At 43.9% G+C, this 65,912-nt stretch overlaps 1 protein-coding gene across 10 annotated transcripts; it reads left to right on the forward strand.

Moving 5' to 3' along the window:
* Nucleotides 1-29,739: 29,739 nt before the first annotated feature.
* On the forward strand, nt 29,740-60,171 carry ENTPD6 (ectonucleoside triphosphate diphosphohydrolase 6). 10 transcript variants are annotated; one of them, XM_058563355.1, is made up of 16 exons: nt 29,757-29,885; nt 31,137-31,295; nt 32,159-32,249; nt 41,918-42,241; nt 43,872-43,948; nt 45,807-45,950; nt 47,109-47,184; nt 47,869-47,904; nt 48,805-48,893; nt 49,599-49,678; nt 50,550-50,614; nt 52,692-52,793; nt 55,264-55,404; nt 57,855-57,935; nt 59,127-59,239; nt 59,376-60,171. In XM_058563355.1, the coding sequence occupies exons 4-16, from the start codon at nt 41,950-41,952 to the stop codon at nt 59,472-59,474; spliced, it is 1,395 nt and encodes a 464-aa protein (XP_058419338.1). In that variant the 5' UTR covers nt 29,757-29,885; nt 31,137-31,295; nt 32,159-32,249; nt 41,918-41,949; the 3' UTR covers nt 59,475-60,171. The 10 variants fall into 10 exon arrangements, 9 of the variants coding, with proteins under 9 accessions (XP_058419340.1, XP_058419338.1, XP_058419336.1 ...); XM_058563353.1 differs by having other exon boundaries at nt 31,137-31,271; XM_058563358.1 differs by having other exon boundaries at nt 29,758-29,885; nt 31,137-31,271; nt 55,267-55,404.
* Nucleotides 60,172-65,912: the final 5,741 nt, after the last annotated feature.

Here is a 65,912-nt window from a genome sequence, read left to right on the forward strand (position 1 = left end):
TGTAGTAAGTTTTGAAAGTGGAACGTGTGAGTCTTCCAACTTCATTCTTTTTTTCAAGATTGTTTTGGCTATTTGGAATCTGTTGCAATTCTAGATGAATTTTAGAATCAGCTTTTTGATTTCTGCAAAAAAGGCCATTGGGTTTTGATAGGGATTGCATTGAATCTGTCGGTCACTTTGGGGAATATTGCCATCTTAACAATATTAAGTCTTCCAATCCACAAAAACAGGATGTCTTTCCATTTATTTAGGTCTTCTTTAATTTCTTTCAACAATGTTTTATAGTTTTTAGTGTACAAATCTCCCACCTCCTTGGTTAAATGTATTCCTAAATATTTTATTCTTTTTGATGTCGTAATTAAAATTTTCTTAATTTACTTCTCAGATTGTTCATTGCTAGTGTATAGAAATACAACCAATTGTGCTGTGTTGATCTTGCAAATTTGCTGAACTGAACTTGCTTATTAGCTTTAGTGGGTGTTCTATGAGTTCTTTAGAATTTTCTATGTATAAGACCATTCCATACACAAAGTGATAACTTTTCAATTATCCATCTTCCTTTCAATTTAGATACCTTTTATTTATTTTTCTTGTGTAATTTCTCTGGCTGGAATGTCCAGTACAGTGTTTAATAGAAGTGGTGAAAGTGGGCATCATTATTTTGTTCCTGTTGTTATAAAAAAAGCTTTCAGCCTTTTACCTTTGAGTATGAAGTTAGCTGTGGGTTTTTCATAAATACTCTTTATTATGTTGAAGAAGTTACTTTCTATTCCTAGTTTGTTGATTATTTTTATAATGAAAGGAAGTTGAATTTTTTCAAATGCTTTTTTCTGTATCAATGCAGGTGATCATATAGTGTTTTTTTCTTTCATTCTATTAATATGGTGTATTACATTGATTGGTTTTCGTATATTCAACCTTGCATCCCTGGGATAAATCCCACCTGGTCATGGTATATAATCCTTTTGAATTATGCTGTTGAATTAGATTTGCTAGTATTTTGTTAAGGATTTTTGCATTTACTGCTATAGATAGAATTATGTCCCCCCTTCCCAAATTTGTGTGTTGAAGCCCTAACCCCCATTGTGACTATATTTGGAGATAGGACATTTAAGAGGTTATTAAGGTTAAATGAGGTCATGAGAGTTGAGCCTTAATCTGATAGAATTGGTGGCCTTATAAAAAGAGGAAGATTCTCTCCCTCTCTCTCTCTCTCTCTCCCCTGCTCAGAGGAAAGGCCATGTGAGGACTGCAGTGAGAAGGCAGCCATCTGCAAGCCAGGAAGAGAACATTCTCCAGAAACCAAACTCTGCCAGACCTTCATCTGGGTCTTCTGGCCTCCAGAACTGTGAGAAACAAATTTCTGTTGTTTAAGCTACCCAGTCTGTGGTATTTTGCTATGGCAGCCTAAGCAAATTAAAACATCTGTTCATAAAGAGTATTATCTATTGTTTTGTTAAGAAAAACAATTTGTCTTTGTCTGGCTTCAGTAACAGGATAATGATGGCATCATAGAATAAGTTAGAAAAAGTTCTCTCCTCTTCTATTTTTTGGAGGAGTGTGAGAAGGATTGGTGTTAATTCTTCTTTAAATATCTGGTAGAATTCACCAAGGAAGTCACGTTCCTGGGCTTTTCCTTGTTAGGAGGCTTTTGATTACTGATTCAATCTCTTTCTCATTATAGTTCTGTGCAGATTTTCTATTTCTTGAATCAGTTTTGGAAAGTTTGTGTTTCTAGGAAGTTGTCCATTTCAACTAGGTAATCTAATTTATTGGCATATAATTGTTCATAGTGTTCCAATATAATCCTTTTTATTTCTGTAGGTCAGTAGTAATGTCCCCATTTTCATTTCTGATTTTAATAATTTAAGTCTTCTTTCTTCTTAGCAGTCTAGCTAAAGGTTTGTCAGTTTTGTTGGTGTTCCTAAAGAACCCTGTTTCGGTAGCACAGTGGTTAAGTACATGCGCTCCACTTCGGCAGCCCGAAGTTCACAGGTTTGGATCCCGGGCGCGCACCGATGCACCGCTTGTCAGGCCATGCTGTGGCGGCATCCCATATAAAGTAGAGGAAGATGGGCATGGATGTTAGCCCAGGGCCAATCTTCCTCAGCAAAAAAGAGGAGGATTGACATCGGATGTTAGCTCAGAGCTGGTCTTCCTCACCAGAAAAAAAACACAAAAAACCCTTTTGGTTTTGTTGGTTTTCTCTATTGTTTTTCTATTCTCTATTTTATTTATCTCCACTCTACTCTCTATTTCCTTCCTTTCTCTAGCTTCCATCTTCTAGCCTTCCTTCCTTCTCCCTTCTTCTAGCTTCTAGTGTTTAGTTTGCTCTTCTTTTTCTATTTCCTATGGTAAAGTTAGGTTATTGGTTTTATATCTTTCTTCTTATTTAAAACATAGGCATTTACAGCTATACATTTTCCTCTGAGCACTGCTTTGCTGCATCTCATAAGCTTTGGTGTGTTGTTTTCATTCATGTCAAAATATTTTCCAATTTCCCTTGTGATTTCTTCTTTGACCCACTTATTGTTTAAGAGTGGTTGCTGTGGTTTCCTCATATTTGTGAATTTTTTTTTTCTTCCACTATTGAAATCTAATTTCATTCCATCATGGTCAGAGATAATACTTTGTGTGATTTCAATCTTTTTAAATTTATTGAAACTTGTTTTGTGGCCTGACGTATGGTCTACACTGGAAAATGTTACCTGTGCACTTGAGAAGAATGTGTGTTCTGCTGTAGTTGGATGGAGTACTCTGTATATATCTGTTCAATCTAATTGATTTATAGTGTTGTTCAAGTCCTCTATTTACTTATTGCTCTTCTGTCTGGTTGTCCTATTAGTTTTTGACAGTGGTATTGAAGTCTCCCACTATTACTGTAGAATTGTCTATTTCTTCCTTTAATTTTGTCAATTTTTGCTTCATATACTGTGGCACTCTGTTGCCACATGCGTATATGTTTAAAATTCTGACATCTCCTTGATAGATTGAGCCTCTTATTAATCTATTACCTTCTTTTTGTCTTTTCTAACAATTTTTGACTTAAAGTCTATTTTGTCTGTGATTAGTACAGCCACTTCAACTCTCTTTTGGTTATTACTTGTATAGAATGTCTTTTTCCATCCTTTCACTTTCAACTTGTCTTTAGCTCTAAAGTGAGTCACTTGTAGACATCTTATAGTCGGATCCACTTTTTGTACATTCTTCTAGTCTCTGCATTTTAATTGAAGACTTCATGTCATTTACATTTAAAGTAATTACTGATAAGGAAGGATTTCCTTCTGCGATTTTGTGATTTTTCTGTATGTCTTTTATCTATTTTATTCATCAATTCCTACATTACAACTTCTTTTGTGTTTAATTGATTTTTATAGTGTACTCTTTTATTCCTTTCTCATTTCCTTTCTATATAATATTCATTTATTTTCTTCATGATTGCCCTGGGGATTACAATTCACATCTTAAACTGATAACAATCTAGATTGAATTAATACCAATTTAGTTTCAATAGTATCCAAAAACTCTACTCCTATATATAAAGCTTCATCTTTTCTCCTTTGTGTTGTTATTGTCATAAACAACATCTTTATACATTGTGTGCCTATTAACATAGATGTTTAATTATTGTTTTATGCCTTTGTCTTCAAAATCATATAGAAAAAAAGAAGTTACCAACCAAAAATAGAGTAATACTGGCTTTTATATTTACCTATGTTACCTTGGCCAATGTTCTTTATTTCTTCATGGGGCTTTGAGTTACTGTTTAGTGTCCTTTCATTTCAGCTGAAGATCTCCCTACAAACATTTCTTGTAGGGCATGTCTACTAGTGAAAAACTCCATCAGGTTTTGTTTATCTGGAAATGAATTAATTTTGCCTTCAATTTTGAAGGATTGCTTTGCTGGCTATAGAATTCTTCTTTGACAGGTTTTTTCTTTCAGTACTTTGAATATATCATCCCACTGCCTTCTTGCCTCCAGGGTTTCTGATGGGAAATCCACTGTTAGTCTTACTGAGGATTTATGGTAAGTTATAGGATTCAGAGATGATCAAGGAAAAAACAGGACCACAAGATGGCAGTACTGCACAACAAGCTTTATTGGACAACATTTGGACAGAATTGCATGAGAGGGGAAGTCTCTCACAGCAGGAGACGTTCCAGAGACAGTGGCACAGAACTACCACCCAAAAGGGGAAAAGGGCAAGGGAACTCCCAAAGGGGAGGGGAGTTAGAGAAAGAGGGGTATTGGAGACCTACACGATGTCTAGGTGATGTTGCTCAGCAGTAAGGTGTGGAGTCTCTGGGTCAGAAAGCTCTAAAAAGCAGCAGAAGTTTGGGGTCTTTCATAGCCAAAGAGTTTGTCTTATTGATGGTTAGCAGATATTGGGTGAATTTCATGGGATATGCAAAGCAGGCAGGCTCTATCTAAATGGCTCAATATCTGCATTGGGAACTATGTTTAAAACAATGAATGTGTAAGATTTGAGTTTGGTGCCAGTGGACTTTTAGCTAGTGGTCCTGGCCTGCTGTGAAGAGGTAAACAACATTGGGACAATATACGGGGGCCATCTTTAATCTTTAACCTATTTATATAGCAGGATCCTTTGTACCTCATTACTCACTTCTCTTTTGCTACTTTCAAGATTCTCTCAGCAGACTCCTTCATCATGATGGCATGAGAGGCTCCTTTTGTCTCTCCCCTTCAGTCTACAACATGTAAAACATCCATAATTCAATAAAGGCTACATTGCCCAACACACCAGGACACCGGAGAGACCCACACATTGGTACACATGAAAGTGAGTGGATTGGAGCACAAAGAGGAGGCTAAATGAGGCAATAGCAGAGGTGATGCCCAGGATGCTGGACCCCAGCTGTGGCTGGGTCAACAGCCCCCAGCCCCAGAGAACCCAGTGGGCAGCAGCAAAGGCAAGTGTATGACTCTGGTCAGCCAGCCACAGCAGCACCTGCAGCCATGGGGAGTGAAGTTTCAGCAGAGATGGAGCCTCTTGATCCTGGGTCCCCAGCCACAGCTCAGAGCCTGGTAGCAGCTGCAGAGGTGGGCACAGGACTCTGTTATCCCAACCCCAATAGCATGTGGCCACAAGGTAAAGGGCAACAGCAGAGGCAGTGCCCCACGAACCCAGCTCCTCCCCAACCTCTCCCTATCCCTGCCTTGGCAGCAGAGCTTCTGACCCAGGTGATCCAGATGCAACAGAGGCATCAGCCATCCCTGTACCCCTGGCAGTGAAGCCAGCAACCAGTGACACTGGCAACAGCAAGGCATCGGAGGGTGGACCACGTAGATCCTCAAATATAGCCAGAGGCAGCTCAGGTAAGAGAAACCAAAAGCTAGTGCTATAGTACCACCTAATGAAAACATAAGAAAGGCCTCTAATCTCCAACCAGTTGAAAAATTAGAATCAAATAAAACAGAGCTATACCTAAATAAGACAAGTGTTTCCTATGACAAATGCACCAGTAGAGGAAAAAATCAGCAAGGACCACAAAACGCTATGGTCACATGGCATCACAAAAAGAAAATATCAATTCTCCAGGAACCAAACATTAAGTCATGGAGGATTGTGATCTAACCGATAAAGAATTCAAAATAGCTGTTACGAAGAAACTCAATGTGGTACAAGAAAACTTAGAAAGGCATTTCAACAAGATCAGGAATAAAATCAATGAACAGAAGGAATACTTTACCAAAGAGACTGAAACTCTAAAAAAAAGAACCAAACAGAAATTCAGGAGCTGAAGAACTCAATAAATGAGATTTAAAGTGCTTTAGAGAGCATTGGAAATACAGCAGATCATCTGGAAGAGAGAATTCGTGAGCTTGAAGACAGAAACCTAGAATGATTCAGGTGGAAGAGGAGAGAGAATTAAGATTTTTTTTTAATGTAGAAATTCTACAAGAATTATCTGACTCCATTAGAAGGGGAAACATATGGATAATGGGTATTCCAGAAGGGGAAGAGAGAGAGAGAAGGGACAAGAGAGCTTCTTTAAAGAAATAATAACTGAGAATTTCCCAAATCTGGGGAAGAAACTGGATATACAATCCATGAAGCTAATAGACCACCCAGTTATCACAACACAAAAAGACCTTCCCCAAGACACATGATAGTAAAACTGTAAAAAGTTAATGACAAAGAAAAATATTAAAAGCAGCCAGGCAAAAAAAACAAACAATAACCTGCAAGGGAACTCTCTAGGCTATCAGAAGATTTCTCAGCAAAAGCTCTACAAGCTAAGAGAGAGTAGAATGATATATTCAAAATACTGAAAGATAAAAACTCTCAGCCAAGAATACTCAATCCAGCAAAGTTTTCTTTCAGATATGAAGGAGAAATAAAGGCTTTCCCAGACAAAAAAAAAAAAAAAAAGCTGAGGGATTCATCACCACTAGGCCTGCCTTACAAGAAATGTTGAAAGGAGCTCTCATACCTGAAATGAAATGACAAAGGCTTACAAACCCTTGAGCAAGGAGATAAATAGACAGACAGGATCAGAAAATTGAAACTCTATATCAAAACAGATTAGTAAACACTTCATTGTAACATAAAGGTTAAAGGGAAAGGAAGCATTAAAAACAACTATAACCACTTCAATTTGGTAACAAACTCATGATACAAAAAGATAATTTGTGACAACAAAAACACAGACAGGGAAGAGGAAAAGGATGGAACTTGCATAGGCAAATGAAGATAAGATGCTATAAGCAGAAAAAGGACTATCTCATCTACGATAACTTTTATACAAACCTCGTGTAACCACAAAACAAAAAACCAGAGCAAAGTCATGAAACATAAAAAAAGAGGAAACTGAGAAACACATGACATAAAACCACCACACTGAAGTGGGAGTCCAAAACACAAGGGAAAAGCAACAATAGAAATATAGAACAATCAGAAAACAAAAGATAAAATAGCAACAGTAAGTCCTCAAATATCAATAATCATCCCACATATAAATGGATTGAATGCACCAATTAAAAGACATAGAGTGGCTGGTTGGATTAAAAAACAAAACCCAACAATATGTTACCTCTAGGCAATCTATCTCAGCTCTAAAGACAAACATGGGCTCGACATGAAGGGATGGAAGATGGTGCTCCAAGCAAATGGCAACCAAAAGAAAGTGGGAGTAGACAAACTTAGACAAAATAGACTTCAAGCCAAAAAAGATAACAAGAGACAAAGATGGGAGTTGTATAATGAGAAAAGGGACAATCCATCAAGTATACATAACATTTATTAATATACATGCACCTAACATAGGACCACCAAAATATAAAACAACTATTAACAGACCTAAAAGGATAAATTGACAGCAACACAATAATAGTAGGGGACTTCAACACTCCACTTCCATCAATGGAGAGATCATCCAGACAGAAAGTCAACAATGAAACATCAGCCTTAAATGAAACACTAGACCAGATGGACTTAATAGATATATACATATGATTCCATCAAAAAGCAGCAGAATACACATTCTTCTCAAGTGCACGTGGAACATTCTCAAAGATAGACCATATGTTGGGAAACAAAACACAGTCTTAATAAATTAAGAATATGGAAATCATATTAAACATCTTTTCTGACCACAATGGTATGAAACAAGAAATCACCTACAAGAAAAAAACCTGGGAAAGTCACAAATATGTGGAGACTAAACCACATTCTACTGAACAACTGTTGGATCAATGAAGAAATAAAAAAATACCTGGAAACAAGTGAAAATGAAAACATAACATATCAAAAACAATGGAATGCAGCAAAAGTGGTACTAAGAGGGAAATTTATAGCAATACAGGTCTACCTCAAGAAACAAGAAAAATCTCAAATAATCTAACACTACACCTAAAGGAATGAGAAAAATAAGACAAATGAAGCCCAAGGTCAGTAGAAGGAAGGAAATAATAAAATTCAGAACAGAAATAAATGAAATAGAAACTAAAAAGACAATAGAAAGAAACAATGAAAGTTAGAACTGGTTCTTTGAAAAGATAAACAAAATCTATGAGCCTTTAGTTAGACTCACTAAGAAAAGGAGAGAGAAGGCCAAAATAAATTGTCAGAAACAAAAGAGGAGAAATTACACTGGATACCACAGAAATACAAAGGACTATAAGAGAATATTATGAAAAGCTATACACCAAGAAATTTGATAATGTACAAGAAAAGGATAAATTCTTAGAATCATACAACCTTCCAAAACTAAATCAAGAAGAAATAGAGAATATGAATAGACCAATCACTAGTAAAGAGATTGAAACAGTAATCAAAATCCTCCCCCACAAAAAAGTCCAGGACCAGATGGCTTCCCCAGTGAATTCTACCAAACATTCAAAAAAGATTTAATACCTATCCTTTCAAACTCTTCCAAAAAATTGAAGAGGAAAGAATGCTTCCTAACTCATTTTACAAGGCAAGCACTACCCTGATACAAAAACCAAAGACTACAAAAAATAAAATTAAATTAAAGGCCAATATCTCTGATGAAGATAGACGCAAAAATCTTCAACAAAATATTCGCAAATCAAATACAACCATACATTAAAAGGATCATACACTGTGATCAAGTGAGATTTATTCCAGGGATGAAAAGATGATTCACATCCACAAATCAATCAATGTGATACACCACATTGATAAAATGAAGAATAAAAATCACATGATCACCTCAATAGATGTAGAGAAAGCATTTCACAAGATTCAGCATCCATTTATGATAAAAACCCTCAATAAAATGAGTACAGAAGGAGAGTACCTCAGAATCATAAAGGCCACATATGAAAAGCCCACAGCTAACATCATACTTGATGATGAAAAACTAAAAGTTACCCCATCTAAGAACAGGAATGAGACAAGGATATTCACTCTTGCCACTCCTATTCAACATAGTATTGGAAGTCCAAGCCAGACAAATTAGGCAAAAAAAGAAATAAAGGTTATCCAAATTAGAAAGGAAGAAGTAAAACTATTATTATTTGCAGATGATAGTTTTATACATAGAAAACTCTAAAGAATCCAGGAAAAAACTATTAGAAATATTCAATAAATGTAGTAAAGTTGCAGGGTACAAAATCAATACACAAAAATCAGTTGCATTTCTATACATTAACAACAAACTAGCAGAAAGACAAATCAAGAATACAATCCAATTTACAATCACAACAAAAAGAATAAAACACCTAGGAATAAATTTAACCAAGGCAGTGAAAGACCTATACACTGAAAACTATAAGACATTGTTGAAAGAAATTGAAGAGGACACAAAGAAATGGAGAACTATTTCATGCTCATGAATTGGAAGAATTAACATGGTTAAAATGTCCATATTACCTAAAGAAATCTACAGATTCAATCTGATCGCTATCAAAATCTCAACGACATTTTTCACAGAAATAGAACAAAGAATCCTAAAATTTACATGGAACAACAAAAGATCCTGAATAGCCAAAGCAACCCTGAGAAAAAAGAACAAATCCTGATTTCAAAGTATACTACAAAGCTATAGTAATCAAAACAGCATGGTACTGGCACAAAAACAGACACACAGATCAATAGAACAGAATCAAGAGCCAAGAAATAAACCTACACATCTATACACAGCTAATTTTCAACAAAGGAGCCAAGAACATACAGTGGAGAGACGAAAGTCTCTTCAATAAATGATGTTGGGAAAACTGGACAGCCACATGCAAAAGAATGAAAGTAAACCATTGTCTTATACCATCCACAAAAATTAACTCAAAATAGATTAAAGACTTGAATGTGAGACCTGAAACCATAAAACTCTTAGAAGAAAACATAGGCAGTATGCTCTTTGACACGGGTCTTGGCAGTATCTTTTTGAGTATCATGTCTCCTCAGACAAGGGAAACAAAAGAAAAAATAAACAAATGGGACTACATCAGACTAAAAATTTCTGCGCAGCAAAGGAAACGATCAAGTAAAACAAAAAGACAAGCTAACAACTGGAAGAAGATATTTGCACATCATGTATCTGATAAAGGGTTAATAAAAAATATATAAAGAACTCATACAACTCAACAACAAAAAAACAAATAATCCAATTAAAAAATGAGCAGAAGATCTGAACAGACATTTTTTCAAAGAAGAAACACAGATGGCCAACAAGCACATGAAAAGATGTTCAACGTCACTAATTATTAGGGAAATGCAAATCAAAACCACAATGAGATATCACCTCACACCCGTCAGAATGGCTATTACCAAAAAGACAAGAAATAGCAAGCATTAGAGAGGATGTGAAGAAAAGGGAACCCTCATACACTGCGAGTGGGAATGTAAACTGGTGCAGCCACTATGGAAAACAGTATGGAGATTCCTCAAAAAATTAAGAATAGAACAACCATATGATCCAGCTATTCCACTTCTGGGTATTTATCCAAAGAACATGAAAACACTAACTCGAAAGGATATTTGCACCCCTATGTTCATTGAAGTACTATTTACAATAGCCACGACTTGAAAACAACCTAAGTGCCCATTTATTGATGAATGGAACAGAAGATGTGAAAACACACACACACACACACACACACAATGAGATGTTACTCAGCCATACAAAGGATGAAATCTTGCCATTTGTGACAACATGAATGGACCTTGAGGATATTATGCTAAGCACAATAAGTCACACATATGTGGAAGATAAAAAAAACACATAGATACAGAGAACAGCTTGGTGGTTACCAGAGGGAAAGGGGGTGGAGGGAGGGTGAAAAGGATAAAGGGGGACATTTGTATAGTGACAGATGGAGACTAGACTTTTGGTGATAAACACAATATATTCTATACAGAGCTTGAACTTGATGTACGTCTGAAATTTATATAATGTTATAAACCAATGTTACCTCAATAAAAAAATTCTCTCTCAACAATTTGATTATAACATGTCTTGTTGTGGTTCTCTTTGTGTTTATTTTGGAGTTCATTGAGTCTCTTGAATGTGTAGATTAATGTCTTCTATCAAGTTTGTAAAGTTTTAAGCCATTATTTCTTCAACTATTCTTTATGCCTCTTTCTCTCTCTCCTCTCTTTTTGGGACTCTCATTATGCATATGTCGGTATGCTTGATTGTGCCCCATAGGTCTTGTAGGCTCTGCTTATTTTCCTTCACTCTTTTTCCTTTGTACTCTTCAGAATGGATAATGTCAACTGATTCTCCTTCCAGTTCAGTAATTCTTTTGTCTTCCTTTTCTAATGTGCTATTGAAGCTCTCCAGTGAATTTTTCATTTGTTATTACACTTTTCAGCTCCAAAATTTCTATTTGGCTCTTTTTTATAATTTCTATCTCTCCATTGCCATTCTTTATTTGTTTAGACATCATCCTCCTGATTTCCTTTAGTTCCTTGTCAAAGATTTCTTTGAGCTCTTTGAGCATATTTAAGACAGTCAATTTAAAATCTTTCTCTAATAATTTCAATGTCTGTTCTTCCTCAGGGACAGTTTCTGTTAATTTCCTTTTGTCCTGTGAATAGGCCATACTTTCTTGTTTCTTTCATGTCTCATAATTTTTTGTTGAAAAATGAACATTTTCACTTTACAGACTCTGATAACTCTGTAAATCAGTATCTTCCTTCTTCTCAGCATTTATTGTTGCTTGCTGTGGGTTGTAGTTGCTTGTTCATTTAATGACTTTTCTAAACTATTTTCTCTGCAGATTGTGTTCTTTGGCATGTAATGTCTGAAGTCTCCATTTCTTTTGCTTAGTGGCCAGTAGTTTGACAAACATTTCCTTAAATGCTTGCTTCAGTTTCCTTTTTCTTGATTTGGGATTCGTTTGGTTGCTGTAACCCTTTGACTATTTTCCAGAGTTCCAACAAATTTGATTCTGATATTTTTGCTTGTTTTTCAGTGGAGAGATGGGCTTTTCAAATTCCCTACTTTCCTTTTTCACTGACATCCTTATGGTCCATTTTGAGTTAATTTTTTTATATAATGTGTAGCAGTGATCCAAATTCACTCTTTTGTATGTGTATATCTAGCTGTATAACACTATATGTTGAAAAGACTATGCTTTCCCCCTTTTGAATTGTCCTGGCACCCTTGTCAAAAATCAACTGATCAGAAATGTAAGTATTTATTTCTGGACTGTTACTTTTATTCCTATTAAATTTATCTATACACCTATACTTATGCCAGTACCATACAGTCATGGTGACTGTAGCTTAGCGGTAAGTTTGAAAATTGAGACGTGTGCGTCCTCAACTTTCTTTTTCAAGAATGTTTTGACTATTCCATGTCCCTTGCATTTCCATATGAATTTTCATATTAGCTTGTCAATTTCTGCAAAAAAAAATGTAGCTAGGCTTTGATAGGGGTTGTGTTGAATCTGTAGATCAATTTGAAAAGTACTGTCATCTTAACAATATTAAATATTTTAATCCATGAACATAGGATGTCTTTCCATTTACTTTGGTCTTTTAAATTTTTTAATTATTGTTTTCTAGTTTTCAGTGTACAAGTCATGCACATTTTGTTAAATTTATTTCTAAATATTTTATTTTTTTGATGGTATTACAAGTGGAATTGTTTTCTAAATTTCATTTTTGGAATGTTCATAGCTTCTGTATAGAAAAACAATTGGTTTTCCTATATTGATCTTATATTCTACCACTTTGCTGAATTAGTTTATTAGTTCTAATAGCTTTTTGCGTGTGTGTATTCCTTAGGATTTTCTATGTATAATTTCATGTCATCTGCAAATAGAGATAGTTTTAAATCTTCCTTTCCAAGTTGGTTTCTTTTTATTTCTTTTTCCTGCCTAACTACTCCAGCCAGAATCTCCAGTACAATGTTGAATAAAAGTGGTGAGAGTTGGCACTGTTGTCTTATTTTTTATCTTAAGATAAAAGCATTCAGGTTTCCACCATTACATATGATGTTTACTGTGTATTTTTGTGTTGTGATAAAATACACATAACATATAATTTACCATTTTAACCAATTTTTTAAATAACCAATGTCCATACTTTATGAAGATTTCCTTAGTTTTTTTTCAATTACTTTATCGAGATCATTGTTTATAACATTGTGTATTATCAGGTGTACATTATTATATATCAGTTTCTGTATAGGCTGCATCATGCTCACCACTGATAGTCTAATTTTTATCCTTCACCATACGTAAGTGCCCAGTTACCCCTTTTGCCCACCTCTCCACCCCCCTTCTCCTATAGCAACCACTAATCTGTTCTCTTTGTCCATGTATTTGTTTATCTTCCCTAAGTGAAGATATCTTCCCTGAGTGAAGTCATATGGTGTTTGTCTTTTTCTATCTGGCTTATTTCACTTAACATAATACCCTCAAAGTCCATCCATGTTGTTGCAAATGGGATAGTTTTGTCTTTTTTTGATAGCTGAATAATATTCCATTGTATATATACACCACATCTTCTTTATCCATTCATCAGTTGATGGGCACTTCAGTTGCTTGCATGTCTTGGCTACTGTGAATAATGCTGCAATGAACATAGGGGTCCGTATATCTTTTTGAATTAACGTTTTCATGTACTTTGGATAAATACCCAGAAGTGGAGTAGCTGGATCCTATAGTAGTCCTATTCTTAATTTTTTGAGGAACCTCCATACTGTTTTCCATAGTGGCTGCACCAGTTTACATTCCCACCCGCAGTATATGTGGTTTCTCTTTTCTCCATGTCCTCTCCAAATGCTTGCTATTTCTTGTCTTTTTGGTAATAGCCATTCTGATGGGTGTGAGGTGATCTCTCCTTGTGGTTTTGATTTGCATTTCCCTAATAATTAGTGATGTTGAACATCTTTTCATGTGCTTGTTGGCCATCTGTGTTTCTTCTTTGAAAAAATGTTCAGATCTTCTGCTCATTTTTAAATTGGATTGTTTGTTTTTTTGTTGTTGAGTTGTATGAGTTCTTTATATATTTTTATTAACCCTTTATCAGATACATGATTTGCAAATATCTTCTTTTTTTAATATAATTTTATTTATTTATTTATTTTTCCCCCCAAAGCCCCAGTAGATAGTTGTATGTCATAGCTGCACATCCTTCTAGTTGCTGTATGTGGGACGCGGCCTCAGCATGGCTGGAGAAGTGGTGCGTCGGTGCGCGCCCAGGATCCAAACCTGGGCCGCCAGCAGCGGACCACGCACACTTAACCGCTAAGCCACGGGGCCGGCCCTGCAAATATCTTCTTCCAGTTGTTAGGTTGTCTTTTTGTTTTACTTGATCGTTTCCTTTGCTGTGCAGAAATTTTTAGTCTGATGTAGGCCCATTTGTTTATTTTTTCTTTTGTTTCCCTTGTCTGAGGAGACATGATACTCAAAAAGATACTGCCAAGACCCGTGTCAAAGAGCATACTGCCTATGTTTTCTTCTAAGAGTTTTAGCTCTTACATTTAGGTCTTTGATCCATTTTGAGTTACATTTTGTATATGGTGTAAAGTAAAGTAAAAGAACTTCATTCATTTGCATATGGATATCCAGTTTTCCCAACATTTGTCGAAAAGATTGTCCTTTCCTTCATGGAATGATCTTGGCACCTTTGTTGAAAAGTATTTGACATATATATATGGATTTATTTCTAGGGTCTCTGCTCTATTCCACTGCTCTATGTCTGTCTTTATGCCAGTACAGTCATGGACTTTTTATAGATGCCCTTTAAGAGGTCAAGAAGGTTTCCTTTATTCCTAGTTGTTATCTCAAAAAGGGTGTTGGATTTGATCAAATGCTTCCGTGTCAATTGAGATGATCATGTGTTTTTTTGTCCTTTATTTTATTAATATGGTTTTTTACATTGATTGAATTTCATACAACCAACCTTGCATTCCTAGAATAAATTCCACTTGGTCATGCTACATTATCTTTTTTATACATTGATGGATTTGGTTTGCTAGCATTTTGTTGAGGGTTTTGCAGCTATATTCATATGAGATATTGGTCTGTAGTGTTCTTTTCCTGTGATGTCTTTGTCTGGTTTTGGCATCAGGATAACAATACCCTCGTAGAATGAGTTGGAAAGTGTTCCCTCCTCTTCAATTTTTTTGGATGATATTGCAAAGGATTGTTATTAATTCTTCTGTAAAAGTTGGATTAAAGCCATCTGGATCTGAGCTTTTCTTTAGGGAAGTTTTCTGTGGTTTTTTGGTTTGTTTTTTACTTTTGACTGCTAATTCAATCTCCAACTTGTTATAAAGTCTATTCCAATTTTCTACTTCTTAAGTCAGTTTTGGAGTTTATGTCTTTCTTGGAATTTTCCATTTTATTGAGTATCTAATATTTTGGCATACTGTTATTTATAGGATAGTAATTCATAGGATTCCGATAATCCTTTTTATTTCTGTAAGTTTGGTCATGATATACCTCTTTCATTTCTAATTTTAGCAATTTGAGTCTTCTCTCTTTTTTTCTTAGCTAATCGAGCTAAATGTTTGTTAATTTTCTTGATCTTTTGAAAGAATCAGCTTTTGGTTTTGTTGATTTTCTCTACTATTTTTCTAATCTCTATTTCATTAATTTCTAATTTAATGTTTATTCATTCCTTCCTTCTGCTTGCTTTGAGTTTGATTTGCTTTTCTTTTTCCAGTTTTTTAAGGTGGATAGTTGTTACTTATGTGAGATCTTTTATCTTTTTTAATATAAGGTTTTACAACTATAAATTTCCCTCTAAGCACTGCTTTAGCTCCATCCTGTAAGTTTTGGTATGTTGTGTTTTCATTTTCATTTATCTCTATTTCTAATTTCCTTTGTGATGTCTTCTTTGACTCATTAGTTTTTTAAGAGTGTGCTGTTTGCCTTATACATAATTATTGATTGCTAATTTTATTCCATTACAGTCAGAGAATATACTTTGTATGATTTCAATCCTTTTAAATTCATTGAGGCTTGCTTTATGGTCCAGCATATGATCTATCCTGGAAAATGTTCTATGTGTGTCTGAAAAGAATATGTGCTTTGTGTTGTTCAGTGAAACATTCTACAAATATCTGTTGAGTCTAGATGGTTTATAGTCTTATTCAAATCTTTTATTTCCTTTTTGATCATCTGCCTAAGTGTTCTATTCATTACTGAAAGTTGGATATTGAAGTGTCCAACTATTCTTGTTGAATTGTCTATTTCTCCTTTCAATTATTTCAGCTTTTTCTTCATGTATTTTGAGTTCAATTATTTCAGTTTTGATTCATTTATTTCTACCTGTTTTTAGGTAGATATATGTTAATAATTGTTACAGCTTCCTGGTGGGCTGACCCTATTATCATTATAAAATGTCATTCTTTGTTTCTAATAAAAATTTTGTCTTAAATTCTGTTTTATCTGATCCTAGAGTAGCCACTCCCGCTCTCTTTTGATTACTGTTTAAATGGTATATTATTCTCACCCTTTCATATTCAACTTATTTGTGTCTTTGAATCTAACATGTGTCTCTTGTAGACAGCATACTGTTGGATCATTTTTTCATCCATTCTGGCAATCTTGGCCTTTTTATTGCAATGTTTAGCCCATTTATACTCCAAGTAATTACCGACAAGGTAGTATTTATGTCTTCTGTTTTGCTATCTGTTTTATATATGTTTTATGTCTTTTTGGTTCTTCTATTCCTCCATAACTGCCTTTTCTATGTTAAGCATTTTCTTGTATGTCATTTTAATTCCCTTGCTGTTTCTTTTATTATATTTTTGGGTGATTTCCTAATGGTTGCCCTGTGGATTACAATTAACATATTAACTTAAAATAATCAAGTTCTGACAAGTGCTAATTACTTTTAATAATATACAAAAACTTTGCTCCAATGTTTCTCTGCTCCCTTTCCCCTCTTTTGCTTCTTATTGTCATATAAATTACATCTTTATACCCTATAGGCCCATCAACACAGTTTTATAATTATTGCTTTATGCAATTGTCTTTTAAATCATATCTGAAAGGAAAAGACAAATATGAAAATACAGGATATTGTCTTTTATATTTACCTATATAGTTATCTTTTCATTCTTTACTTTTTCATGTGAATTCAAGTACTGTCTAGTATCCTTGCCTTTCAACCTGAAGGAATCCTTTTAGCATTTCTTATAGGGTGGGTCTACTAGTGGCAAACTCCCTCAGGTTTATCTGGAAATGTCTTAATTTCTCTTTCAGTTTTTAAGGGTGTTTTTGTTGGACATAGAATTTGTGGGAATTTTCTTTTCACACTTTGAATATGTCATCCCACTGCCTTCTGTTTTTCATGGTTTCTGATGAGAAGTAAGCTGTTAATCTTATTGAGAATCCATTACAGGTAATGAGTCACTTTTCTCTTACTGCTTTCAAGATTTTGTCTTTGTTTTTGGCTTTCACAGTCTGATATGATATGTCTTAGTGTGGATCTCCTTGAGTTGATTCTACTTGAAGTTCTTTGAGCTTCTGAAATGTGCATATTAATGTTTTCCTTCAAATTTGGGAAAATTTTGTCCATTGTTCCTTCAAACATTCTTTGTGCCCCTTTCTCTCCTTTCCTTCTGGGACTCCCATTATGCATATGTTTGTATGCTCAATGGTGTCCCACAGGTCTCTTAGCCTCTACTCATTTGTCTTTATTTTTTCTGTCTATTCCTCAGATTGGATAATCTCAATTGACCTATCTTGAAATTTTATGATTCTTGATTCCATCAGTTCAAATCTGCTACTGAGCCTCTCTAGTAATTTTTTATTTCAATTATTGTCCTTTTCCAACTCTAGAATTTCTCTTTGGTTCTTTTTCCTTTTTTTCTCTTTATTGGTATTCGCTATTTGGTTAAACATCATTCTCATACTTTCCTTTAATTCTTTAGACATATTTTCATTTAGTTCTTGGAACTTATTTACAGCTGGTTTAAAGCATTTGTCTAGTAAGTCTAATATCTGGGCTTCCTCAGGAATAATTTCTACTGACTGCTTTTTTTTTTTTTTCCTGTGAATGGGTTACATTTTCCTGTTTCAGGGCTTGTCATTGCTTGTTTATTTGTTTACTGACTTGTCTGTACCTTTTCATTGATGTCTATTTCTCCTTCTATGTGCAACTTATTATGTCACTACTCAGAGGACACAGTTTTTGACATTTGTACAGTCACCCTGACCCCTCCCCTTTCGGGGATGACAATGGTCTTAACTGGGCTCTCTTTGTCTCTTTCCCTGAAGAAGGGACTGTCTCCTTTTATGTTTCTAGATCATCTGCCTCTACTGGTATCATACCCGGATTTAACCTCAACTAATTGCTAGCTGATTGTTCTATTGTTTTTGACAACATCCTGCTCTACAATTGGATCCAATTAAATTTGGAGCCCCTTTAAAGGAGGAGTCTTTGAAATCAGTTTTTGAGACTTGCTCTGTCCCCAGTAGGGCTCTTCTTAACTGCCTCTTCCCCTGTTAAAAGTTAAAAGTGTAGCTAGCTTACCATTTCTCTTAATGCTATCAGTCTCCTCTTAATTGGTGACCACCAAAATCCCCATTGTTTTTGACCATGTGATTAGACTTGAAATTCTCCATTCTCTGTTCCACATAAAGTCAGTCCCCTTGAGGAGAGCTACAGAGCCGTTTGTTATTCTGATGACCTTCCTCTCTCCTTTACAGAACCACTGCTCTTTTTCTGGAGGAAGGGACAGTGGTTCCCTTCTCTCAGAATGATACTGCTGCTTAGTGGCATGGCACTAAGCAGGGATTTAGTTCCTGGTCTTCTCAGCTTGCCTCTTCTGGTATGGAACTTCCATCTTAAGAATGAGCCAGGGTGAGGGCAATCAGGACCCAGCATTCTTGGCATGCCAATAGTGTCTGAGTGCTCCTAGGTGGAGGAAGGGAGCCACAGACCTCTTGGCCACACTTGTCTGGAACAGAGCTTCTGCAACATGGAGCTGGGGGAGATGAGAGATGCCAGCAGTCTTCTTCTAGGATGAATCTGTAGCCCAAGACTGGGAGCTGAGGGGAGAAGGCCTCAGTCTTCTTGATTGCATTCACCCAAAACAGAGCTTCAGGGAGGGAGAGAGGGTGCATCACGGCTCAATGCAACAAACTCTCACTGTTCTTACCAAGACTTAGTAGAATTTCTTGAATAAATGTTTTTCCATTTGCTGTATGGCCTCAGGATAATTTTCAGAGACTTTAAATGGCTGTTTCTTTTTTAAAATTTTCACCATTTTTGGTTGTTTTCACTTGGGAGAGGGTCTGCAGAGCTCTCCACACCACCATTCCAGAAGTACTCCTCTTGTGTGGCCTGAGTTTGGGGATGGTTTGTTACATACCATTACGGAATAACTAACTAGTACAATAAGCCTACTCCTCCTAAAATTACATCTAACATTTATTGTTTACTCCGTGCTACCCTATGATAGATATTGTTTTTAATTCCCATTTTACACCTGATAAAAGTGAAGCTCAGAGAAATTGAGCTTCATCTCACCATCACAGAGCTAGTAAAGTGCAGAGGTGGGACATGAACCCAGAGCCCATTTAAATACCACATCACACTAAGAGGGTATATTGTTCTCATGTTAGTGTGTGCATGTTGATATTTATTTCACAGGAGGAGAGCCAGTCACTTCCCAAATTTTAAGTGTTTTTAAAACTATACTACTTAGTTGGCCAGCCTGGTGGCATAGCAGTTAAGTTCCCGCGCTCTGCTTCGGTGGCCCGGGGTTCACAGATTTGGATCCCAGGTGCAGACCTACGCACCACTCATCAAGCCATGCTGTGGCAGGCAACCCACATACAAAGTAGAGGAATATGGGCATGGATGTTAGCCCAGGGTCAACCTTCCTCAGCAAAAAGAGGAGGATTGGCAATGGATGTTAGCTCAGGGCTAATCTTCCTCATAAAAAAGAAAAAAATATATATATACTGCTTAGGGTCATAATGGAGTGCGAGTAAAGTAGTTAAGATATATCAATTATAATAATTATTTCTCTGTATTTAATATATAAATGAGACCCTCCCAAACTTACCTAACAATATACACGTATATCAGAGCATAATCTCGCACTCTTGTCAGATTTGGAGGGAAAATGAGGTATGCAGGAAATTTTCCTGAGTTTCTGCTTCATAACTGAGGATGCAATGCTCAAGGAAGCACATCCCTAACTCCTTGGGGGGAGGAGAAGAGAGTGGACTAGATTATCTCAGAACTCCCTTTCTGTTCTAAAACCCTAAGAGTCTATGAACAAGGTTGCCAGTACCCTCACCCACAGCACTTGGACCCTACCTTTCCGGCATTGACTATAGTCAAACTCCAACTGCCAGTATCTGATCTCCGTGCCTGAGGGCTCTTTCCAGAGCTTGCATGTACAACAGGCCAGGTATGCAGGGGAATTAACACTCGACCAATGTCTTACGGGAACTGATGTATAAACACCCCAGTTCCCGCCTGCCGCAGGCTCTGCTTCTGGGGGAACCCAAACTAGGACAGTGTGATTCTCGAAGTATTGCTATGGAGCAGAGGAAACTTGACTGAGTGAAAGCTGGAGCCGTGCCAGGCATAGGAAAGGAGTGCATGGCCAAGTATGTGCCCATCATGAGGACACAGTGGGGTCAGCAGTCAGGGAGCAAGAGAGCAGATGACTAACAGCCTTTCAAGGGTCAGCAAGGGCTGGGGGTAAAACAGGGGTTGAAAGAATCAGAGGGAAGAACAAAGAACCAGGAGTAGGTCTGCTCAGACAAAGCCTCAGGGTCTGGGAGTCTACAGCCCTAGGTGAGCTTAGATACTAACAGACAGGGACTTATTTGTGAAGCAGGCCTGTAGCTCTTGCTAACGTGGTATTACAAAATATAGATCAACTCTTTTCGTTCATGACTTAGTGATAGCAACTTCTTCACCATGCTTCTACAATGCAAGTCATAAATGTAGCCAAGAAGTCAAGATTTGGGGCTCATCATGACCTCTTAACAGCTACAAGGAACTTTCCCTCAGAATGGGAACTTGGAGTGGTGGCAATTTCAAGCCAGCCCAGCCCTGACACTCCAGAGGAGGGCCAGGTCAGCACAAACCACACCTCGAGCCATCCTCAGCAAAATTATCCATGGAACAATGCTGGAATCCAGGGAGACACCATGCCTCAAGCCAGACACATTGATGAAGGGACTCCAAGACTAACCTATTACACTTCACCTTTCTGTCCATTAAATATTACCCATCCTCCAAGTGTTCTCCACACGCTGAGCTCACCAAGTCTTCCAACCCAACAAGCTTGGTCCAGTGCGGCACTTAAGAGTGCTGACTCTGGAGCCAGAATGGCTGGGTTAGGATCCTGGCTTACAAGTGTGACTTTGGGCAAGTTATTTATGTCTTCGTGCCTCAGTTTCCTCATCTGTAATTCTCAGGAATTAATTTAAAGTGTGTGTGTATGAAAGAGACGAAACCTAGCAGATACTATCTCAACCAAATGATTAAAGTTAACAACACCAATAATAAGACATCATGGGCTCCTGACATATGCAACAAAAGAATACAACATCAGTTCTTTTGTATTACTACCAAATATACATAACCTGACTTGAATCATGAAAAAACATCAGACAAACCCAAATTGAGCGATATTCTACAAAGTAACTGGCTCATACTCTTCAAAAATGACAAGGTCATGAAACACAAAGAAAGGCTGAGGAACTGCTGTAGATCGAAAAAGACTGAGAGCGACAACGAAATGCAATACATGATCCAGGATTGTAACCTGAAGCAGAAAGGAACAAAAGTAAAGGAAAGAATTTTTTGTTTTGTTTTGTTTTTTCTATAAAAGCCACTATTGGTACAATCGGTGGAAGGTGGTAGTTGTGTGGATTCCACAGTAGTACTGTATCAGTGTTAAGTTCCCGATTTTGATGAGTGCACTGTGCCTGTGTAGGAAAGTGTCTTACTAAGAGCCTGAGTAAGAAGACTAACCATAGCTACTAAACTGAGCAATTAGAGTCTGCTCCACACAGTCTATTATATATAGTTTTATTGCCTAACTATTTAGCAGACAGATGTTTGATCCTTGAGGGCATTACGTATTTGTAACACTCATAAGGTCTAATATTTTGGCATACAAATTCATTTATCGAACAGACATGGAATTAGGTCTGCATTTGGCGGCCACTGCACCAAGCACAGGAATGCAAAGACGTGAGTCCCAGGCCTCAGGATGTGTCTATTCTAGTGCAAGAGGCTGCAAGACCCCTTAACGGTAAGAGCAAGGGGCTGGTGGTGTGTACTGATTGGCAAGATGAGGAAAACAATAGGAATTCAAAGGAGGGAAAGGAATCTACACAGAATAAAGATAGAAATGACAGGAAGAAGTAGCAAGACCTAAAAGGCCCTGTTTAAAATTATTTTTTATGTGTTTTCTATGAGATGAGTTTGGGCTTGCCTATAAAGGTTAGAAGATAAGAGGTGGCAGATATTCAAGGATAGTCAGTGTATCATCATTTGTCATACCAAAAGATTGGAAATATATGGCTAAATAAGTCACATCTGTACATCAGAATACTATGCAGCCATTAAAAAGAGTTGATCTTCTCTCTGTAAGTCAAGTCGTGGTTAGTTGCATGGGGTTGTGACCACGAGGGGGCACGAGAGGCCTTATGGGAGCTGGACATGCTCTACATCATTAGGGGTTGGTGATGACACAGGTGTGAACACCTGCAAAAACTCATCACAACCCACACTTAAGATTTGTGCACTTTACCGTATCTAAGTTATAGTTCAATTTTTTAAAAGCTTTAAAAAAATTATTCTCTTTGTATTGATAAGGAATTATCTCCAGGGTATTTTGTTAAATTAAAAATGCATATAGAACAATGCATATAGAATGCAATCTTTGATGGGGGAAGGGGTTTCAATAAAAGAAATAAATACAGCTCTATCCTTACCTATGCCTAGAGCTTCACTAGAAAGAAACAGGAGAAATGGGTCAGGCGTTGCTGTCAAGAGAGAAGAGAACTGCATGGCTGTGGGCCTCGGGCAGGGAGCACGTGTGGGAAAAGGAGTAATTTAGAGGAGATCTAAAGCACGGAGCAAGTAAGAGTGATTTCACGTTACGTTAACACCACAGATTATATTTGTTGTATGGTTTAAGTCACTTGAAGCTAACCATTCTGAGGGATGAGGCATATGCAAATACATGATCTAGGAAGGCTAGTCAGGAAGCCTGGATTGAGAGCGGCTTTAAAATTGTGTTTTTCTCAATAAACTAAACACAACTGAGTCCCACATCAGATCCTACAGCTCAATTTTTTAATGGATTTTAAACTCAACCAAGTACTCATTAATTTATTAAAATTGGGTAGGCATTTACCTACACACATACACAGACACACATGGCCACGAGAGCTCGAGAGACCTGTTATGCCAAGGAAAACCATGAGAAATCACTACTGAATTTTTGGAAAGACACCCCCACCCCGCCTCGTGGCCTCCATCTTCTGGTAGTATACTGCCACCTAGTGTCCCATTAACAAACTGACACCAAACAAATTCTAGAAATGTGAACTCAGAAATAATGGAATAAATAAGGTTGAGGATGAGCCATTTATAATTTAGAAGTTAGTCCATACATATGCACAGATGCTTGTGTATATATAAAATACCTCTGGAGAATACAAACAAGCTGTTAACAGTAGTTGACTCCGGGAAGGAGAAGTGGGTGGCTAGGAAAACTATCACTATATATTATTTTGTACCTTTTAAATTTTGAACCATAACAATGTATTCCTAACTGAAAAAAATAAGTAAAGTTTAAAAAGAAAAAAATAGGTTTATTAAAATTTGCTGGTATGTTGACTAGGGGCCATCTTTTCTTCCTTCATTGATTCATGCACTTAACAAACACTTAACTGAATGTTTCCTGTGTGCTGGGCACTGTCTGGAGGAACAGGATGGAGAAGACACACACCCCTGCCCTCCTGGAGGTGAGACTCCTGAGAGGATGGCCTTGGACAGCACGTGTTAAAGGTGAACCTGGGTCCTATGACAACTGACTGTGGAGCACAGCCCCCAGCCTCGGGTCAACGAGATGGGGAGCAATCATCCTCCATTTGCTTCAGACCCATGATGGGGTCTCCTCTTAGAACCTTAGCTTTATCTTAATTAACATGACACTTCACAAGGCTGATCTAATGGGTATTTTATTCACCCAAGAGCTGAAACACACATTCTTCTCAAATACACATGGTAAATTTACAAAAAGTAGCCAAAACAGGGCTACAAAGCCAGTCTCAACAAATTTCAAAGAATGGGTATTACAGAGATTACATCCCTAGACCACAATGCCATCAAGTGAGAATTTACTAAGTAAAAGGTTAATTTAAGAAATTAATTCAAAATTTTTAAAACACATTTCTAAATAATTCATGGGACAGAGAAACATTATAATAATGGGATTTGTAAAATGTTTCAAAGTGACAATTATAAAAAGACAATATAGGGGCGGCCTGGTGGCGTACTGGTTAAGTTCAGCATGCTCCGTTTCAGCAGCCCAGGTTCATAGGTTCAGATCCCAGGTGCAGACCTACACCACTCATCAAGCCGTGCTGTGGTGGCGACCCACATACAAAATAGAGGAAGACTGGCACAGATGTTAGCTCAGGGCCAATCATCCTCAAGCAAAAAAAAAAAAAAAGAGGAAGATTGGCAACAGATGTTAGCTCAGGGCCCAGCTTCCTCACCAAAAACAAACAAAAAGACAATATAGCAAAACTTGTGGGATAGAGATAAAGTGGTACTTAGAAGGAAATTTAAATTCTTTAAATTAAAATGCATTTACTAGAAGAGGCTGAAAATTAATTAGATAATTAATTAGAAAAAGAAAAAAACAGAATACACTCAAAGCAGAAAGAAATAAATAACAAAGATAAGAGAAATTTAAAAATATAAAAACAAAGATAAAATGGAGGCGTTCAACAAAGTCAAAAATTAGTTCTCAGGGGAGAAAAAGTAACAAAATTTTTAAATTTCTGGGAATGTTGATCAAGAAAAAAAAGAGAGGGCAGAAATAAATAATATTATGAGTGAAAAGGAGGCTATAACTACAATATAAATATTATAATATAATTATATAATTATAAACGCTAAGAAGATAAGATATGAACAGTGTTATGCCAATAAAGTTGAAAACTTAGGTGAAATGGGCAAATTTCACTAGAAATATACTAAAATTGCCAGAAAAAGAAACAGAAAATTTGAATGAGTAGAAATGGAATCAGCAATTTAAAATGTTTTACATAGAAAACAGGCATATTCCCTTAAACATGCAAGAACAAGAAAATTCAAACCTTACACAAACGCTTTCAGAAGATTTAAAAACAAAATCTCCAGGCTGGCCCCGTGGCTTAGCGGTTAAGTGCGCGTGCTCCGCTGCTGGCGGCCCGAGTTCGATCCCGGACGCGCACAGACACACCATTTCTCCTGCCATGCTGAGGCCACGTCCCACGTACAGCAACTAGAAAGATGTGCATCTACGACATACAACTATCTACTGGGGCTTTGGGGGAAAAAATAAAAATAAAATTTAAAAAAAAATTTAAAAACAAAATCTCCAAACCCTTTTGTAAGGTTACTATAACCTTGATAGTATATCCAAACAAGCACAATATAAGAAAGAAAATTAGAAGCTAATCTCGCTCATGAACATAGAAACAAAGAGCCTAAACACGATGCTAGCAAATCAGATCCGGCCACATATTAAAAAAGTGCTTTCTGTTGGGAATCAGAAGTTATCCAGCATTAGAATTTACTTTACCACATTTACAAATTAATGGAGAAAACCTATATGATCGTCTCAACAGATGAATAAAATGCACAAAAGAAAATTAAACATCCATTAATGACTTTTTAAAACTTAAACTAGAAAGAGAAGAAAATTTCTTAATCTGATACAGGGCACCTTCATATTGAGTGGTAAAATGTTAAGGGCCTCCATGGAGGCCAGCAAATAGACAGCTACTCGAGGAATGAAGCGCGACAGTCACCCGCAGCGGTCTGTGTCTGCTCTGACAGTTACCCGATCACGGAGAACATTACTTACCCTTGTTACAGCTGCGCGCGTCCCAACTCAGTGGACACTACGGTGCAGGCGGCCTCTGCTGACCATCCTTCAGGAAGCCAAAAGAGATCCTGCAGCAGGCAGGAATAATGAAAGCCCACCTCCCTTAGGAAAGGGTAAGTGTTCTCTCACATCTCTCATGTGTATACTAGATTGTGGAAAATGGAAGGCTAGCTATGAGTGCAGAGGGTCTGGCTTTTCTGGGAAGTTAAAGAGAAAGAATTTGAATCAGAAGACAATTTGTGGTTACAGACTTCATAATATCAGAGGAAGAAATGAGGGAGGTCACTAAGTTATTTTATTTGGTATTATTATCAAAATGACCTATGAAGCAAGGGATGTCTTAAGTTGAATTCCCCCAAAAACAAATCTTGAAAAAGGATTTGAGTACAAGTAGTTTATTTGGGAGGTGACGCCAAGAAACACCAGTAGTGTGAGGAAGTGAGAAAGGGAAAGGGAGAAAGCCAATACGGGTTACCACTTTGGGCAACTGGGGCTCCATTCCGCTGTAGAACATGCCAATAGTTGTCCCACTCGAGGGCCAAGGGAGAGAGAGGCAAGGGATGTAGGGTGTTCACACCTATCGCTGGCTGAGGGCTGCTCCCTGGAGCACTACCTTCCTGGCACTTCCAGCTGTTGGGCGTGCTCAGGCCAAAAGAAAGCCTCCATGGAGAGAATCATAGGTGCTTGCAGTGGGACAGATATGCGCAGGGAGGGCGCTGGCACTATCTGCTACCAGGGCACTGTGGAGTCCACATTATACTGCTTCATGTAACAGACAGATCGGCAGCTGTCTTCCTGGACTGGTGCGAGTAGATGGGCAAATCTGAGCAAACACCTGCACAAAATAGTGGGCTTCCTCCACTCTGTCCTTAGTCACAGTTGGGTAAACTGAGGCAACTTAGTAACTCATCTACCTCTTCTAAAACTTCTAAAACTTTCTCACCCCCTAAAAGCAAGGCCAGGCACTCCTCTCTGCTGTCAGAGCACTCGCACACATGCTCTGTCCATAGCCTATATCTCAAATACCTCTTCCAGCTCCTGCATTTCCAGGGTAGGTGCTAATTGACTTCCATCATCTTCCACCCGCAGGACTCAGTTGCTGCTTCTGGCTGACTAGTGAAAACTGCAGAAGCACCATAATTAATCCATCCACTTCTTCACCAAATATTTATTGACCATTGTTTTAGTTTGGGTTTCCCCAAAGGCAGTCTGAGACAAGAGCTTGGATGCAAGTAGTTTATTTGGGCGAGGGGGCCAAGGAAGCAGAGAAAGCCAACCCAAGGGGCTAGCATGGCTGAGTGGTTACCACTGTAGGCAACTGAAGCTGACTGAGTCCTGCTCCCATGAAGCATGGAAGGCTGAGGTACTCATCCTTAACTCGTTAAGGGTTAACTTCCCTGAACTTCCAAGCTATGTCTGCTCCCAGGGCTTCCAGAGAAAGTTCTAAGGTAAACCCTAAAGGGAACAGCAAAGAGCTGCTCGAGGTGGCAGCATTCATGGGAACTTTACACCATCACTGGAGAGCTGAAGTCTAAAGTGGGATGCGGGGATATGGGCACAATGTGTTTGCTACGGGCATCTACCATGTGCCAGACAGAGTGCCAGGTGCTGTGTGTGCACCATCTTCAGGACAAACCACTTCCTTGCTCTCACGGAGCTTACCTTTCAGTAGTGGAACAAAGAATATACCAATACACAAATCAACAAATAAATACTGATGGGTGTGATAAGTGCTATAAGTGAAGTAAACAACAGAAAGGGTGAAAAAATATCTAGAACCACTCTAGATAAAACCATTTGAAGAGGTAACATTTGAGCTAAGTCGTAAAGGACAAAAAAGAATCTATGTCTCAGTCCGTTTGGGCTGCTATAACAAAAATACCATAAGCTGGGTGGCTTACAAATAACAAACATTTATTTCTCACAGTTCTGAAGGCTGGTAAGTTCAAGATCAAGGCGTCTGCAGAGTCCATGTCTGGTAAGGGCTGGCTTCCTCAGAGTACTGTTTTCTCACTGTAACCTCACATGGCTGAAGCAGCGAGGGATCTCTCTAGGGCCTCTTTTATAAGGGCACTAATCCCATTCATCTCCCAGGGACCCCATCTCCTTATACCATCACCTTGAGTGTTATTACGATTTAAACATATGAATGGGGGGAGGGGGGACAAACATTCAGACTATAGTAGTTTACTAATGAAAGACCTGGGGAAAGAGCTTTCCAAGCAAAAGCCCATGTCAGTAAAACTGACAAATCTTACAAACTTTAAGAATGAAATATGGTGAAAGAGATGTTGTGAGTGAGGTAGACAGAAGCAGGGCCCTCACAGTTCCACGAACAAAGATTTCAAAATATTAGAATAAATATAAATTAAAATTGTACTTGAGATAGAATTTTGTAACAATTGGATTGGCAAAGATCCAAAGGTTTGGAAAGACTCCACTGGTGAAAACGTGAGGAAACCCACACTCCTATACATTACTGTGGGGTGTCAGTTAGTACAAAGTCTAAGGAGCAATTTAGCCATATGTATCCAATATTTAAAAGAAAAAAAGGGAGAGTGGGGAACATTACTGTAGCAATTCCTCTTCTAAGAATTTTTCCTACAGATACACCTACACGTGTGCACAAAGATAGTCCTCGGGATCCTGTAGCATTATTCATAATAGCAAACATCCTGAACAATGGACCGTATGGGCTAACCGCTGCATAAACAACCAAATCTCAGCCGTTTGATTTGACCTGGTAAAGGAAGAGAGTGTCCAGTCAGGTGCTGGCAATGATGACATGCCCGTCTGCACAGTCCTGGTCTACTACACACGTCGTCCCTACATCCCACCTGTTTAGCGCACTCTCAAAAGTGTCACCATCTTAACAAACTTAGGATCACTGTGTGATTCAGGAACCTACTAACAGCTCTCCCAGGGCCTCCCCCTGAGAGGGAACAGGTTTTCTGGGCCAGGCCTGGAAGGGGCACACCCACACCTCATTGGCCAGAGGCCCTCACCTGGGCAGCCCCACAGCAAGGGGAGCTGGGAAGGGGGCTCCAATTCTGTTGGGAAGAAAAGGAGACTGATTGAGGGGACATCCGGGCAGCCCCTGCCACCAGGGTCCGTAAGTAAAGGGGGGGCCCGCATCGACGACAAACCCAAATCAGGAGTTGTCAACCTTGGCGGCTTCTAGGTAGAGATTTTTAAAATGTCCGTCAAGAATAGGAAGGATTTGATCGCACTGCCTATTCTGCTGTGGTTGCATTTTCTATCATGTATTACCTTAAAAAAAAAAAGGAACTTGAGATGTGGAGGGACCCAAGGAAAATTCAAACATGCCACAGGCCGGTCGAGGCCGAGGTTGCGAGGGTGCGCAATAACTAGCGGGCCAGGCACGACGAAGGCCTGCTCCGCTTTGCCGTGAGGAACCCCTATACGCCAGGCCAGGGGCTGACTCTGGCGGCGAGGGCCACCCGGGGACGCTGGAGGCCACACGCGCCGAGACCCCTCCCAGGCCGACGATAGACCGGCTCCGCCTGGCAAAGAACCACAAAGCCAAACCACGCCAGGAGGCTACCGCGCCTGCGCACTGGGCCCGCGGCGCCCTGGCTCCACGCCGCGCCTGCGCACTGGGCCCGCGGCGCCGGGGCTTCACGCCGCGCCAGCGCACTGGGCTCGCGGCGACCGACCCGCTGGACGTGCGCGGGGGTGGGGCCCGGGCTTCGGGATCGGCCGCGTTGCGCCGTGGGTGGGGGCTCCGGTGACGCCGGCGGGAGCAGAGAGCAGCGTCCGTCGCCCGCCGGCTGCCCGGGGACCGGTACCGCCCTCCACGGCTGGGGCGGAGGGAGCCTCGCAGGGTAAGCGGCGGGCCGGGCGTGTGCGGGGCCAGCGGGGTCGGCCGAGCCCGAGAGGAGTGAGTGCACGTGGGCCTCTGGCGCGCCGGTGCGCTGCGCCCTGGGTCAGAGTGGAGGAGAGTCGGGTCCCCAGGCTGAGACCCACGCTTCTGGCAGCTCCCGGGGCTCGAGCGGCAGCGCCTGGAGGCGGCCTCAGGGTCACTCTCACCCCAGTCTTTTGCCGCCTTCTTGTTCGGTTTTATCAGCCCTCAGTGAACTCGACTCCGCTGACCCGGGAAGGGCGCGATTAGGGTTCTGGCAACTGAGTGGGGCAGACCGCAGAGGTGTCTCTCCGCTTGGGGCCTATAGCCCTGCTGCATTCATTCATTCAGCCAGCATTTGCTGAGCCGCTTCCCAGCTCTGTGCCAGGTGCCGGAGATCCAACAGGGGCAGGACAGGCAGGCCCCTTCCCTCCTGGGCCTCACAGCCCGGTTGGGAAGCCCAGGGAACTGGCAAGATCTTGCAATCAGACAGTACTGAGGATGTGAGGAATTAACTCGGGCCTTGGAGTGGTGATCAGGAGAAGAGCTCGTGAGGTGGTCAGGGTGGTTCTGCCTGAGCTGACCCGTCAGCCAGGAGTGCTCCAGGCTGCAGGAGGGAGAAGGCCTGAGGTGGACAGAGCTGGACACCAGGCTGGGCTCTGTTCAGTAGAAAGCATTGAACAGCCAGGAGTGTGGAAGAGGACAGAGTGTGGAAGAGGTCAGGGGTCCATGGAAGGGAAGAATGGCTTTTATTTTAAGTATGGCCAGGAGCCATAGAATGGTTTTAAGGGTTGGAGGAAAGCCTGAATTGCTCCGTAGGTTATGGTGGGCACAGCCCCTCATCCTGGGTCCACCCAAAGGAATCAGTCACCTGGAAGTGCTTAGGCAGTTCCAGGTGTTCCTCCAGGCACCTGTATTCCAGGATTATGTGTATCAAGCCTCACATCCTACATCCTTCAGGATGCTGTGGAGGTCCTAGCTCTATAGCCCCCCAGTGAGGGAATCTGAAACTTCTAGAAGGGAGGTTCCTTGGGCATAGGTGGATGGCAGTTGTGATTACAAGGGCTCTCTGACCCGCTGGGCAAGAGCCATGATGGATGGGGGGATTAGGGTTTGTCTAAAGGAGGTTTTCCTGTTGGTGTTACAAATGCGTTAACAAGGTTCATGAAAAGTCTGGTAAGCATAATCGTACAAATCCAGAAACTGGTTTTTCTCCCTCCACTCCTGCTCTCAGAAGCATCAATTGGCTAATACGGTGTGTGTCCATCTCCTCGTGGAACCTCATGTGAATAACCAGAGAGGTGGACAGTGGTGTAAAGAGGTCTGGATGTGTCTCCCCTCCCACCGTCCTATGACGAGGAAACAACAGGTGGTGTTGGCAGGGCTGATTCATGTATGTATAGGTTTTCTAGAGAAGGGGAGAAAAGTCTATTTAAACCTACCAGGAGAATAAGTAATGGTTTGTTAAAATGCTTTAATTTTGGATAGGTTTTCAGCATGTGTGGCAGTCATTTGCACGAATGGCCATTTTGTGTACTTTAACTGAAAACCTTGAAGAAACTGGTCAACAGATCAGGCAGCCAGCAGTCCAAATCAGATAGGGTTTGTATTTCCAAGAGCCAGCCTGCCATCCGCAGCTCCTAGAAAGCTAGCCAGGGGATGGGGCAGGAGCCTGCCTCTGACACCACTGCTCCACACCCAGGCAGTGGCCCCTTCTCCCCCTGAGGAGTGTGGTCCCCCGGCAGGAGCCAGCTGGGAGCAAAGTTTGCTCAGCCACACCTCTCTGTTTGCCTTTGTGCAGCCTACATCCTGCTCCACCCCCCAGCCTTCTCATTCCCCACTTGGATTATCTTCCTTACAGCCTTGTTTTAGACTCTCTGTCCTTTAAAGAGCAAAACTAAACTAAAATGGAATTGTTTTCCTCCATGAACCTCTGGGGAGGGCCTGATGAACACATTTACACTACAGTGTTAGTGGTGCCCACCGAAATGTGATTTGCCCCTCCTGCAGGTGTCTTAGCTCTGGACAAGCACCTTAACTCAATGGAATGAAATTGCCTTTTAGGTTTGGGCCTCAGGGATGTGGAGGTGCCTGTGGGCCAGGCTGTTCCTGGCTCTGTGCTCCTTCAATGTTGTGTTCTATTTGGACTCCATTTATGTCACCCTGAACTTGTTGGTGTGTAACTTTAATGATTTTGTGTTTGTAATTTTATGTGAATGTTTTTTGGTTGTCTAAAGTAGACTCTTGTGTTAATAGGGAAAGTGAAGTGATGAAGGACATTTGATTTGAAGACAGAAGCCAGAAACTCTCACCTGTACCTCCCCACGTGCCAGCTGTGTGATTCCAGGCAAGTCTGTTCACAAACGTTCCTGGGGCCTTGGTACTGTCATATGGAAATAAGTCGTCATATGTCATGTCATGTAAGTGCCCCGGCCTTGTGGGCCTCTGATAAAAGGATATACTATATGTAAACAGGTATTTTTTTAATGGGTAGACAAATTTAATAAAGAGCAACCTTTGCCTCGAAATTTGATATACCGCCTGTTAATCTGATCAGGTCGATCAAGTCTAGGTTCTTAGACTAACTTAGGACATGATAAAATTTGATTATGTAAAAGGGTTTTATAAAATACTTTCAGGGCTGTAAGATGTTCGTACTGCTTTTGTGTCCTCACTGTTCATCCTTAGAAATAGCTGCTTTAGAACTTTATAAATACTTTTTTGTTTAATGATCACTTAGCAACGGGAAACTTTGGGTAACAGTGACCTAATGAAAGGAGGCATTGAGCCATTGAGAAGGCCAGTTGTAGGATGAGTGCTGGCTGCGTGGGGATGGGCATTCCCCAGGTCTCGTCCCAGCCTCTGCTTGTTCCTAGGTCTTCTCTCTGTAGTTGATTTCCTCACTCCCGATCTCAGCTAATATCCCCTTAATGCAGATCATTCCCTAGGCCCCAACCCCAAACCTGTCATTTCTCACAAGGATCAGTTCCATTTCTGACTGTGTCCTGCTGTCATTTCAAACTTGACATGCAGAAAACCTGGTCCCTGCTGTCTCCTGCCTTAACAGCCCCTTCCCAAATGGCCTACTTCTGTTGGTGGCCATCACTCGTCAGTGCCTTCGTCTTTCCCGGACTACTGGTGAACTGCTAAGCTGTCAGCCAGCCTCCTTCACCAGTGAGTGTTAGCTGAGCAGCTGCTGGGCTCTGGCCTTGTGTTGGGGGTGGGAGATCCAGGAGGAGTGGGCTGGTCCTTGTGTCCAGAGCGGCACTAACTAACCGGAGGGAGGGAAGAGAGGCACAAATGAATCGCCCCACATACAGCTTAACTCAGGGCGTGGAAGTATGCAGAGCACCCAGGAGCTATTCAGGTCCTTGGCCCATTTTTAAATCAGGTCGTTTGTTTTTTTTGTTGTTGAGTTTTAGGAGTTCTCTCTATATTTCGGATATTATTCCCTTATCAGATATGTGATTTGCAAATATTTTCTCTCATTCTGTGGGTTGCCTTTTTTCTCTGTTGTTACTCTCCTTTGATGCAGGTGCCTAATATTGATGTAGTCTCATTTGTCTGTTTTTGCTTTTGGTGTCTTTTCCAAGAAATCATTGCCAAATTCAATGTCATGAGTTTTTCTCCTATGTTTTCTTCTAGCAGTTTTGTAGTTTTAGGTTTTACATTTAAGTTTTAATCCATTTTGAGTAATTTCTGTATATGGTGTAAGGTAAGGATCCAACTCTGTTCTTTTGTATGTGGATATCCAATTTTCCCAATATCATTTATTAAAGAGACTGTCTTTTCCCCAATGAATGGTCTTGGTACCCTTGTTGAATATCATTTGACTATATACATGAGGGTTTGTTTTGGGCTCTCTATTCTGTTCCATTGGTCTATGTGTCTGTCTTTATACCACTATGACAATATCTTAATTACTTTGTTATATGTTTTGTAATATATGATATATAATATGCTTTGTAATATGTTTTGAAATCAAGAAGTATGAGGCTTCCAACTTTGTTCTTTTTTCAAGATTGTTTTGGCAATTTGGGGTCCCTTGAGATTCCATATGAATTTTAGGATGCTTTTTTCTGTTTCTGCAAAAAAAAAAAAGTTGTTGAGATTTTGATAAGGATTGCATTTGTGGATCGCTTTGGATAGTATTGACATTTTTTTGTGTGTGTGTGAGGAAGATCAGCCCTGAGCTAACATCCATGCCAATCCTCCTCTTTTTGCTGAGGAAGACTGGCCTTGAGCTAACATCCGTGCCGATCTTCCTCCACTTTATGTGGGATGCCACCACAGCGTGGCTTGACAAGCGGTGTGTTGGTGTGCGCCTGGGATCCGAACCTGGGCTGCCAGCGGCGGAGCACGCACACTTAACCACTGTGCCACGGGGCCAGCCCCAGTATTGACATCTTAACAATATTAAGTCTTCCAATCCATGAACATGGGATATCTTTCTATTTATTTGACTCTTATTTAATTTCTTTTAGCAACATTTTGTAGTGTTCAAGGTACAGGTCTTTCATGTCCTTGGTTAACTTTATTCCTAAGTATTTTATTCTTTTTGGTGCTATTGTAAAAAGAATTGTTTGATGGTATTGTAAATGAAATTATTCAATGCTATTGTAAATGGAATTGTTTTCTTAATTTCCTTTTCAGATTATTCATTGTAGTGTACAGAAACAACTGATTTTTGTATGTTGATTTTGTGTCCTGTAACGTTGCTGAATTTATTTATTAGTTCTAACAGTGATCCTCATGGAGTCTGTAGGGTTTTCTACATATAAGACCATGTCATCTACAAATAGAGATAAGTTTACTTCTTCCTTCCCGGTTTGAATGCCTTTTATTTTTTTCTTTCTTAATTGGTCTGGCTAGAACTTCCAATACTATGTTGAATAGAAGTGGTGAAAACAGACATCTTTTCTGGCTCCTAATCTTAGAGTAGAAGTTTTCAGTCTTTCACCTTTGGGTATGATGTTAGCTGTGGGTTTTTCATATATGGCCTTTATTATGTTGAAGTAGTTTCCTTCTATTCCTAGTTTTTCGGTTGTTTTTGTTATGAAAAGGTGTTGAATTTTATTAAACATTTTTTCTGCATTAATTGAAATAATGTGGGTTTTTTTCCCCATTTTATTCTGTTAATGTCGTACCTTACCTTGATGGGTTTTCATATGTTGAACCATCCTTGCATTCCAGGAATAAATCCCACTTGGTCATGGTGTATAATCCTTTTACTATGCTCTTGAATTCAGTTTGGTAGTATTTGTTGAGGATTTTTGCATCAATATTCATAAGGAATATTGGTCTTTCTTTTCTTGTAGTGTCTTTGTCTGGCTTTGGTATTAGGGTAATGCTGCCCTCATAGAATGAGTTAAGAAGTGGTCCTTCCTCTTCAGTTTCTGGGAAGATTATGAAAAGTGTTGTTGTTAATTTTTCTTTAAGTTTGGTAGAATCAGTAGTGAAGCCATCTGGTCCAGAGCTTTTCTTTGTTGGGATGTTTTTGATTACTAATTCAGTCTCCTCACTAGTTATAGGTCTATTCAGATTTTCTATTTCTTCATGATTCATTTTGGTAGATTGTGTGTTTCTAGGAATTTGTCGATTTCATCCAGGTTATCCAATTTATTGGCATACAATTGTTCATAATACTCTTTTATAATCATTTTTATTCTATAAAATCAGTAGAAATGTTCCCTCTTTTGTTTCTAATTTTAACCGAGTTTTCCTTCTTTATTCCTTTGTTCATCTAGCTAAAGGTTTATCAGTTACATTGATCTTTTCAAAGAACCAGCCTTTGGGTTCATGGATCTTTCTCTCTTGTCCTTCTATTCCCTATTTTATTTATCCTGCTCTAGTTTTTATTGTTTATTTCATTCAAGCGTTTTGTTTAGTTTATTCTTTTTCTAGTTCCTAAGGTGTAAAATCAGGTTGTTGGTTTGAGATCTTTTCTCTCACTTAACATAGCGTTCACAGCTATAAATTTCCCTCCTGGCACTGCTTTTGCTGCATCCCGTAAGTTTTGGTGTGTTTTGTTTTCATTTTCACTTGTCACAAGATATTTTCTTATTTCTCTTTTGATTTCTTTTTTGGCCCGTTTGTTGTTTAAGAGTGTGTTGTTTGGGGCTGGCCTGGTGGCGTAGTGGTTAAGTTTGCGCACTCCAGTTCTGCAGCCCAGGGTTCGCGGGTTCAGATGCCGGGCACAGACCTACACACCTCTCACCAAGCCATGCTGTGGCGGCATCCTGTACACAAAGTACAGAAACATTGGCAGAGATGTTAGCTCAGGGCCAATCTTCCACATCAAAAAAAAAAGAGTGTTTTGTATAATTTTCACACATTTGGGAATTTTCCAGTTTTCCTTCTGCTGTTGATTTCTAGTTTCGTTCTATTGTGATTGGAAAAGATGCTTTGTTTGATTTTGATCATTTTTAAGTTTATTAAGACATGTTCTGTAGCCTAATATATCATCTCTCCAGGAGGATGTTTCGTGTGCGTTTGGGAAGAATGTGTATTCTGCTCATATTGGGTAGAGTGTTTTGTGTATGTCAGGTCCAGTTGATCTATAGTTTTGTTCAAATCCTCTATTTCCTTATTGATCCTCTATCTGATTTTTCTATCCTTTATTGAAAGTTGGATATTGAAGTTTCCTACTATTATCATACAGTTCCTATTTCTCTTTTCAATCTGTAAGTTTTTGCTTCATATATTTAGAAGATCTGGTGTATATGTTATAATTGTTATATCTTCTTGGTGAATTGGCCCTTTTTTATCGTTATATAATGTCTTTCTTTGTATCCCATGACAGTTTTTGACTTAAAGTCTGTTTTGTCTCATATAGTATAGCCATCCCTGCTCTGTTTTGGTTACTATTTTCGTGGAATCTTTTCCCATTCTTTTACTTCTGGTCTATATGTACTCTTAGATTTAAAGTTTCTTGTAGAAGCATAGAGTTGGATCTTGTTTTTTTATCCATTTAGCTACTCTATGTCTCTTGACTGGGGTGTTTAATCCATTCACATTTAAAGTGATTACTGATGAGAAAGAACTTACTTTTGCCATTTTGTTATTTTCTGCACGTCTTACAGCATTTTTTTATCCCTCATTTCCTCCATTATTGCTTTCCTTGGTGTTTAATTGATTTTTTGTAGGGACAATTTTGATTCCCCTCTTATTTCCTTTTGTGCATATAGTCATGCAACGTTTCAGGCAATGATGGACCACATATATGACAGTTGTCCCATAAGATTAGTATCATATAGCCTAGTTGTGTAGTAGACTGTACCATCTGGGTTTGTGTAAGTACACTCTGTGATGTTCCCACAATGACGAAATCGCCTAACCACGCGTTTCTCAGAATGTATCCCCATTGTTAAGTGACGCATGACAGTATTCTATAGATATTTTCTTTGTGGTTACCGTGGGAATTACGTATAACATGGTAAAGTTATAACAATTTTTCTAAAATTTGATACCAACTTAACTTGAATCTGATATAATAACTTCACTCTCTTACATCTCCACCTCTCCCACTTTGTTTTTGATGTCACAGATTACCTCTTTGTGTACCCATCAATATAGACTTATAATTATTTTTTTAATGCATTTGTCTTTTAATTCCTTTAGAAAATAAAAATGGGAGTTGCAAACCAAATGTACAGTAATACTGGTTTTTATATTTGTGCATGTGTTACCTTTACTGTATGGTAAAGGTACACTTATGGTGTCCCATAAGTCCCTTAGGCTCTGTTCACTTTTCTTCAGTCTTGCTTCTTTTGCCCCTCTGACTCAATAATTTCATTGTCCTGTGTTCAAGTTCACTGATTCTTCTGCCTGGTCAAATCTGCTATTGAGACCCAATTAAAAAATGTGCAGAGGATCTGAATAGACATTTTAACAAAGAAGGCATACAGATAGACAACAGGCACATGAAAAGATGTTCAACATGATTAATTATTAGGGAAATACGATTCAAAACCACAAGGAGATATCACCTCATGCCAGTTAGAATGGCTATTATCAAAAAGACAAGAAATAACAAGTGTTGGCGAGGATATAGAGAAAAGTGAACCCTTGTACACTGTTGCTGGGAATATAAGTTGATGTAGCCACTATGGAGAACAGTACGGAGATTTCTCAAAACATTAAGAATAGAACTGCCGTATGATCCAGCTATTCCACTTCTGGGTATTTTCCCAAAGACTAGGAAAACATTAATTCGAAAAGATATATGTACCCACTCTGTTCATGGCAGCATTATTTACAATAGCCAAGATATGGAAAAAACCTCAGTTCCCATTAGTGTAGGAATGGATAAAGATGTGGTATGTAAAGACACAATGGAATACTGCTCAGCAATATAAAACAATGAAATATTGCCATTTGCAACAACATGGATAGACCTTGAGGGTAGTATGCTAAGTGAAGTAAGTCAGGTGGAAAAAAGACAAATACCATATGATTTTACTCTTATTTGGAAGATGAACAAAAAATTTAAAAATGTACAAAGAAAAAATAAATAACATAGATATAGAGAAGAGATTGGTGGTTACTAGAGGGGAAGGGGTTGAGGGGAGTGCGAAATGAAAATGGACAAAGGGGCTCAATTGTATGTGACGGAAGGAGACTAGATTTTGGTGGTGAGCACGCTGTAGTGTGTACAGAAATTGAATTATGATGTTGTACACATGAAACTTATATAATGTTATCAACCAATGTTAGCTCAATTTAAAAAAGAAAAAAACCTGCTGTTGAACCCCTCGAGTGAATTTTTCAATTCAGTTATTGTATTTTTTAGCTCCACAATTTCTGTTTGGTTCCTTTTTATAATTCCTGTCTCTTTGTTGATAGTCTCATTTTGTTGTCATATGTTGTTTTCCTGATTCCTTTTAGTTCTTTGTGTTTTCCTTTAGCTCGTTCAGCATATTAAAGTCTGTAGTTTTAAAGTCTTTATCTGATACTTCCTGTGCCTTTGTTTCTTCAGGGACAGTTTCTACCACTTTTTCTTCCATTGAATGGGCCATGTTTTCCTATTTCTCTGTGTGCCTTATGATTTTTTTTTTCCTGAAAAATTGGGCATTGAAAAAATAGCCACCTCTCCCAGTCTTCGCATACTGGCTCTGTGCCGTGAAAGACCTTCACTAATTAATGAGATGTGTCTGAGCCTTGGGGTCAGCCCCGGGGTGAAGGCTTAAGGTCTTCTCAGGGGTTTTTCTGAGCGTGTATCTTTCCTGGGCCTGTGTGTGTGCTGTTTTCAATTTTCCCATATACCTGGCTGCTTTTAAATGTCTTAATTTCCCAAAGAGTCTCACTCAAGCTGGTCCTTGGGCCTTAGATGTTCTGTTGTATCTCCCCCACCCCCACCCTCTGGCCCCAGGCGTGGGCGGGTCTGCAGTGACCTTGTGGTTTTCACAGCTGCTTTCCACAGCTTCCCCCACCCCCCACCCGAGCTCTGAGCCCCAAGGCAGGCTAACAGAGACCCAAACCTCGGCAGCCCCACGGCTGGTTCTGGTTCGGTGTTGCCGAGAGGTCTGCTCTATTCCCTCCTGTTTGAGGAAAGGAACTCGGAGCCAGGCTGCTGCTTTCAGACCATTTCGCGCGGGAGTTGGGCAGGAATGAGTAAACCCACAAAACATCCCACTATCCTGAATGTGACTTGCTCTTGATTGGGCATTTGCTTGGTGGCTATAAATCTTTGTTTTCCAGAACTCCCATAAAATATTTTAGCCAGTTCAATTTTTTTTTAACATTTCCTTGGGAAAACGAGGGCTGAGAGCTCCCTATTCCACCATCTTGCTCATGTCCTCTCCCCATTAAAGGATTTTAAATGGGGACTTTTTTGTGTGTCTGGTGACAGTATGGAAGGTGGATGGAGGTGGAGGAGTATCCTCCACCATTCTAGATAAGGGCCTGTGTTCCAAGCTGGGCTGCAGTGGCACAAGACAGGCTAAGTCCCTGCCCTTGGGGCTCATGCCCTAGAGGGGACACAGACCTTCAGGAACTAATCCCACAAACACTGGCATCATTACAGATTATGGTAGTGCTGGGTCAGAAGGGGGCAAGGAGCTCAGAGAGAGCATAACAGGGGTGGGGGGTGTTCAAGTTGGGGGCAGTCGGGGAAGGGGGGACAATAATGTTTCAGCTGAGGCTTAGGGATAAGGACAAGGAAGCCAGATTGGTGGATGAGCATTCTGGGAATGGGTAACAGTGTGTGCAAAGGGCCTGAGGCAGGGAAGAGCTGAGTTCTAGGGCCAGAGAGACACACTGGGTTCTTGGAGCACCATGAGCAAGGGCAAGAGAGGTATGCGATTAAGCTGCAGAGGCCGATAGGGGCCATGCCCTGGCAGGGGGTGTGACATGATTCTGAGAGCAGTGGGCAGCTCCCGAGTGCAGTAAGACCCAAGAGAGGCCCCAACTCAGGCAGGAGCGGGGGCCGAGGAGGGAGAGTCTTAGCAGGGGGAGGCTTGCTCCTCCGTGCCTGCCAAGAGAGCCTTTCCCACAGTCCTGCGTGTGGTAGATGCTCAGAGAGGGTGATTTGTCCTGTGCCTGCCCAGGCTTGGGTGGCGGGCCACTGGCGAGGCCTCTCCCCTAGGCAGGGGCGCAGAGAAAGCCGTAGGTGTAGACAGTGCTGGTCTGACCTGAGCTCTGGGGGCTTGAAGGCATCCAGGTGTGGCTGCAGGGTGAGACCAGAAAGGAGGGACCACAGAAGGCCTGGACTCCGTGCTCCCCTGCCAAAGGCCACTTTTTTTCCATTTCTCCTCCACCCCGACGGGCTCAAGTTTGGCGTGGGGGCCACCACAGGCTTGCCCCCTGCACTTCTAGCCCTGGCCCCTACTTTTCCCCTTCCTAGACAGTGTAGTCACTCTGTCCTCCAGCAGTCTTGTCCATCACTGTCCCTGGTTCCAAGGGGACATTACCTCCTGCTGTCCTCTGTAAAGCCAGCATTCAGTATGGATGCTCTCTATGTCCTGCTCTGAGCGCATCGCACACGACATTGTATCCCCAAACAGCAGCATGAGGCTTTCCTGTGAGTGGCCCCACCTTACAGATGAGGAAGGAGGCCAGCCTCCTGCAAGGGGGTAGCTTGCACACGGTCACACGCTGCTGCAGGCAGAGCCGGCACCGCATCCTGCTTTCACCCCGGCCCTTCCCCGTCTTCTTCCCCAGGAGTGTCCACTCCGCCCACCACGACTGACAGAGATTGAGAGATGGACAGATGGGTGGACAGTTCCTGAGGGCGGGGGGAGCCCTGAAGACCAGGCATTTCGGCATTTCGGTCCCCTCCTTTGAGCTCAGGTTCCTACATGGTGCCTTGCACTAGAAGCTGCTAATAAAACTTGAGCAAATGCTTCCATTTTGGGGGTGCATTGAACCAAAAATAATGATGCTGAATTAATTTATTTTGCTACTTGGGTAGAGTTTTTATAGGCTTTGAAAGCACACAGGCATTATTTCCTCCTTGGCAGCAGTGTGCTATATGAGTGAAAAGAGATGTCTGTTGTGGAAATTCCAGGACAATGAGCTGTGTTTCTCCTGTTTGTCTGAGGCCCTCTGTAGTTCCCAAGGGACAGGATTTTAAACCTTTTGAAAAGTAAATTACCTACATGAGAGAAAAAGTGAGAATTGAAAGAATCGATTGGATACACGTTTCTGATACCTTGAAAGGCTTGGGACACATTTACACGTGGCTTTTTAAAATAGCAACTAGTCCAAAGCCATTTGCCTGGAGCAGCACTTAGAGGGGAGCCCGCTTAGCCTGTGGGTCTGTGTCCAGGTCAGCCCCTGAGGACCTGCAGCCTTGGACAGGTGACCTTGTCTTTATAAACCTCAGTTCCTCTTCTGTAAAATGGGAATCACACCTTCCAGAGTCATTTTGAGGATCCAATGAAGCTTCTGATTCCACAGGAAAGAAGGCAGACCAGTTTCTGATTGAACGTCTTGTCCCTGAGCACAGGGGTTTCTCACTTACCCTGGAACCACGGAGCCTAATGTGTTTTCCTGCCTCTCCTCCCTTTCCGCCAGTATCTGTGGCACAGTCGTCAGCACACCAAGAAATGAGAAAAATACCAAGTAATGGGAATCTGAAGATGACGAAGGTGGCATACCCCCTGGGACTGTTTGTGTGCCTGTTCATCTATGTCGCCTACATCAAATGGCACTGGGCCTCCGCCACCCAGGCTTTCTTCAGCATCACCGAGGCGGCTACAGGGCCCTGGAGGGGCCAGCAGGCCCGCAGTCCGCTGGGGACGGCTGCACATGGTCACGAGGTCTTCTACGGTGTCATGTTTGACGCAGGAAGCACTGGCACCCGCGTGCACGTCTTCCACTTTACCAGGCGGCCCGGAGGTATCCCGGGGCAAAAAGCCCTGGCCATGCATGCTTTGTTCTCCGTCTCTCACAGCAGAGCTCTTGGGACCTCCTCCCCCAGGGTGGTTTCTCAGGGTGTGGGATGGACCCCCTACCTTGGACTCACCTGGGAGCTTGACAAAACTGCAGGTTCTCAGAGATGCTGGCTCAGGGTGTGGGTTAGGGCCCAGGAATCCAAATTTCCCGGGAGTCCCAGATTGTCCTTACTTGTACCAGTGTCTGGTGACCACCTAAGGGCAGCTGAGATCCCAGAGGGTGTTTGGTGGCCTGTCCCCAACCAGTGTTCACTGGCAGGTCAGGTGGCTGGGACCATGATTTAGGCCAGAGGTCAAGGTGGGTTAGTTTAAGGCATGAAGTAACTCCAGATTCACGCCAGTGGGAGCAGGAGTCCAGGAAAGTGAGATAAATTAGTAAAGACCCGGAGCCCAGGCTGACGCAGAGCTGGTGGGGCGGGGGGTGGGTGACAGACGCCAGAGACCTCAGCAGTGAGCTGGGAGCTGGAGCCAGAACAGGTCAGCTTTGCTTCCTGGGGTGGAAGTTTGGGCATCTTCACCTGCTGGCTTCCCCTGTGGGGGGACCCCCATCACTGCCCAGTTCTTCACCCTGTTCCTCCTCCCTGTGATCTCCTTCCCTGGCCTCTCTTTTGTGCCTGTTGGCTCTGAGGGTCACCTCTCCAACCTCCAGCCAGTGAGTGGTTTCCGCCGAATGCTCAGCAAGCCCACTGCTCATGGTTGGTGTTCCCTCCTCTCTGGTTCTTTGCTGACCCTCGAGACGTTTTGAGTTGACACCATTCTGGGCATTTAACTGAGCAGGTGGCGCCACTTTTAGTAGCTCGCTCCAAAACTATCGTGGCATATTTTATGTACTTTTCATCTGCTTTATTTTTAAACTTATTCAAGTAGTTAAATATTTATATGCCGGACCTAACTACCTCCAAAAATGGTTTTGAAGCTAAGTTTAAGATAACACATGTCAGCATGTAATCCTTTAATAGCCATATTCCAGTGTTTTATCTTTGGACAGAAGTCCTTACAAAAAGTTTTGTCCGTGGTTTCTCTTCCTGGGTCTTCGTGTCTGAATTCGGACAAGCATCCCTTGGCATCATGTGCCTCTGAACACTCTCCCTTGCTGTATGCACATGAGTCACCGCTCCTAATAATTTAAAACATTCGATTTTTTAAAAAGAAGAAGAAAAATATTCTTTAGAACCTAGAACGCATCCATCCTAGAACCAAGGAAATGGCTCTCCTGTTTGCAGTTTGGAATCATTGGCCCTGCTCCTCTCTTGGTTGAAGCAGCAAGAATTAACTATGTTAAAATTTAACACTTTAAATGGATAGTTTTTTTGTATGCAAATTATACCTCAATAAAGTTGATCATTTTTAAAAAAGTAAAGTTCTGGCCAAAACATTCTCTTAATATTCATCTTGTTGAGCTGCACTGAAGAGGCACAATTTAGAGGAGAAACAGTGAAGGGATCATGTCCCTCTGGGACTGGTCTGTTTTCAGATGTCTGCCTTTGAAAAGTGTGGCTAGTCATAATTGTATAGGTTCATATGTTTGTGTCTATATTCATAATTGTTCCCTTTTTAAAACACGTTTTCCCTAGAGACTCCTATCTTGACCCGTGAAACCGTCAAAGCACTGAAGCCAGGTCTTTCTGCTTACGCTGACGACGCTGAAAAGGTGGCAGTTTTCTCTCGTGTCTGTTCGTCGCGTTTGTCTTCTGACTGCGGCTGTTGAAGCCAGCTCCGCTTCTCTTGAGTGTAGCAGGGCTGTGTTCACAGAATAGCCTCCGGTGGTGCTGGCCGGGGACACTGCATGCTGCTTAGGCCGGTCAGATGGAGGAAACTGGTAGAGGACAGAGGCCAAAGGAGGACCATGCCCCCTGCCCGCTCCCCACACGCACCCACATCCACACCCACACCCTGGCCACCCTTCCGCCAACCAGCACACAGGCCACTTGGTGCAGTTCAAAAGCACAAATGCTACAAACTTACAAAAAGCATTATTTGAAAATTTAATTTTTTTGTGTTTTAGTTCCTCTGACTGAAGATGGCTAACGTAGACTAAAACAAAAAATTAATTGTATTATGCAAAATCCACAAAACTGAATAAGTGTAAAAGAAATTTAATTAAACTGTCAAATAATGATTTTTGTAAGTTTGTAGCATTTTTGCTTCTAAAGTCCTTAAAGCTTACAACTGCGTGAGTGCGGACACCTGTATTTCTGCTAAGGCACTCCTGAAACTGGTCACTGATACAGCTGAAGTTCCTTTTGGTTAGAGCATGTCTTAAATCAAGAGCTAATACATGATGCTTGCCCACAGACATGTCCTGATCCGAGACAGTGAAGTCACAGCCTTGCTTTCCTGTCACTTAGTTTGAAAACAAAAGTCGAAATTAGTGGTTCTAGAGTGACCATAAGGTTAAACCTGATTAAATTAGATGTCTTTACAGGAAACTCACAGGGTTTTTTAAATCTTCCTTGTTTGAGTAGGCAGCACACATTCAAGTGGGACAAATTTCACCGCTCCCCAGGGCAGACAGCAAAAACTGCCCTTCCACTCCAGTCTCCCCCCGGGTCCCTGGTTTCTTATGTGTCCTTCAAGAGCGAGTTTAGGTGTACATGAGAAGATGGATCTGTGTTCTTCTCCTGTCTTTGTTTACATACACAGTAGGTTGGCATTCACTTGTTATGCACTTTGCTTTTGTCACTGAACAGTATAGCTTGCAGATCATTTACTATCAGGATGTGAAGAGCTTGCTTGATTTTTCTGGCTGAATGATATTGCAATGTATGCGTGCACGTTGAATTTACGGACTCAGTTCCCTCCTAAAGGACGTTTAGATAATGTCCACTCTTTTGCTCTTAACGGTATAAGAAAAGCTGCAGTTTGTCGCTTTATATGCACTTCGTAACCCACACGTGCAAAGGCATCTCTCAGATAAATTCTTAGAGTGGGATTTCTGACCAAGAGGGATGTCTGTTTTCCCTGTGGACAGACATTGCAAACTGTCCCCAGGGCATTGTACTTTCTGATAGGCCTAGGTCCTATCAAAGTCCTCTACTAAGGTCGTTCCCCTCCGCATTCCCCCACTGACATAGGCCTTTATCTGACTTTTGGACCTCAGGTATTCTGGCAGATGAAAATGATTCCTCGATGTGGTTATTCATGGGGTCTTAGCGCCATGAGGGAGCCCGGAATTCATTCATGATGTCCAGGGGAGTCGCGATTCGTCTGACGTCACCCAGGGAGGTGGCGACGAGGCCGGCTGGGGTGTTGGTTGAGGCGTGGTAGTGTAGTAGGAGCCCCTCTCGTGTACCTCACCCTGTTGTGCTCTGCTGCCGAGGGCGATGCTCTGTGCTCCCCAGGTCCCTGGGCCCCACACCCACCAGCACCACTTGAGTCGCTATTTTCTGCCTATTTGGAAAATTAGAAAAAAATACATTTATAAATTAATAAAACCGGAAGGGTAGGGGGAGCATCTGTAACCCTGTGTGCTGAGCTTTGACAGACCCTTCTTTACTTTTACTACACAGAGCACTCTGGGAATTCAGGAATTACTGGATGTTGCTAAACAAGACATTCCTTTTAACTTCTGGAAGGCCACCCCCTTGGTCCTCAAGGCCACAGCCGGTTTACGCCTGTTACCAGGAGAAAAGGCTCAGAAATTACTGCAAAAGGTGATCTTACCCATTTCCCCCTTGGGAGTGCCTTCTGAAAACACTAAATATTCAGCCAGTGTTGGAGCAATCAGACAGGCTACATAGAAGCTTCCTGAAGAGGGAAACACATCAAAATGTTAACAGCATCACCTTTATGTGGAGGGATTGTGGATGAATGATGTTTTCTTCCTCATGACATTTAAAGCTATTCATGTTTATAGAATGAATCTGTTTATAATAAGAACAACTTTGTTTTAAAATACATTGTGCTTTTGAAGGGCTTTCTTCCATCCAAGGACTTGGCACGTGTCAGAGGCTGTGGAGCTGAATTCCTGACTTGTCAGCTCAGGCAGGCTAGTTCTCATGGAAAGCACTGTTCTCTCCTGCTCTGATACTCAGATGTAACTATTGAGGAGGCCCTTTAGCCTTCTGCCCAGGTCCAGCTCCCACACTGCCAGAGTGTCCCCAGGCCCTGCACCACCCCTGAGGGGCCCAGGAGCCTGTGTTTAACAGGTACTTGGAGGTTTCTTATCATCAGGCAAGTTAGGGAAACTGTTATAAGCAAAATGGTCCTCCTCGTCCTCTACACCGTTTCTGAAGTATTTAGCTGCTAAGTGATGGATTGCTGCATATCTGTCAAGGTCCCTTTACGTGTCAGGTCGGATTGTGGCCACCAGTGCAGTGGGGTGTCGGATGCACTGAAGTTTCTCTGTATCACACTTGCTAAAACATGGAGAAGGCGGTGCACGCAGATGCAGCTGCGCACTGCCATCTCCTCCCTCTGCCGGCCCGTCTCCTGGGAGCAGTGCCCACCAGGCCTTGCGAGGTCCCAGGTCTGAGCTCCATCTCCTAGGGCTTCCTGCCCCTTCATCTCCTGTCCTAAAGCTGGGCAGTGTTTTGGGGCCCAGCAGGCTCAGTGCACCCTGAGCTCTTCAAGTCCAGAGTAGCTTAAGATGGGGCTCTCAGGGCAGCAGCCGCCTCCGCTAGCCCCGGGAGTAGATTAAGAAGGAAACCGCTTGCGGGGATTAGGGACGCTTGAAACAAGACCTGAGCTCCGTCTTTTGGCAGCACCAGCTGCCACCCTCCGGTGTTTGTTAGCGCTGCTGAAAGCACAGCGCGACTGGGGCTGTGAGTGTAGATTCTAAAGGATAAAGACGTGTCTCTCTTTACATTTAGGTGAAAGAAGTGTTTAAGGCATCGCCTTTCTTTGTGGAGGATGACTGTGTGTCCATCATGAACGGAACGGATGAAGGTAGAGTTGCCAGAAGCGCTCTGTGAGGAGGCTGGCCCGGAGAGAGGGCTGTGTGCAGGGCTCTGTCAGACACACGGGTGAACAAGAGCTGAAGTGACAGTCCCATTCCAGTGCACAGTTTAACTATCTCAGAGGATCTGCTTAATGCCCCTATTAGAGACAGATTCTCATCTGGACTGGCTCCAAACCTGGCACAGATGGAGTTTCTGAAAACAAATCATCTTTTCAGTTTGAAGAACATTTAGAAAGAATTGCCAATTGCTACCATTTTTAGAATGTCGCTGTTGTGTTGTTCATTCTAAGAGAGAGACGCTTAATCAAGTTCCTCCCCAGCCCCTGATTTTAAATATGACCTGAAGAGTTTGCATGCGGGAAGGAGGAAGACATTCAGTTCTCTCCCTGTCACTTCCAAAAAGAGGAAGGTGATGATAAAGAATAGGAGCGAGAGATGTGACACTTGGCAGAGTATTCTAGTTTTTTAGTATGGTATCTTCTAGAACAGTCTGCAGAAGCTGCTGGGGGACCTTATGAGTAATGCTCCTTTCTGTAGCTGGTCTGAAGGCTGAGAGTAGTGAGGAAGTGGTCACTTGGTGCTCCTGAAATCTGAAAGTAGTCGTTTGAGCGCTGTGTGTCATTTACAGCATCTCAAGTGATTCACCTGCTCTTTCCGACCCTCTCTTGTAGGCGTTGCAGCCTGGATCACCATCAACTTCCTGACAGGTGCCTTGACTTCATAAAGGCTAACAGTGCACAGATGCCGTTCTTGAGAGCGGGGCCTCGTGTCTGCTCTTTAAAATAACCCCTCGGGGTTTCGCAGTGTTGCTGGCCCACAGTGGAGTGTGGGGATGGGCAGGGCTGTACACCCGGCTCATGGGGTGAGCGTCGCGCCTGCAGGTGCGAATGTCGGGGAGGCTGTTTCTCTGCAGTCCTGGGACTTTTCACCAGCGTGGTTCCTGCCCCTCCTGCCACCATCCACCAGGGCCCGTCCTCCATTTCTGAGAGAAGTCAGGAGTCAAACCAGCCGTGTCTTCAGATGTGAAGTGTGATGATGGCAGTGCTGATCCCCTTACAGTTGAATTCCTCTGCTGCACGGGGAACAGAAACACCTGTTCTGGGAAACAGGTGGCAAGGAGTAATTTTTCTTAGGTTATGCTCACTACATGTGGATTTTTGTCCCTTTATTGTAATTATTGAAAAGACCAGTGTGTCTGACTCGTGTATATAAAAGAAAGAAGTTTCCAGCAGATTTAGCCCTTGGAAGATAGAAAACCGCATTAGGCCTCAGGAGTGCGAGGTCAGGGAGGCGTGCCTCGGGGCCTGAGGGAATACCAAAGAGGTCGGTGTCTCTGAGAGGTGAGTGGCAGATACGGCAGGCCCAGCATCTCTGCTGAAGGTCAGTGTCGTCCTGTCACTCTTCACATCAAAGCCGTAGCCAGTGGAGCCACCATTCGTGTCCCTTAGACAATAGTGCGTCCTTCCGTGGAGGTTTGTAAACAGCCACAGCTGCTTCTCTGTCTTGTGTTTCTTTCCCCTGGCTTCTAACCTCTTTGCTTTTTCTACTTTTCTCATCTATTTACTGACACAACAGTGCTGTGTTCGTCTTTACTCACTGTGCTCCAGGCAGTTTGAAAACCCCAGGAAGGAGCAGTGTGGGCATGCTGGATTTGGGCGGAGGGTCCACTCAGATCACCTTCCTTCCGAGAGTTGAGGTAACCAGCCCCTGCCGGCCTGCTGCCCCCCGCTCTCCAAGGCCGCCTGCTCCGTGGGGGCTGTCGCAGATCCCCGGGTGGCCGGGAGGCCTGTAGACCTGGTGCCTCTGGCCCCTGCGATCAGTAGTTCTCCTGAGGGCCAGGTTCAGTCACAGTTAATGCTTCTTAGTTTGATTTTAACTCTGCCTGGAAAAAAAATTGTGTTCAGTGGTGATAAATTAGATGATACCAGGAACTCTTTGGGCCAGAGAATGTGAAGTGGGCCTTCCCTCCCCTGAGGGCTTCCAGGAAAGGGGCTGTAGTTAGTCTGACTCACGGAGGAGGGAGAGCTCCCACCCTTTTCAGGATAGACATTCTGAAGGAGTTGAAAATGCTTCCACTTAAGACCAGTGCTTTAAAGACACTACCTTCCTCACCCACCATTTTTTATTATTATTTGTAGTTTTAAATGGAGGAGCACTTAAATTTACTCATGACTGTCTGGGTTGGGCCCTATTTGTCAGAATGGGTAAATGTTACTCATAAGAAGGAAAAACATGGTTTTTCGTTTTGGACACTATTTTTCATTGCAAGCTCTTTCACAACACGTGACTCAGTGGAAGGCTAATTTAATTGAATACATCTATGAAGATCCGTGTTCTTTCAAATGAATTGAGGGAGTAGGCGACAAACAGGAGAGAGAGTAACCCTTGCACTCTCCCCCAGGGCACCCTCCAGACCGCCCCGCCTGGCCACCGGACGTCGCTCCAGATGTTCAACAGAACCTACAAGCTCTATTCCTACAGGTTGGTGTTCAGGAGTGAGCATGGGGAGGGGACAGTCCCCGCGCGGAGCCCCGTGAGCACTGCAGGCCCCCCCTTGGCTCTGATGCCTGCCTTGTAGAGTGACTGGAGTGTTCAGTCACACACACCAGGTCCCAGAAACCCCTGCTGTGCGCCCCCCTGGACCCTCTTCCTCCCCCACTCCTCCCTTCTCTCCTTCCTCCTCCCTTCTCTCCCTCTTCCTCCCTTCTCTCCCTCTTCCTCCTCCTCTTTCCTGCCACCTCCTCCTGTCCCGCCTCCGCCTCCCTTCTCTCGCTCCTCCTTCTCCTCTTCTCTCCCTCCTCCTCCTCCTCTTCTCTCGTTCCTTCTCCTCCCTTCTCTCCCTCCTCCTCCCTTCTCTCCTTCCTCCTCTCTTCTCCTCCTGCCTTCGTTTTTCAGTTTACCTACAGTAAATTACACTTCTTCTCTTGTGCTCTTTCTGTCCTGCTTTGGAGGAGGCTTTAGAAAAGTGGGGAAGAGCCGTGGTGGTGCAGGAATTTTCTGGGCATCTCTTTGGCACATGGCACCTTCAGTGGATTCTTTCCATAAAGCACATGTGCACCATAAAGATGGGGGTCAAGTCTGTTACGTTTAGCAGTATCCGCAGCTCCCAGACATGCTCCTGTCAAGCCACGGGCCTTCATTTGTTGAACTAAGTAGCTGGATGCCCTAAACTTCACAAAGAGCGGCTTCTAGAAGAAGCAGAAAAGCCTGCCAACTGCCTTGCCACACGTTTCCTCCCTTTCCCACTCATTTTGGACGCAGACCAGGTGGATGTACTGGATGTGGAGTGGAGGATGGCACCCAGGGCTTCCCATGGCGTGCCAGCCACTAACCCAGGACTTTCTCTCCACAGCTACCTGGGGCTCGGATTGATGTCTGCGCGGCTGGCGATTCTGGGCGGCATGGAGGGGACCCCTGGTGAGTGAGGTGGTGTCCAGGACCCTCCTTGCTCAGCAGGCCTGACAAGTCCTTCTTCTGCCCCTCCCTGCGCCTCCACTGTCACAGCAGCCGCTGGCCCTGGCCTGCCCAACGTGCCAGGAGGACTTGAGGCCAGGAGGGACATGTGTAGAAGGGTGGGCCCTACACCTCATCGGGGGGCACATGATGGTGACAAAGGGTGAGGTGTTTTACCTGTGTACATTCTAAGTTATCGTCAAAAGGAAAAAAGTGCTAGTGAAGCCGTTTCTGAAGCACCGAGCTGGGGGATTTCAGGAACCTGAGTGACTGTGCAGTCGTCACCTGCATTTGGAGTTGAGTTGTTTTTAAGGATTTGAAGAGAGAACCTTCTTCTTCAGGACGGTCCAGGAAGGGGCTGTGAGGAGGTGATTCTGGGGCGGTTCTGGGGATGTGCTCTCATTCACAGTGATTCTAGCCTTGTGAGCACGTCCCGCCATTTTCTCTTGCTCTATGAAGGGTCATAGAACACGGGCTTGGCCCTTCCTCCAGGCCTGGTGTTTGATTGGCGATGGAGCCTGTGTCTGGTGAGGTTATTAAAGGTGTGTCTACTCCCACGCCTTCTCTGCTCCTTCCTGACGGGCCGGGCTGAGGGAAGCCTGGCACTGGCTGCAGTGCACATGAACTCTTAGGAGATCTTAGGGCATCACCACATCCCGATTCAAGTGTAAGGGACTCTGCTCTGAGGCTGGCATTGGGCAGTCTTTCCACTGGCATTGATTGGGGCCCAAAGGCCTTGTCCTGTGCCTCTGGTCCAGATGTGCACGTGTTTTTTCCAGCCACATGCCCTTCCCTCGGCTCTGCTCTCCGTGCCCCCTCTCCTCCCCTGGCCCAGCACTTCTGCCCACCTCCTCCAAGGGCCTGGTTGTTCTGACAGGGTGTGAATGTTCAACTGGAATTTTTGTTTGTCCATATGCATCCTATTTCCATTTTTCTTTCAAATCCTGGTGTCCCCTTTGTTGCAAACCAAACGTACCCACGTCTCGGAAACTCCTGCAACCCTCACTCTGCGGCCAAAAAACACCTATTTAGCCAGTGAGAAGAATGCAGGCACCTGTTTGCCTGTCCATGGCTAGACTGAAAGTGCCCAACTGGGACACGTGGGGCTGTGATGCCTGCCAAGAGGGATGTGGACCGCTCCCTGCCCTGGAGGAGCCATCTCCCTGAGGCATCGTCTGTTGTTGCATGGCAGATCGCCCACCGAACTCAGTGGTTGGAAACAGCGAACAGCAGTTATTTAATATTGTATCTCGTGATTCCACCGGCTTCATTTGGGTGGTGCCTCTTCTGGAGTCCCTGGGGTCTCGTGTGGTGGGGTGGGGTGGCTGGGCTAGGTGTCCATGCCTCGGCGCTCCTCCACGTGGCCTCTCCCCGCAGCAGAGCAGCCAGCACTTCTCCCTGGTAACTCAGAGGAAGAGAGACTGCTCGAAGTCACATGACGTCATGTCCTACACATTCCTTCAGTGAAAGCAGGCCTGGGCCAGAGTCAAGGGCAGGGACAGGGACCCCCTTCTTAGTGGGAGAAGCTGACCCACTTCTCAGCATGCACGTCCTCGAGGGGTGGCATCGTGGGGCCAGAGCAGCACAGATTCGTGGTGTGGGGGTACTTGGTGGCATCGCCCTGGCCCTGCCAGCTTACTCGCAGCCTCAGTCTGTAAAACTGGGTGGTGATGCCTCCCCTCCTATTAGGATCGTTGTGACAGTGGACTGAACAGTGCTTGGCCTGGTGCCTGGGACCCTGAAGGCCCTCAGTGAGCTGGGAGGGACCACGTTTCCAGGCAGATGGGGCTTTGCTGCAGCTTCTGTGACAGAGAAAGGCCTTGCCCCCCCGGCTGACCTGGAACACTTCCACGAATCAGGTTTCATCTGGCAAAAAGGAAGCATGTTCCCTTGACCCTCCAATGCCTTTGTTACCAGCCTAAAATAGTTTCTGCTTCAGGCCTCCTCTCAGCAGAATCCAGGTCTCTCAGCTCCATGCATGCCAGTCTTACCGTGGTCATGTGCCTTTCTTTTCTTTTCTCTTTTTATCTTTTTATTTCAGCTGAGGATGGAAAGGAGTTGGTCAGCCCTTGCCTGTCTCCCGGTTTCAGAGGAGAGTGGGAACATGCTGAAATAACATACAGGATCTCAGGACAGAAGGCAGGTATGGTGGATTTATAAGGGTTAAGAATGACAGCCTGCCGCCCCTACCCCGTACCTTTCAAACACCTCTGAGAAGCAGGGAAACTGCTGCCAAACCTCTTTCACAGACAAGCCTTACTTGGCCACAGAATGGAAGCTGCCCAGTGAGTGTTGTCAGGGCTCCAGGGGGCCCTTGCCAGCGCGCTGGGAACCACTGACTCCTGCAGGGTCTCTGCACAAGGCTTCCTTGTCTGTCGCCAAAAGCTTTCTTCCAAAGAGCCCAATGTCCTAACAAGCCTCCAGTGAGGAGAGGCCTGAACGTCTCTCGGCTCTGAGACAAACAGCCCCATCCAGGCTGTTGGCCAGCAGCTCTGTGAGTGCGTTGCTGGGTAGAGGGAGAAATGGCTTCCCCTTGGGCAGAGTCAGCTTCCCTTTCAACTGGGAAGGACAGCAGAGGCTGCTCTCCTTGACAGTGGGTATAGTGTCCAGCCTGCCTGGCCCCTCTCACCCCACATGGTTTTTGTTGGTCTGTGCTCTTTTAGTTTCTTCTAAAAGAAATATTGGCATGTTTCCAGGCTGGACACAGGAGCATGAGGTTTGTCTGCTTTTGGTGACAAAGCTGTCTCTACTCACAACACTTCTGACACCAAATGTGTGGGTATTCCCCTACACCAGCCAGTTCTCCAAACACCAGCAGTTCTGTTCTGACACTGACTGCCTGGGGTTAGCACAGACCCCAGGGGTTAAGGGCTCAGCCCCACAAGACTGTCCCTCACTTCAGGTGCCGATAGCAAGTCCTGGGCCACCTTCTGGCTAACTGGCTACAAATAGGGGGTTCCCATGACACTCCCCCCCCCCCCCAGATAATTTGCTAGAACAGCTCACAGAACTCAGGGAAACAATTTACTTACGGTTACCGGTTTATGATAAAGGATACAACTCAAGAACAGCCTAATGGAAGAGACGCACAGGACAAGGTATGGAAGAAGGGGCACGGAACTTCCATGCTCTCTCTGGGTACACCACCTCCCGGCATCTCTCTGTGTTCAACAACCCAGAAGCTCTCTGAATCCCATCGATTAGGGGTTTTATGGAGGTTCATTACGTAGGCATGATTAATTAAATCATTGGCCATTGGTGATTAACTCAATCTCCAGCCCCTCTCCACTCTTGGGAGGTTCGGGGACCGGGCTGAGTTCCAACGCTGTAACACAAGGTTGATTCCTCTGACAACCAGCCCCTATCCTAAAGTCATCAAGGGACCCAGGAAGAGTCACCCCATGAGCATAAACTCAAGTATGCTTATTATATTATTATATAGAAGCTGGTTATGAATAACAGAAGATGACCCTTTCACCTTTATCACTCAGGAAATTCCAAGGATTTTAGAAGCTCTGTGTCAGGAGCCAGGAACAAAGACCAAATATGTGTTACTTATTATCCATGGCTGTGCAGGTCACTCTGACTTGGTCACCGACTTGTGCACATGCCATGTGCCAGGCCCTGCTGCAGGCACTGGGCACACAGCAGTGCACAGTGCAGACAAGATCCGCACCTATGTGGAGCTGACATTCTGGTGGAAGGGGTCAGGCAGTAAAACACACGAGAAAGTGCTTTGAAGAAAAATAAAAGGGAAGGGGGGGGGAAAGGGGATGTTGAGGGGGAGATTGCAGTTTTAAATAAGATGGCCAAGGAAGGCCTCGTGGGGTGATATTTGAGCCAAGACATGAAGAGATGTGAAATGAGCCACTCAGATCTAAAGCAGCAGTTCTCTAAACTGCGAGAGCAGCACGTGCAAAGGCCCTGAGGCAGTTGCTGTGTTTAAGGAACTAGGAGGAAGTAGTGTCCCTCCCTGACAAGGGACAGGGGAGGGAAATGAGATCCGAAGGGCAGGGCGTGGCTCTGAGCCATGGTGAGACCTGGATGGAGCTCCTGGCAGACGGCGGGGAGGTCTAGGATAAGATGGGAAGCTGGATCCAGGCTGTGGGACATTCATGTCCATTACCCTCTAGTGCCTGTGTTGTTCTCCTTCCAAGCAAGGAGTTAACGACCTGCTCTGTGAGCTTGGGAAGCTGCCCATTAGGCCTCAGTTTCCTCATGTGTGACACAAGGAGGGCCCTGGCCCCACACCTCCAAGGTGGCTCGTGAGATAGAGCAAGACACAGCACGTGCAGAGGGTGAGTGCGGGCCACACAGTGCAGACGAGCCACTGGGCTGTGGCAGGACGGCTGCGTGGGCCTGGCTGGGGCTGGTGTCGCTCCGGCTCAGGGGTTCTCTCCCTGGACCTGGGCCAGCAGTGCCGTGGCTCCCGAAAGGTTGCTGGTGACTTGCACTGGGCAGCCTCTCGACTTGGGATGGGGTCTGTGCAGGCTTCCAGTCCCACCTCACCCTCTGGGTCAGCGTCTTGAATCACTGGGAAAGGGCCCCAGGGGCTGCCTGGCCCGGTGTTCGGAGCCCACTGACCACTGGCTCTGTGCTATTCCTCTGCCCAGCAGTGAACCTCCACGAGCTGTGTGCCAGCAGAGTGTCAGAAATCCTTCGAAGTCAAGTGCACAGGACATCAGAAGTGAAGGGCGTGGATTTCTATGCTTTTTCCTACTACTATGACCTTGCAGCAAACGTTGGCCTCATAGGTAAGGGTGGGATCCAGCTGGGCTGTGCCGGGACCTCCAGTCTGGTCCCCCGGGCAGGGGGCCTGTGGCAGGAGTAACTGTGTTGTCAGTCACCCTGATGGTGAGAGAAGTAGACTTAGGAGGGCAGGTGTCTTGTCATCTGAATAGGAAGTAATAAGACCTCTTTTCCTAAATAAATCAGTTCTTTGAGCCACTTAGTGAAGTTGCGTTGTCATTGCAGGAACAGTTACTTGCTGTAGACTTACTCTGCTCTGAGGCAGAGCTGGGTTAGCTTTGGAACTCGAAGACCCTCAGCCGAGTCTCTGGCTGAGGGAGCCGTTTGTGACGCAGCCACATGGCCGGCGTGGGGAGGGGTCTGCCCTCCCCACACATCTCCCTCAGGAGCTTATGGAGCCTCACTCTGACTCCTTCATGGCACATGAGTGCGGTCATGGCAGAAGCTGATGTTAGGAGTTTGCCAAAGCTGGTGGTGTTCCAACTCAGGATAGGAACTCTGGAGAGCGTTGTGAAGTCACTTTAGTGGGTTGTGACCAGAATTTTTATTTATTTATTTTTTTTGTGGGGAGGATCAGCCCTAACCTAACATCCAACGCCAATCCTCCTCTTTTTGCTGAGGAAGACTGGCCTTGGGCTAACATCCGTGCCCATTTTCCTCCACTTTATATGGGACACCGCCACAGCATGGCTTGATGAGATGAGCCCCGGGATCCGAACCCATGAACCCTGGGCTACTGTAGCAGAATGCGCGCACTTAACTGCTACGCCACTGGGCGGGCACCCCAGAATTTTTTTTTTTTTTTTTGGTGAGGAGATCAGCCCTGAGCTAACATCCGCCAATCCTCCACTTTTTTTTTTTTTTTTGCTGAGGAAGACGGCCCTGGGCTAACATCGGTGCCCATCTTCCTCCACTTTATATGGGACGCCGCCACAGCATGGCTTACCAAGCAGTGCGTCGGTGCGCGCCCGGGATCCGAACCAGCGAACCCCGGGCCGCCGCAGCGGAGCGCGCGCACTTAACCGCTTGCGCCACCGGGCCGGCCCCCACCCCAGAATTTTTTTTAATGAAATAGATTGAGAATATCAAAATACATTGCCTGTAGTAAGGATAAGAACATTAATGTAAATAAAAAGCCACCCAGAAGAAACCGATGATGTTAGATTCTGTCTGGCCCCTGGGACCCGGGGGCCTCCTGCAGCATCTCCAAGCTCATTGAGTGCCCCACTGCCTGGGCCCAGTGTGGAAGGCAGCCAGTGGAAGGTGACCTCTCTCACTCCTCTCTGTGGCACAGAACGAGATCCCTGGCACGCCCCAGCAGCTGTCCTCTGCACAGGACACGTGGCTCCGTGTCCTGTGCCCTGTGGGCTTCCCGTAGCTGAAGCAAGGGGGAGCACGTCCACGTTCTCCTGACTGTGCCCCTGCCTGTGGAGGTCGCGGTGCCCAGAGTCCACCACACCCCAGCTTGGCCGGGCAGCCTGCTGGGGCCCTGCCCTGTCAGGTTGGCTGTGCAGAGCCCCACCCCAGGATCACCTCGTCAATTTGGGGTCCCTCACTCTGGCTGCAAGCTACCCTTTCCCTAGGGGACTGACGTCTTCCCGAGGTGACCTCGGGAGATGCTTGGCTGTTCAGAGAGGCTGTCTGACTCCCCTCTTGGTCACACACGGCTCTGAAGGAGTGGCTGGGTCTGTTTTCAGAAATGGAATCCACCCTCAGCGGTGACTGCCTTAGCAGACGCCGAAGGTCAAGGAAAAGTCAGGAGGAGGTTTCCTTCATCAGAACATTGAGTAGGTGCCTTATACCAAACAAACGTGTGGACACCTCAGGGACCCTCTATCAAACGTATAGGTTTTGGGGAGCGTTGAAGAAACAGTTGTCATCTTTGAGAACTGGGGACACAGCTCTTTGTGCCTTCCTCCCTGGGAATGGCAGGGGCCTGGGGCCGCTCCCTTCTGGAGAACCTCATAAAGGCTCTGCGCATTTGTTCTAAGACCTAAGAAACCACTCCTTTTTTTTTTTTTTTTTTTACGGAATTTTTTTTTCACACTCAGGAAATGGATCCAGAATGCCATTGTTGAGCTCAGGGCCACAGCTTCAGGAAACGGTTCTAATTCTGTGTTTTTTATTTTTTTTTAACTTAAAATTAAGAGTTTGCTCAATCTGTGGGGTCCAGGGATCCTGATGAGCTTCCTCTGGGGGACCCTCTAAGGCCCCTGACCATGCTGACCGACCCCATAAGGTCCTATATGGAGCACCTGCCCATCCCAAACCGTGTCACCTCAGAAGCCATGGTCAGTGCGTGTGGGGCCGCTGCCCTGCTTACAGCCAGGCTTGCAGCCAGGACATAGCCCTGCCTCTGCCTCTCCGGGCTCCCCAGCTGCCAGCTTTGGAGCCGCAGTGGCATTGCAGCTCCTGCGAGGCTGGTGCAGATGGGGCACTTGGTCTCGTCCCACAGATGCAGAGAAGGGAGGCAGCCTCATCGTCGGAGACTTTGAGATTGCAGCCAAGTATGGTGAGTGGTGGCTGCACTGCCCAGGTGAGGAGGGCCAGGGTAGAGATGGGGGCACTGCCCCAGCACGTGGCAGGCATGCTGCGGTGCTTGCGAGGCAGGCAGTGGCATCGAGTTCTCGGGTTTGGTTCCTGGTTCTGTCAACCAGACGAGAGTTCAGAGGTGTGAGAATGTGGAGTTCAGAGTGTGCGCAGGGTTGCCATGCTGGGCCCTGACCATAGGTCCACTGCATCCTAAGTGGGCACAGGTTGGGGGGTCTCTGTCCCCAGCAGTGAGGGCCTATTCCCAGTCCCAGGGTTGCAGGAACAGACTCCCTTGATTTCACTTTTCACTTCGACTCAGGTAACCGTAAGAGTGATTTCCCCTGAAAATTTTCCAGCAGAGTCACAATTGTTACACAAACCCGAAGAAGCTGGGGACACCTGCACAGCAGAGTCTGGCATGCCGGGAGTGAAGAGCTGCACCCTGGGGTGTTGCAAGAGGTTGACCCAGCAGCCCTGGGCCACCCTTGCCCATCTCCCTTCCCCTCCCTCCTCGTCCCTTTCCCACTCGCCCCAGCCGCCTGGATGTGAAGTGAAGGCTTGTCGTAAATATTCTGCTCTTTTGGTTGCCAGTCCCAATTGCAGATCAAGAGTTAAACTTTGTGTGTTTCCCCATAGAAAATCCTCTCTCCCCCCTCACAAAAGTGGCTTTTTTTAAGCTTTCTTGTCACTTCTGAGCTTATCCTGGGGACACTGGGTGTCTATGACTCTTCAACAGGAAAAGGTTCAGAGCAGAATTCTGGGAAGGCTGTTGGTGGGTTTGCCCATCCCCCTTGAGAACAAGAGTGGATTTTTCTGAGCCAGCTTCGTTGGTGTTTTCATTGCCCAGAAAACCCAGGTCTGCACCTGGGAGAGGTGTCTAGGATCATGGATGCAGAGATGTGGCCCATGAGACTGTGGCTTTCTGCAAGTGGCACTAGCATATGACGTTCAAGTCCCTCTTGCGAGCCCAGTGGAGACTGGGTTGGCCTCGAGCCCCTGCCTCCTGTTGTGCTCTTGGCGGATCGCCTTCCCACTCTGAGCTGTAATCTCGTCTAAATCAAGAGCGAGGACCTGGGGCTGGCCCAGTGGTAGGGGGTGGGGGCTGGAGTGGGTGGAGCAGGGTCTGCACATACCCTCCCCAGCCCAGGGAGTGAACCACCTGGAACCTGATGGAAGCTGGTCGTCTTGCCCACAGTGTGCCGGACGGCGCAGACCCAGCCACAGAGCAACCCCTTCCTGTGCATGGATCTCACCTACGTCAGCTTGCTGCTCCAAGAATTCGGCTTCCCAGGAAACAAGGTTCTGAAGGTAAAGACTCACTTCTTGGGGGCCCCCGCGCCCTTTATGGTGTGTGAGGCCGGATGGCTGCTTCCGGCCTCCCAAGCAGGCCTGCCTTTCACATGTGCGCGGTGGTCCCCTCTGCCCCTCCCTTTATCTTTTCAAGCTGACTCGGAAAATCGACAATGTTGAGACCAGCTGGGCTCTGGGAGCCATTTTTCATTACATCGACTCCCTGAACAGACGGAAGAGTCCGGTCTCCTAGCAGCCGAGCTGCCCTGGCGGTCCTTACAGAAGCGGTTTCATCTCCATAACAGACCCCTTTGGGATCCCTGGACGTGTTAGGAGGAGGCCACAGTTGGGCTGCAACCTCCCTCCCCTTGGCCTTGCAGACCTGCCCTGGATGGGCAGAGGGTTGGAGCACGGCCCAGGCCCAGTGCCGCCTCCTACGTGTTGGCTCCAGGTGGGCAGTGAACCGGACAAGGCAGAGGGCACACACAAGGCCCGGGCAGCGCAGGCCCGCTGTCCCCCGCTGTCACTGTCTACAGTGTTGAGGCGTCCGTGACAGGCGTCCCTGTGACGGGCACCTTGTTTTGTCTCCCTGCTCCTGTCTCCCCCACCCCCACGGCAGACCTCCACCTTCTCCCCTAGAATCAGTCAGGAGGTTGCCCAGGCTGTCGTGGCTGCTCTCAGGGTGGGCCGAGTGGGAACCACTGCACCTTCTGGGAGGGGGTTGGGCGGGACACTGAACTCTGGACTTGAGCCTGTTTGTCTCTTCCTTGGGTGTGGATATGCGAAGTCATCCAGAGGCCTGTTTCCTCAGTCCTGGGTGGCTCAGGCTAACTGTTGGCGTGGACACTAGGACTAGGAAGAGGGGCCAGGGAAAATACCTCTCTGTGGCCTTTGTGTGCCCTGGCTCTTCAAAGAAAGTCTAAACATGAGCTGAACTGCTGTTAACTGTTGGTGGCTGTGCTGCATGAGTGACGTCTCTGTGTGGTGCTGAGTGTTTGCGTCGAGCTGTGTTCTGAGCCCCATTTAACGTATCACTGCCTTGAGGAGTTGACAACCAAGCAGTGTCAGAAGACACAGCCCCCCGCAGGTCAGCCAGGCCCTGGAACTGCCATCTCGTGGCTCCACTGGTGGTGGGGCCACAGCTTGTCCGCTGGGGGCTCCACAGGACACCGACTCAACCCTCTTGCCTCAGCGGTGCAAGCTCTGGCAGACGGGGCCGTGCGCTAGGCTCAGGTACGCTCGGCTCAGGTACGCTGGGCTCAGGTTCAGATCCCGGGTCCACAGTCGTTCCTGCCGAAATTGTATGGTGCACAGAATAAACTGAACCTCATGTGTTCCACTCACAGTAAAGGGTTTACCAGAGTGTCTGCCCTCGGTGATTCCTCTCAGTGAGCAGCAGCACTCGCCTACCCCAGCACCAGCAGGGAAGCACCTGAGGTCCCTGGGCACCAAAATTTAAACAAAAAACTACGCAAGTGGGGTGACAGAGGTGCTGGCACTATTAGGTCTTGTCAGTGTGTCTGAAGCAGACATACTCGTGAGGAGACAACAGCAGGAGGGCACATGGGGTCTGCCCCTGGCCCTCTGGCATCCCCCACTGGTAACTGGCTTGTGGAGGCCCAGGCTGCTGTAGGCATCTAGTCGAGGAGCCACACACCTTCCCAGTGGTCTGTCAGAGCTCCCTGTCCTCTCTGGGGCTGTGAGCAGCAGCACATTCCAGGGAAGGCATGGTGCTCTCGAGCAAGCACTGAGCCCAGGTTGCAGTGTGTTCAGCCAAGATCTGGCTTTAATCTGGGACAGTTGGGAAGGGGTAGCATGCCAGACAAAACTGGGCAGACCCTTGCCACAAGGACTCTGGGCTCACAGCCTCCACGCGTATCTCGGGACTGATAGAAGGGAGCACGAGGTCTGGCCCCTCGACTTCCCAGGGCCGCGATGGGACCAGAGCAGACTGACTGCTGGATATGCCCTCATAATGGAGGCTTATGGGGAGAGAAGAGGACTCTGCAGAAAAAAGTAAGAGGAGGATTTTACTCCTCACCTCTCAGAACCTTAACCTCCCTGTAGGGGAGGCAGGAGAGAGATCCAAATGTAAAACCTTCGATGTTTGAGAAAGTGCTGTGCCAGCAAGATGCTCAGGCAGAGGAGGGCTTCCACCCTTTTCTGTGTGTCCCCAGCTGGTCTGAGTGAGGTGACCGTTACGACCCCAGCTCCAGGAGGCGAACCACGGACAGAACTGGAGCCAGCTCTCCTCTGCCCAGTGGTTTCCCCAAAACATAAACCTTGGGGCAGAGGCCTGGAGACCTGTGTGTGACACAGCAGGAAAAGGCAAAGCAGGAAGGATGCTTCCTCCAAATAAGAAGCCACGTTAGGACTAAAGCTAGGAGGCTTCCACTGGACAAGGGCTCGAAAGCCCAGCTTCTCCCACACACCTCACCACCCTCCTTGGTCTCCCAGTCCCTCTCCTTCCATAATATCTGACAGTCTAAATATTTAAAGAACTCCGGAGGCAAGGAATCAAAGATGCATGAAGGTAAAAGTGAAGATGGATTTGGTCCCTTTATAGGTCAGTGATCTCACATCTGAAAAAGTGTAAACAACTGGAAGTTTCCCAAAAGATTGCCAAATAAGTCATGGAATATTTTGAGCCCAGCAAAATATGCAAGTCATTTCACTCCGAGTGTCTTTTGTGATAATCAAGTAGGGCTCTTGTTTTTTCAAAAATAGCTACATATGCACAGCCCAACATGTAAAAGATGCAAACTGGGGACACATTGAGAATTTTGTTCCCTCCCATGTGTCCCACCTCACAGAGGACATGGTTGTCTATGTGCTCATCTTCCTGACACACCCCACACACTACCTCCTGCCCACATGTCCCGCACCATCCTATTCCTTCTTGGTGCACACCGAGCTGCCTCGGTCCTGCAGTGGCTGCTGGCATTCCCATGTCTGGATGATGGGACCCCACAGCGCCCCCATCAAGTGGTTCCTGGGCCCACATCCACGTGCATGAACCATCCTGACACTGCCGCGTCCAAGGGCAGGGACGTTGTTTTGTTTTGTTTTAGAGTGCTTCTTAGAAGCATATGTTAATAGGGAATTTAAAATCTGTGTTAAATTGCAGCCTAAATTGAATGATGATAGAGAAGAATGCACCGATAGAAATTAGAAAATAATGGAATTAAACTGATTCTTACTCTCTAACATGAAATGTACTCTCTGATATTCAGGAGAGTTCAGCTTGCTTCCCCTTCATCTTCGCAGGGATGGATCATTAAGCATTTTGAGAAAATAGAAGAAGTGCCAATGAGCTCTCTATCTTAGTTTGAGTTGCTGAGGCGTCCCAGTGGGAGACCTTGTCTTGACTTCTGGGGTTAGATTCTGAGAAGTTGTTGTGTGGCCTAGGGCATCTATTTTTCCCTGCCCTAATGAAGAGCGAGGATGAAGTTTCAACAATGAGATGATAAAGCGGTCAGAATGGCAGCCTTGCCAGTCCAAAGAACCACTGTTGTTCTAGGCAGGTGGAGGTAATGAAAAACCTGTGGAGCTAGGGGCCCTTGTGGGAGTTAAGAACCCTTTAAAAGGCTACACTTTTTCCGGAAAACCAAGTGTTGAGACTGCCAGAAGAGTTTAGGGAAGGAATTCACTTGAAACACTCCCAACAGTTTACTTGCTGTTCTTACCCAACCTCAGACAGAACAGAAACAAATTCACCCAGTGAAGACGTGAGATCACATCTTGAAGTCTCAGTGACTTTTTTTAAATTGTATAATTGACGTGCAACGTTATATTAGTTTCAGGTGTACAACGTAATGACTCAATATTTGTATACATTGCGAAACGATCACCACAATAAGTCTAGTTACCATCCATACATAGGTACAAATTTTTTGTGTGTGATGAGGAGTTTTAAGATCTGCTCTCTTAGCAACTTTCAAATAGGCAATACAGTATTGTCAACTACAGTCACCATGCTGTACATTATATCCTCATGACTTATTTATTTTATAACTAGAAGTTTGTACCTTTTGACCATCTTCACCCATTTTTGCCCACCCCCATTCGCCTGCCTCCAGCAACCATCAATCTGTTCTCTGTATCTGTGAGCTTGGTTTTTTGTTTGTTTTGCTTTTTAGATTCCACATATAAGTGAGATCATATGGTATTTGTATTTCTCTAACTTATTTCACTTAGCGTGATGCCCTCAAGGTCCATCCGTGTTGTTGCAGATGGCAAGACTCCATTCTTTTTTATGGCTGAGTTGTATTCCATTGTATATATACCTCATCATCTTTATCAGTTTATCCATCAACAGACACTTAGGTCTGTATTTTGGCTGTTGTAAAGAGTGCTGCAATGAGAGAGGGGTGTGTATATCTTTTTGAATTAGTGTTTTCAATTTCTTTGGATAAATACCCAAGTGGAATTTGCTGGATCATATGGTAGTTCTATTTTAAACTTTTTGAGGAACTTGCATACTGTTTTCCATAGTGGTTGCACCAGTTTACATTCCCACCGTCAGTGCACATCCTTTTCTCCACATCCTTGCCAACATTGGTATTTCTTGTCTTTTTGATAATAGCCATCCTAACAGGTGTGAAATGACATCTCATTGTGGTCTTGATTTGCATTTCCCTGATGATTAGTGATGTTGAGCATCTTTTCATGTACCTGTTGACCATCTGTATGTCTTCTTTGAAAAAATGTCTATTCAGATCCTCTGCCCATTTTTTAAATCAGAGTGTTAGTTTTTTTGCTATTGAGTTATATGAGTTGTTTATATATTTTAGATATTAACTCCTTATCAGATATCTGATTTGCAAATGTTTTCTCCCATTCAGTAGGTTGCCTTTTCATTTTGTTGATGATTTCTTTTGCTGTCCAGAAGCTTTTGAAAGACCTATACACTGAAAACTATAAGACATTGATGAAGGAAATTGAAGAATACACAAATAAATGGAAAGATATTTCATGTTCATGGATTGGAAGAATTAATGTTGTTAAAATGTCCATACTACCCAAAGCAATATACAGTACAATCCCTATCAAAATTCCAATGGCATTTTTCACAGAACTAGAAAAAACAATCCTAAAAATTTGTATGGAATCACAAAAGACACCAAATAGCCAAAACAATCTTCAGAAAGAAGAACAAAGCTAGAGGCATCATGCGCCCTGATTTCAAACTACACCACAAAGCTACAGTAACTAAAACAATATGGTATTGGCATAAAAATAGACACAAGGATCAATGGAACAGAATAGAGAGCCCAGAAATAAACTCACACATATATGGTCAATTAATTTACGACAAGGGAGGCAAGACTACACGATGGGGAAAAGACAGTCCTTCAATAAATGGTGCTGGGAAAACTGGATAGTCACATGGAAAAGAGTGAAAGTAGACCACCATCTTACACCATACATAAAAATTAACTGAAAGTGGATTAGAGACTTGAATGCAAGACCTGAAACCATAAAACTCCTAGAAGAAAACAGGCAGTATGCTCCTTGACATTGGTCTTGGCAATGATTTTTTTGGATCTGACTCCGAAAGAAAAGGCAACAAAAGCAAAATTAAATAAGTGGGACTACTTCAAACTAAAAAGCTTCTGCACAGCAAACAAAATCATCAACAAAATGAAAAGGCCACCCTTAGCCTTTTTTCACTCTCATCATGGTCTCCCCTTAGACCTGTGGGCTGAGAGAAGATCCCCTCCCTGGAGGCGGGGTCAGGTCTGCTCCTTCCTGTTGAACCCCTGGGTCCTGCAGGTACTGGGCTCATGGGGAAGGGCCCTCAATTGCCTACTGACTAATGAAAGGTTGTCTAAAAGAAAACAGGAGAATTGAAAACCCTGAGGATAGGGACACTGAGCTTCCCTCCCCACCCCCCACATTTCATTCATTGTGGAGCCATCAATTCTCTTGTTTTCTCAATGAGAGTGCCTGGCCAGGACTCCACCCAAAGCAAACAGCTAGCTTAAGCGGTTAGCAGAGCAAATAGGTTTTCCGCAGGAAGCTTTCCTTCACTTCCCTCTTGGATGGACTCTTCACATTTGGCTCAGAGCTTCAGCTGGAATTCCTCTGCACAAAATGAATCTCAGAGGGAACTTGGTGCTGCTTCCTAGAGGCCTAGATTTGCAAAGGCTGCCTGTTTGATGGAGGCTGTGTTTGGCAGTTAAGATCTTTCTAGCTTTTACTTCTGACTTAGTGAAATTTGTTTTTTTTCTCCCGGGGAAAGATTCACTCCGAGCTAACATCTGTTGCCAATCTTCCTCTCTCTCTTTTTTTTTTTCTCCCCAAAGCCCCAATACATAGTTGTATATTTCAGTTGTGATTCTTTCCAGTTCTTCTATGTGAGCTGCTGGCACAGCCTGGCTCCTGACAGACGAGTGGTGTGGTTCCATGGGCCGCTGAAGCGGAGTGCTCCAAACTTTAACCACTAGGCCATCAGGGCTGGCTCGTGAATTTCTTTTAAGAATATTTTTATTGAGGTATTTTCATATAGTCAAATATACAGATCTTAAGTATACAGTTCAACCAATTTTCACAAGTACACACACTCTTGTAGGCCATACCCCTATTCTGTCACCCCAGAAAGTCCCTAGACAATCTCCCCACGCTTGGCCCCTGGCAGCCACTGTTCTGATTTCCATTATGACACGTTACCTGTGCCAGTTCTGGAACT

Source organism: Diceros bicornis, chromosome 19 (genome assembly GCF_020826845.1).
Source record: "Diceros bicornis minor isolate mBicDic1 chromosome 19, mDicBic1.mat.cur, whole genome shotgun sequence".
NCBI classification, from domain to species: Eukaryota; Metazoa; Chordata; class Mammalia; order Perissodactyla; family Rhinocerotidae; genus Diceros; species Diceros bicornis.

Coding starts and splice junctions, on each gene's coding strand:
- ENTPD6 (XM_058563357.1), top strand. CDS start 41,950: ATGAGAAAAATACCAAGTAATGGGAATCTGAAGATGACGAAGGTGGCA. Junction 50,615..52,691: donor CGGCATGGAGGGGACCCCTG/GTGAGTGAGGTG, acceptor TTTTTATTTCAG/CTGAGGATGGAAAGGAGTTG. Junction 55,405..57,854: donor AGCAAACGTTGGCCTCATAG/GTAAGGGTGGGA, acceptor CTCGTCCCACAG/ATGCAGAGAAGGGAGGCAGC.